The 60,948-nt window shown below is 36.1% G+C and overlaps 4 protein-coding genes across 19 annotated transcripts; all 4 read left to right on the forward strand.

Annotated features, from left to right (window-relative positions):
- The first annotated feature begins 991 nt into the window (after positions 1–991).
- On the forward strand, positions 992–7,427 carry LOC110600366 (BTB/POZ domain-containing protein At1g30440). Of its 3 annotated transcripts, XM_021737210.2 has the most exons (5): positions 1,918–2,054; positions 3,330–3,496; positions 3,779–3,848; positions 5,242–6,492; positions 6,751–7,427. In XM_021737210.2, coding segments are annotated over exons 2-5 (1,851 nt in total). In that variant the 5' UTR covers positions 1,918–2,054; positions 3,330–3,494; the 3' UTR covers positions 7,279–7,427. The 3 variants fall into 3 exon arrangements, with proteins under 3 accessions (XP_021592901.1, XP_043806537.1, XP_021592902.1); XM_021737209.2 differs by lacking the exon at positions 3,330–3,496 and having other exon boundaries at positions 992–2,054; XM_043950602.1 differs by lacking the exons at positions 3,330–3,496; positions 3,779–3,848 and having other exon boundaries at positions 1,916–2,054.
- A 1,634-nt stretch (positions 7,428–9,061) lies between these two features.
- LOC122721777 (cation-chloride cotransporter 1-like) lies at positions 9,062–11,330 on the forward strand. Its single transcript, XM_043950685.1, has 5 exons — positions 9,062–9,483; positions 10,129–10,278; positions 10,427–10,522; positions 11,116–11,194; positions 11,292–11,330. The coding sequence occupies exons 1-5, from the start codon at positions 9,320–9,322 to the stop codon at positions 11,328–11,330; spliced, it is 528 nt and encodes a 175-aa protein (XP_043806620.1). The 5' UTR covers positions 9,062–9,319.
- A 939-nt stretch (positions 11,331–12,269) lies between these two features.
- LOC110630852 (cation-chloride cotransporter 1) lies at positions 12,270–53,581 on the forward strand. Of its 14 annotated transcripts, none has more exons than XM_021778464.2 (11): positions 12,270–12,786; positions 33,110–33,201; positions 36,456–36,570; positions 38,893–38,993; positions 39,142–39,203; positions 39,312–39,539; positions 39,691–39,805; positions 40,984–41,178; positions 42,147–42,547; positions 45,118–45,279; positions 52,191–53,581. In XM_021778464.2, exons 1-11 carry the CDS (start codon positions 12,550–12,552, stop codon positions 53,285–53,287), a joined length of 2,805 nt encoding a protein of 934 aa, XP_021634156.1. In that variant the 5' UTR covers positions 12,270–12,549; the 3' UTR covers positions 53,288–53,581. The 14 variants fall into 14 exon arrangements, with proteins under 14 accessions (XP_021634156.1, XP_021634157.1, XP_021634165.1 ...); XM_021778465.2 differs by having other exon boundaries at positions 12,279–12,689; XM_043950348.1 differs by having other exon boundaries at positions 12,643–13,204.
- A 2,375-nt stretch (positions 53,582–55,956) lies between these two features.
- Positions 55,957–59,444, forward strand: LOC110630829 (cationic amino acid transporter 1). The gene is made up of 3 exons (XM_021778429.2): positions 55,957–56,129; positions 56,460–56,881; positions 57,939–59,444. Exons 2-3 carry the CDS (start codon positions 56,461–56,463, stop codon positions 59,285–59,287), a joined length of 1,770 nt encoding a protein of 589 aa, XP_021634121.1. The 5' UTR covers positions 55,957–56,129; position 56,460; the 3' UTR covers positions 59,288–59,444.
- Positions 59,445–60,948: the final 1,504 nt, after the last annotated feature.

The raw sequence follows: 60,948 nt of genomic DNA on the forward strand, positions 1-60,948 counted from the left end.
ATTATTATTTTTAATCTGTTTTCTATTCTATAAAAGAGAAATATAGAACATTTGCCATAGTATGTCACTTATTTAGATTTAAATTAAAAAAAGTTATAGAAAAATTAAAGAGACCAGGGAGAAAGCAAGTCGTCGGGCACCTCCACCTGTGGGTGGCGGTCGGCCAATTGTGCATATGGTTGTGTTTAGTGTTTATTATTGTTGCTTGTTGGATAGGCTAATTTCAAACTAATCCTTCTCATTAGAACCAAAGACATCAGTCAACCCTTAACTCTAACCTATGTGTTCAGATTGATATCATTCATATCAATACGACCCACTGTAAAACCTGACAATCCTACCTGAAAACAATCTGCTTCATCTTTCAATACAGTTGTGAAAGACACATATAAATTCCCTCAGATTCGAAATGGCTTCTCAATCTACTCCTAGCACTCTCTGACGATCAATAACAAAAGGAAACCAAAGAAAACACGAACTTCAATATCAGTTTCATTACAGTTACCACAATTGCCTTCTTTCGCCACCTCCCTCCTCCTCAAATTTTCTTTAGTAGGCAAGATTCCTCTCAACACCCTCCAAAAAAAAAATTTAACTCTTGAACACCACCACCTTTATATATATATATATATATGAACATTATTTTATTATTAGAAGATTTTTTTTAAAAGAACATGCAAATTTAAAATGGATTTATATAAAAACACAGCAAAAGGAAAAAGTATCTATATTTAAAAAAAAGCCAAGAATGAAGATAGATCCCTTTCAAAGCCTGCATGTTAAGAGGCTTGTAATAGACTTTACAGAGGCATTTAAATCCAAAAATAAATAAGCAAAAAAAAAAAAATCCCGACAATGTAGGCTGTGGTCCCCAATCATGCATTAAATACAAAATTATTGTTTTTGACGTTGAAGATAGTTTAATCATAGTAAACATTTGGAAAACTCTATTCTTCATGAAAGCGCAAAGTAACGCTTGAAGCACATGGCTTCGCTGAACAAAGCAGATATGTGTAATCTCAAAGGTCACTTCTTGTCATTAATCTAATAAAAATAAAGAAAAGTTCTTTACTAAATCCAAGAATCCATGCCTGATCGCTTCTTTAGTCAATCCCATAACCACTGTTTAAAGATTTAAAGATTCTGTAAACCGAAGTTTCTGAACTGCAATGAGTGTGTTTTAAGCCATTGGACCCACATGAAGCAGTGTGCAAGGGAATTGCTTTCTGGGTTATCTTTACAACCACACCCTCTTCACTCCATTGGGAATTTCAAGTCTTATTTTATTTTCTCGGCATTTGTATATATCATGGCTTTGGAGACATTATCCCATTTGTGTGTATAAATTATTACAAGAGTAGGAGCTTGTTTGTTCTCTTTCTTTTATGGGGTATTGAATATTTTTCGTCTCTTCCCATGTGTCTCTCATAGGTTCTTTTTGGAATCTTTTTGGTAGGTTTTGGCCAGCGAAAATGGTAATATTTTGTTTTCTCAGAAATCAAATTTGAAGGGGTTGACTTGAAATTCTTGTATCTGGTTTTTGTGGTTCTGGGAAGAGGATTTGGGTCATTTTCTGAAGGGGTATGGTTTATTGGAGTGGTTTTTTTGAAGTGGGTAATGAAGTTACTGTGATTTGCTGAGTCTCTATATGGAATTTGGATTGTTTTTGGCAGAATCATTATGCAGGGAGCTGCATTTTGATATTATTTCAAGGTCTTCGGAGTCTTGGCTTGAGGAATTCAAGAGTGGTTTCTTGATAATTTGATTTTTCTTTTTATTTGAGAGTGGTGATTAATTGGACATCACCACTGGGATTCTATGCATTTTCGCTTATAAGAGGGCCCTGGATTTGTGGGCGTTACTGGTGTATTGCTCTTAAAAGGAGTTTATTTGGTTTGGAATTGCTGGTTTTGTTGTAATTTGTTCAAGCTTCGCATTAGCTTTCCTGCGCAGGTAGCTCGGTTCTCTAAGATTTCGTTGTTTGCTTCTGAGAAAATGGCTTGCATGAAACTGGGATCTAAAAGTGATGCATTCCAAAGGCACGGGCAGGCCTGGTAAGCAATCCTCCTCTCTTTTTATTTAGTATTTTCTACAATCTCGTTCTGGGAGTTGTTTGCTTCTTTTATTTTGTTTTTTTTTTCCTTTTTTGGAATTTGGTTCTTCCTCTTTACGCCTTCTGTCTTGCTGCAAAATTAGTTTGATTATTAAGTTTAACTGAAGTTTTTGGACATTATTCTTGTCTATAAGTTCGTTTACTTTTATACAATGGCGATCCAAACATAGAAGTTACTTTTGTTTGACAGTGAAAGCTCACCTACACTTACAACTTGCTGTAATGTAAGAATTTATTTCGTTTTGTATCCTAGCTTTTATTTCCCCTTCAAATAAGATGTGTATAGGAAGGGAAACATTTATTCAGATATTGAATTGAGATTTAGTTTTGGTAAGTTGCTTGGAGACATCAACTCAATCTCTATGCCGCTGAAAATCGTTATAGAGTATGGATTGAAATAAAATTTGGATGGAAGCTGAGTTTGTTAAGTTGCTTAGTTATTCCAATTGTGAAAGTATTTTATTGACAGTCATTTCCATTGAACTATTGAGTGGTGCAAGGTGAATGATCTTTGAACTTAGCCGTTGGTTGTTGAAGCAGCAACGCTGAGGAATGCTTCATTTAGATTGAGATTGAGGCTAATAGAGTACCAATCACTTGTTCTGCTCTCCTTCCTCTCTAAATTGTTGATTATCAATTCTGATTTCTCTGTGGCAGTTTGTTTTTTGTTTGCCATTATATTGCTTGTGATTGCAATATCTTGCTTCTGGGGTGCAGGGGTTTCTATATGGATGCACGTACATGTATATAGTGATATAAAGATGCATATGTAGTTATATACATTCACCATGGAAAAATTCCCATCCAGTAGACTTTGTGATTTAAACATACTTCACCTTACTCGTAAGTACGACATTGCTAGGGAGATATTCTTGTGGGGTGTGACTTCAAAGGTAACCAGTTTGCAAAATATTTTCTCCCCGTCATTTATAATTTTCCTTTATGGTGAATGAAGTTTGAGCCGACGTTTCTTCCTTTACTGACCCAAAGTATGCACTTAGTCATCGGGTGAAGGACCTAGCAAAGTCTTATGCTCGAAGTATTAATGGTTGCTTTCACTTTGATGCATGGGATGTGTATATGCAGTTTGTGGAATATCTAGTGTTTGTGTTTCAATATGAGCTATGCCCGCTGCTTGCCGATTACTATGAATAGCAGAAGGAAACTTTCTTCTTAGTGCTTTTTAAGCAGTTTCAACCTTAATGCTAAACAACAGGCAGTAAGCATCTTCAACGACTCCTTGCTTGTGCCTTTGAAATTGTCAAAGACTGCTCTATGTATTTTGGAAAAGGGAAGAAGGAATGCATTACTGCTTCTTCTGTGGCTGCGCGCTTAAAAGATGCATTTTACTCTACATAAGTGCTAATACAAACAGACCAAAATGTATGCCTGGCCCTCTTGGTTGTTAATCTTTCGTTTGGAGATGCACATCACTCGTTTTAGCTAGGATCATTCATCTTTAAATATGACCATAAAATGAAGTAGAAGTGGAATTTCATGTGGATTTGTATGGATTTCATATGGATTTGTACTATGTTATATATAGTGCCCTTTAAAAATAAGGATATGACCTGGTTCCTTTTGTTTACCACTCTGCATGTGTATTAAATACCTATAAATCATGCATCCTTTTTGACCTTTTAATTCACACACAATGGATTGTAGGTTCTGCACAACTGGGCTTCCAAGTGATATTGTTGTGGAAGTTGGTGATATGTCCTTCCATCTTCACAAGGTTATCTTTCTCTATACTATATTTACATTAAATTATTCTCCCTTTGGACTTTCTCATGAATTTCTTTTAATCTTATGCAAAATCTAAAGTTAGTTATCTTGTCAATTGATAGTATTTCCTTCTTTTGTTATGTGCAACTGAGGAACTTGAGGGGTAAATTATTAACAATATTGCTCATAAATCAACTTTGTGCTTACTTGCCATGTTAATTGAAATTGAACTATACTTAAAGATGCCTGGAATGATTTGTTTGTGCTTTTTAATTCCTAAAAATACCTTTATTATGACTTTGCAAAATGGAAAGGCCTTAAGTTTGGCTTGGTGGAATAGCTTTGTTAGCTTTCCCTTGTGCTATCTAGTGTGAAAAGAAGTGTATCTTTATTGTTATGTATGTGTCTTTCTTTGATCTTCTCCTATCTCAGTCTCTTTTTCTGTCTCTTGCATTGGTAAATCACATTAAATCACATTCTGATTTCCTGAAGTTGAAGACAAGTAATTTGTTTTAGTGGTGTTCTTTTACGAATAATGAGCTACATAATAAAACTATGAAAGACTTGTGCTATGTATTTGAATCAAATTAAGTATAGCATCCTTGTTGTTGTCATCTAGTTGGCTAATATCTGTCTGTCTTGAGTTTAATTTTACATATATGACTTTTTTTGGACAATCTAGAAATATATGTATAATCCATTTGCCATAAATGAGGAATTTTATTTTCAGAGTCGAAAAGAATCAAGATAACAAAAAAGGAAAGGAGAACTTGAAGTTGAGATATAAATATCTGGAAGCTTTTGGACTGAAATTGGGACCTGCACTATTCACTGAACACATTATTTCAGACTAATTAATTGCTAGGGAGATGTTTAACTTGAAGTTGAAGATAAGGCATTTGAAAGTTAGTTGTACCCATTCTTCCAGACTAATTAATTGTATGCCATATCCCATTGGTTATTACTCTAAAGTTTACATTTGTATCTTTCATCTAACATTTAGGTAGAGTTTCAAATCTTTGGAAGTAGTATTATGGGGTGCTGCAAATGCCTCACACTACTCCTGTTGGAGTAGGAAGAGCTACGTAGTTCGAAGTTGTTTATTTCTGGCTTAGTTTAGGGCCAGGCCTAATTGCTTCATGTGATGCAGGGTTGCTTCAGTGGAACTCGCTCTCTAGACTGACTAAATAAAAGCATTCTGGCATTGCCCACAGTTTCTGATTCTCTTTGCAATTTCTATGTTCAATGTTTCTCCATGTAGTTTACCATTTGCACAGATATGCATTAAAAGAATGATTATCTCCAAGTTTCTATGAGATTTAGTGAGAATTTTTAAAATGTAGTGGTGAAGAAGGAATACCATTTTGGTTGCTAAATAATATTTATTTTCCAATTTAATGCAGTTCCCTTTGCTATCTAGAAGTGGGGTTATGGAAAGGTTGATTGCAGAAGCATCAAAAGAAGGGGAAGAGAACTGTGTTATAAATCTCCATGATAGTCCTGGTGGGGCCAAAACATTTGAACTTGTAGCCAAGTTTTGTTATGGTGTGAAACTTGAACTTACCTCCTCAAATGTGGTGTACCTCCATTGTGCTGCTGAACATCTTGAAATGACCGAGGATTATGGGGAGGGCAATCTTATTATGCAGACCGAGACCTTTTTTAACCAAGTAGTCCTTCAAAATTGGAAAGACTCTTTAAAGGCACTTCAAACATGTGATGATAGTCTTCCCTATGCTGAAGAACTTCACATTACAAAGAGATGCATTGAGTCACTAGCCACAAAAGCATATACTGACCCAAATCTTTTAGGATGGCCTACAATGGAATATGGGCCCATGCAGAGTCCTGGGGGAAGTGTCTTGTGGAATGGGATAAGTACAGGGGCTAGACCCAAAAATTCAAGTTCCAATTGGTGGTATGAGGACGTGTCGACTTTAAGTTTTCCTCTCTATAAGAGGTTGATTTCCATTATGGAATCTCGTGGGATCAGAGAAGAGATTATTGCTGGATCCCTTGTTTTCTATGCAAAAAAGTACCTGCCTGGGTTGAATAGGCGTCAAGGTGCCAGTGAGTCTAGTTCCCGTTTACTTGCTGTGGCTTTGGCTCCACCATCAGAAGAAGACCAGAAGACTTTTCTAGAAGATATTGATAGATTGCTTCCAATGCAGAAAGGTCTAGTCCCAACCAAGTTCTTGTTTGGTCTTCTTCGGACAGCCTTGATTCTAAAAGCAAGCCCCTCTTGTTTATCAAACTTAGAAAAAAGGATTGGCATGCAGCTTGATCAAGCAACATTGGAAGATCTTTTGATGCCCAGTTTTTCTTATTCCATGGAGACACTTTACAATGTTGACTGTGTGCAAAGGATCCTTGACCACTTCCTTGCCATGGATCAAATTTCAGGTGGCGCTTCAGGTGGCGCTTCAGGTGGCGCATCGCCATCCGCATGTTCAGTTGACGATGGTCAGTTGATTGGATCGCCATCATTAACTCCAATCACAATGGTGGCTAAACTGATTGATGGATACCTGGCAGAGGTTGCCCCTGATGTGAATTTGAAGCTCTCCAAGTTTCAGGCTCTTGCTGCTGCTGTTCCTGATTATGCCAGGCCCCTGGATGATGGTCTTTATCGTGCAATAGACATTTACTTGAAGGTACTAACCACACCATTTTCACAGGTCTATCCTTCGAATGAAATGGCTAATAACACCATTTACTACGTGTTGCTTCCATTCAGGATCTTAAAAAATTTAGATTTCTGCACATTAAATGAAAACTAACTGCACCATATTTTGAGCTGGAGGCTGTATATTGCTGAATCGTTATCATACAGTTTCAGTAGTCTGGATTCTAATTCTTTTGGTCTAAGGAAAGGTAATTTCAGCTAACTTATACAACTGTCAATCTTGCAGTCGCATCAGTGGTTGGCGGAGTCTGACAGAGAACAGCTCTGTAGGCTGATGGACTGCCAGAAACTCTCCTTGGAAGCTTGCTCTCATGCTGCGCAGAATGAAAGGCTACCATTAAGAATAATAGTTCAAGTTTTATTCTTTGAGCAGCTTCAGTTAAGGACATCCATTGCCGGCTGCTTTCTGGTTTCGGACAACCTTGATGGTTCAAGACAACTGAGAAGTGGCATTGTTGGCTCTACTGAGGGAGGATGGGCAACAGCAGTTAGAGAGAATCAGGTTTTGAAGGTGGGGATGGATAATATGAGGATGAGAGTTTCTGAGCTTGAGAAGGAGTGTTCTAATATGAGGCAGGAGATTGAGAAGATGGGACGAACAAAAGCTTCAAGCACTTGGGGAAATGTATCTAAGAAATTTGGATTTAAGCTGAAGTCTCAGATGTGCAGTGCTCAAGAGGGCGCTGTTAGCAACCAGAAGAATAATTTCAATGCTAAGGCAAAAGACAGGCTTGGAAAGCTCAAGAAATACTAAACTTCTAATGGATAAGGCCCCTTTTTTTTTTTAAAGGCTCAAATTCTACTATTATTATTAGTTGTACTTCTGAATTCAGACAAAGAAACTATTGGTTAAAGTGTTAATTTTGTTTTGAAATTTATTATATTATAACATCTTAATTCTGAATATCTTGAATAATATTAGGAGTTTTATTCATATTGTAATATTTTTTTAAAATTATTTATTAAGTATACAAAAGAACTTCATTGTTAAACGAAAATTTTTTATAACTATTTTTTTTGGAAAAACTTTTAGTTTGGCTTTTATTAAACTTAATATTTTTTAATTTTAATTAATAATATAATTATATTGTTTAGAATTAAAATAGAAAAAATTCCCAGGCTTTATAATTTTATTAAGGAAAAATCCCCGGCCTTTATCAAGCTTTTACTACTTCTTTAGTTTTTTAATTAATAAACTAATTATATTTTATAAAATATAAATAAAAAATTCATAATATTACACTTCCTAACAGATTAGTATTCCTGAATATTATTTAGTTAAGTTTCTATATTAATTAATTAATATATGATAAAATTCGAAAGATAAAACACTCTATGAACAGAATACATGTCCACGACTCCAATTGATTTTTAGTAATATAAGAGAACTGATCTAGATAAAAATCAGATATAACAAGTATGACATAATCTAATCAGAGCTAAATATGAATCTTTATATTAATAATCGATTCCTCTGATTCCTGTAGAAATTATAAATGTATATGCTATATTAGACGAGCTAAAATAACGCGGATAACATAATAAGATATAGATTAATTGGTTTTATATTTATTATTGTCCGCCGTTAATAAATTGCTTGACACGCGTGCCACATAATGTCCATACGATTAGGTATATATACTTTGAACCAATTATATATAGCTTCTCAAATCTTAACTAACCCAAATCAACAATTAATTTTATTAAACTTTTCAAGTTTAAGATCAAAACCTAATTCAAGTTGTTGTTTTGGTGAATCATCTAATCTCAGATTATCAATATCTAAAAACAATTAAATTAAATATATAAGAATATTCAGTCGGGTTACAAGTTTGCTCCATATGATTTATCAAAACTCTTAAAGTATATAAATTATCTTAATAAAACACAAAATTTACATAACAATGTGATATTAATTATTTATGTTAATAGGTAGATTATATGATTAAACATTTCTGTGTGGTAAAATAATAAATTATTAACATTGATAATATTCATATGTATATATTATATTATAAATGTAACGTGATTTAATATATATATTGATACATATTATTAAATAAAAATGATTAACTTAATTAAAATTAAGAAAAAAAAATTTAATTTATAAAAATGGCTTTTTTTGAAATGAGTTAAATAACATTATTTAAAATATTTGAAATTTATATTCAAAACATGTTTTTTTGTACATCATTTATGAACTAATATAAATATATAATTTTAATTAATTAATTAAAACTTATGTATTACTAATTAAAAATTTTAGATTTTAATATTTTCCATACAAAAATTTCAAATTACCAAGAAATTAGTGCAAAAAAGAATAGCCCGCAGATATATTTGGTCATGAGATACGGATGAGGTCCTTGCAACGGCGGATTCACAGAAACATGAGCTTTCTATTTTTCTATTTTTTCCTTTTTTTTTTTTTGAGCTTTTCTATTGAGTCATGAGGAAACAGAGAGCGCGCCCTTTACAACGGAAAAGACAGTTTAAAACGGCGCGTTTTGATCCCAAATCCATCGGAATCATCCATCTTCTCCTTAGCTCTATTGTTTGTAATTGTACCGAAAATATAGCGGGAACCAACCTGGAGAGGAGTTTTTTCTCGTCTTCCTCAGGATCACGTCTCATTCTCTCTCTAATACAATTCAATATCCATTTTCATTCTGAGGCTCTGAGATCTTTCTTTTACGGCATTTCATTTCTTCTCTATTAAGAAAATCGGTTTCCTTTCTTTCGTTTTCGAATTTGATCTATGTTTCTTTGCCGACGAAGAAATATAGATATCAACAATGGATAATGAAGATGTAGAAGGCTGTTTGGAAGACGAATTCCAAGCCTCGCGCGGTGGTAACAAGTACCATCCGGTCGTCGCTAATGATAGCGCGGTGCTTGAGATGTCTTCCATCGATCCTGGATCTTCATCCTCCCATGTTTCTAACCAATCTAAACACTTGTAACTTTTCTCTACTTATATTTCCCTCTGTGTTTGTAATGTATTGTTGTTTCTAATTGCCAAGCTTCACGTGGCTCTCTTTCTCCCTGTATGTCTCTATGCTGTTTCCAATGCCATGGACGTGGTTTATGCATGTATTTTCGGTTTTTATGCGGGGGAAATATATGGACAAATCTACATCTTATTTGGTGTTCCTTGCATTTTGGAGATTCAAATTCCAATTTAAGCAGGTCGATTAGTTGAATTAGACTTGTAAATGGAGGATTCTGTTTCTAGAGAAGTAACAGCTTTAATGTTATCTCTATTGCTTGCTATATGCGTAATATGTCATTACATTGAATGTTTTTTAGTGCAAAGATTCATTAAGTCTCTTGTATCGTCCCTCGTGTCAAAGACAAGGGAAGGAAAGGGAATTGGTTCTTTGTTTCTTTCTTTTTTTTTTTTTTTGGTTAAAAAAATATTTGGGCTCGATTTAGTACTGGATTAGCTTTATCTCTTTTATTCCTACTTCTGGATTTGGGTACTACAAGTGGTTCTCCAACCCGTGTTGAAGAAAGTGTTTCTTTTTCAATGTATGTTTATTTTTGAAATAAAAGAATGAATAATGACACTTGTTTTGTCGTTAAAAACCTTTTACTATGACAGGAAGGTAAACTTAGCTGCCTCAGAAAACATGCATTCTAATGCAAGTCAAGGGGGCATTCCTGCTAATGGAGGAGTCAAGAGCTCAGAGAGGGAACACAAATTGGAATTATTTGGTTTTGATTCTCTTGTCAATATTCTTGGTCTTAAGAGGTAGGTGCTTCATTCTTATCCATATTTGCTTCCCCTTTTGTTAATAGCATGCCTTTCTTTTAATTGTGTTTATGCTATATGACATTGTAACAAACTTTTGTCAAATCTAAATTACTAGTGCATAAGCTGCTCTCATTGTTGGCTTTAGGGAGGGTCAGACCATGCAGCCTTGTAAGGAGGCTATTTCTGTGTTTGAACCTGTGTTCTCTATGTTACAATGGAGCAACCTTATTGTTGCATCAAGGTCCACAGTCTACAAATTTCTCCGTTAGAACAGAGTGATATAGCAACCTTATTGTCGCATCAAGGCTCACTCTCCAAATTTCTCTGTTAGAACAGAGTGATATAGCAAGAAATTTATGCCTGATACACAATGGCACTTCTTTGGCAATTTTCAACACTCCAACGATAGACTGGTGTGTTAGCAGATTTTCTTTTCGTTTTTTGTGAAACACTATTGTAAAGTATATAATTTATGCTCTCTGTAAAATAGAGAATATCAACTTATCCCCACACTTTTCGGAACAGAAATGAACAATAATAAAGGATTAAATGTGAGGAGAGGCATTTCCCTGAGGATATTGTTATTGAAATCTACTTAACTATTATGTTGCTATTTACTATGGATGTGCTCTTAGAAGTTTCTGTTCTTTTGTGCTTATTGCATTGCATGTTGTATGTCATGGAATATACTGGTTTATCCTACTATGTTCAATATATTTGCCAATGTTTGTAATTCTTACCTGTTTGTAATTGTCTGATTAATATATAGTATGTTTCAGCTATAAACACTTCATAACTTTGGTGATTGGTGTCTGCTTTTGACTTGATGTACAGTATGACAGCAGAGCAAGTGACGCCGGCGTCTAGTCCCAAGGATGGCGTAGATGCTTCAGTTGCTTATGAGCGTCCAAGGGTATGCTATTGCTAATGTCTTGAGTATGCAAATTCCTCAGTTTCCCTTCCTTTTCCAATAGCACCACTTTTTTTTTCCTCCTAGAATCAATTTCTAGGTTGCAAATACATATAACAAGCAATATGATGATCTATGATTGCATGTTACATGTATTCATGCATGTTATTTTTATGTAATACTTAGTTAAGCCTTTCGCTTCTTGTTGATTCTTATTTGTGGTATGGCTTGTTGAATTTTCGAAGCCTGCAGTGGCCAGTGTTCTAATTCTTTTTTGTTAATGTGGTCTACCATTGACTATGCACCCACTTTTTCATGTTTCATGCATCTGATAACGTACCTATAGGCTGTATATTGCCACTGAGAATTTTGCAGTTCTTTTGCTCTATTATTTGGCATTATGGATATGACTCTAACTAATGAAGGACTAAGGTTGGAATTTGGAAGAACAGTCTAGTAATTGGCAGATCCTCTTCTAAATGTTAATAGGATGAAATGTGGATCTGAAAGCCACTAAAGAAACTGCATTTATCTGACAAGACTTTGTATTTCTGTAAACTTGCTGTTTGTTATATTGAATCGCAGTGTTGTTAATTTCATATGAGGCTTACTTTCCTGGGAGGCTGATCTGTTGGTCTAGTATCTATTTAAAGTGTTAAAAGAGTGCTGGGGTTGTGGGTATTTTAAATGATTCCCACCTCTTGTTCTGGCACAATTCTTTTGATTTTTAAAATTTTTTTCATCAATCCCAGTTTGTACTTTTTATTCCAATCTGCCACCTCACAACATGAAATAAGAATGGGCTAAAAGAGGAACTTTGGAATTCCACATGATCTGTTATTGTTAGGTTGTATGTTTTCGAGCTAGAAAAGAAGTAATATATCTTTCTGGATAAAAAAATAATGACCAGATAATTATGTTTTATTAGGTTTTCTTATGTTGACCAATGTAGAGTATTTCTAATGAGGAGGATTCAAAAACTGTTTGGGCAGATTTTTAAAATTCTATTTATGCGTAATTATAGAAATTTATTTTCTACATTTATCATAAATATTTCTAATTAGGTGTATCGTATATATTCCTAATTATTTCTAATTAAGTGTGATACTTTGTGTATAAATACTCAAAAAGTCTTAAAGATTAAACTAATTGAAATAAAATATGAAATTCCTTCCCAACTTTTTCATGGCATCATAGTTTTGATATGATTTTTTGGGTTTTAATTTCACTTTTCCTTTTTAGGGTTTCCAAACCCTAACCCACTGTTTTTGGTATTGTCCTACCTAGAGGCCTTTTCTCATCTCAGCGCCGCAACTAGGAGAGTCGCCGGCCTGTTGCTGGCCTGCCTTTTAGCTCCGATGCCAGAATACCTAGCGCTTGAAGTTCACGCGCTTTTGACGGCGCGTGAAGGCTTTTCCGACATCGCCCGTCTTCTCAGTCGACTCCGATGCCATCTCCAACCTTTTTCCAGCCCACTTCCCACTTCTTGGCCATCTTGGTATTGGATTAGGTCTTTTTGGTGTTTGCAGCTTCTATTGGGTTTTTTTAAAGTTCTTTTTGGTTATGTAGCCATGAAAGTGACTACTGAGGGTCATGTAAGTGCTTCTCATAATGCTTCCATTTTGTCTCTTGACTGCTTCATGGATTATTGAATAGACACATGGTGAGCTCTGCTAAAGACTTCCTTAATTACCTTTCATATCTTAACAAGAATACTATCAGAATACTCAGATGGTTCTTTCACTCCTGTCTCTAGAATTGATTCTATTGGGTATACTTCAAATATTAAATTATTCTTTATTCTTCATATTCCTCATTTCCCTATTAATCTCTTATATATTAGTACTTTTACCAAAACTCTTAACTATAAAATTAAATTTTTCCGACTATTATGTTATTGAAGACCTTCAAATCGTGAAGAGGATTGATAATGGTAGATTGCAGGATAACTTATATTTATTGGAAAGGAATCTAGGTTCATGCCAATAAAAAAATCATACAATGACATAGACGGTTAGTAAATCCATCCTTTTGTGCTTTAGAAAACCTTTATCCTTATTTATTTTTCAAGACTCGATTTGGTTCTTTATTTTATAATACTTGTGAGCATGCTAAACATACAAGAACCTCTTATTTTTCAAATAACAATAGGATTATGATTCCTTTTGTGATTATCTATTCTGATGTTTGGGGACTTAATCAGATTGCCTCACTTCATCTATTACTTATCCTTCAAATAACAATAGAAGTATGATTCTTTTTGTGATTATCCATTCTGATGTTTGGGGACTTAATTAGATTGTCTCACTATCTGATAATCGCTAGTTTGTTACTTTTATTGATTGTTGTACCCAAATGAATTGAGTCTATTTGATAAATACAAAGAGTGATGTGTTTTCTTATCTTCAATTTTTTCACAAGATTATTAGTACTCAATTTGATGCTAGTATAAAAGTTTTGAGAACTGATAATGACACATAGTACATGGATAGTCATTTTTCTGCCTATCTGGAATCTAATAGGTTACAACATTAGACTAGTTGTCTGTACACTAGTACCCGGAAAGTTATTGCCGAAAAGAAAAATATGCACCTATTAGAAGTAGCCAGATCTCTTTTTTTCACTATGAATCTTTTAAAAACTTATTGGGGAGATGCAGTCTTAGCCGCAATTTATTTTTTTAATAGAATGTCTCTCAAAACTCTTATTTTTAAAGGTGCTACAAGGAAAAACTAGTGTTTGGATGCACGTGTTATGTTCATTCTAGGACAGCAGAAAAACTAGATTCGAGGGCTCTTAAATGTATTTTTGTTGAATACATTCTCACACAGAAATGTTATAAGTGTACAACCCTTCATTTAGAAACTATTTTATCAATATGAATGTTATGTTTATAGAAACTAAACCTTACATCAGTACTACACAATCACCTCTTTAGAGAAAGAGCAACGAGAGAGAAGAGATGATTTCTAATTTTGTGATTCTAGAGAATTTTAGTCAAAGGGAATACAAAGCAGATGGATCAATTAAAAGATTCAAGGCCAAACTAGTTGCCAAAGGATACACTCAAACTTATGAAGTAGATTACCAGGAGACGTTTGCCTCCGTTGTCAAAATACACTCAATCAGAGTATTGTTATCTTGCCAACTTTGACTGGAACCTACATCAATTTGATGTGAAAAACTTAGAGGAGGAAGTGTATATGGAAATTTCTTCTAGATTTGCTGATGAGAAAACACGAGAAAAGGTGTGTAGATTAAAAAAGGCTTTGTATAGGATAACGCAATCATCTAAAGCTTGGTTTGATCGATTCAACAAAACTATGGTTTACTTTAGCTCTCAGTAGAGCAATGCTGATTATATCCTGTTTATTGGACATCGTAAGAGTAAAATTACTCTTTTCATAGTTTATGTTAATGACACAATAACGACAGGAGGTGACAAAGAAGAGATGCCACAATTGAAGAAGCTTTTGGCTTCGAAATTTAAAATTAAATATCTTAGAAAAACTTCAGTATTTCCTAGGAATTGAGATAGCCAGATCGAAGAAAGGAATCTTTATCTCTTAAAAGACATATATCCTAGATCTTTGGGAAGAAGCTAATATGTTAGATTGCAAATCAGCGTAAACTCTTATCAAGAGCAATTACAAGTTCCAAGCAGGGATTAATGAACTAATAGATATTGGTAAATATCAGAGATTGTTAGGTAGGTTGATCTATAGGTAGGTTGATCTATCTCACGGATACTCGACCAGATATAACATATACAGTCAGCTTAGTCAGTCAATTTATTCATGATCCTCGTGAATTTCACGTGCAACTATCTTTTGCATTCAGTGATACTTCACATATGCAAATTAGACTAGATCTCTTGATGATAGGAGGTCAACCACTAGTTATTGCACACTTATGGGAGGAAACCTTATCTCTTGGAGAAGCAAGAAACAAAGTAGTGTCGCTCGAATAAGTGCTGAAGCTGAGTATAAAGCTATGAACAAGGTGTGTGAACTCTTGTGGTTGCAAAGATTGTTGAAGGAGTTAAAATTATTAGAGAGAGACAAATTGCTCTTGTAATGTGACAACAAAGTTGACATCAGTATAGCTCACAATCCGGTTTAATATGACTGAACGAAGCACATAAAAATTGATCGACATTTCACTAAAGAGAAGTTAGCAAATGGTATTTTGAGATTAGAATACATGATTTCCGATAAACAGCTAGCTAGCTGATGTATTTACCAAAGGGCTCAATAACAAACTAACAAGATCTATCACACTTGGATTTGCAAGTTGGGCATGTATGATATCTATACACCAACTTGAGGGGGTGTATTGACTGACGTAGAATTAGGAGGATTCAATCATTGTTTGGGCAGATTTTGGGATTCTATTTATGCCTAATTATAGATATTTTATTTTCTACTCTTATTGTAAATATTTATATTCCTAATTAGGTGCGATATTTTGTGTATAAATACCCAAAACTTATAAAGATCAAATTAATTGGAATAAAATATGAAATTTCTCCCAAAAATCTTCACTTTATAAATTTTCTTATATTGGTTTTGGCAGTTAAGTTTTGTGAAACTCTTGATTGTCCATTGTGTATTCTAGAAAAGAATATTACAAATTTGTATACAAAAAGCTTAATTGAAAAAGGAATACTAATCTCCTAGATTAAGCCTAAAATCAAGCACCTAAAATAAAGCACATATTGATACATATTTAATTTCCATAATACTCCCTCGTAAGTTGGAGCAAAGATGTTTGTTGAATCCCATGTGGGTTTGGGATAGGGATAATGTGCCCTTATAAGTGTCTTAGGCACTATTTCCTCTTGAGTGAGCTTTTAGGGTGAGTTAGGTCTAGTCTAAATTTAATATGGTATTAGAGTCTCCCATCGATGTTGGGTCTCCCATAAATATTTAATACTCCAGTGTAGTCCTCGATGTGAGGGGGTTGTGTTGAATCCCACATCGGTTTGGGATAAGGGTAATATGCCCCTTACAAGAGTTTTAGGTACTCCTCCCGTTTGACCTAGTTTTTGGGGTGAATTAGGCTGGACCCAAATTTAACATATGTGGGTCTCCCATAAATATTTTACGCTTCAATATGGATCTAGGCATAATGGGGTGTGTTAAATCCCACATTAGTTTAGGATAGGGATAACATGCCCCTTATAAGGGTTCTAGGCACTTCTCTCCTTTGAGTTAGCTTTTGGACTGAGTTAAGCCGGACTCAAATTTAAAATGGTATTAGAGTATTCCACTATTGTTGGGATTCCCATAAAATTTTCACGTTTTAGTATATTCCTAGGTGTGAGGGGATGTGTTGAATTCTACATCTGTTTGGAATAGGAGAAATGTGCCCTTAAAAAAGCCTTAGACACTCCTCCCCTTGAGCTAGATTTTGGGGTGAGTTAGACCTAATCCAAATTTAACAATATTAATCATGTCCAACTTGTTACATATGTAATCAGCCCTATTTTTGTTTAGAGATTTAGTAAAGATATCTACTAATAGTTCTTTAGTTTTGATATGTCAGATTGAGATTATCTTCAGTTGAATCTTTTTATGAATGGAATGACAATCAATCTCTATGTGACATTAAGAATGCAAGAATGCTTTTTCTCCATTGTGATCTTCAAGAAAAAGTTTATATTGAGCAATCACCTGGCTTTGTTGCTTAAAAGGAGTCAGGCAAAGTTTGCAAACTTTGGAATCTCTTTATATCTTGGAACAAAGTTTTCAGGCATGGTTTGACAGATTTAGTAAGGTAATTCAAAAGTTTAATATGCAGATGAGTAAGTGTGATTTTTCAGTAACTGATACAAACTCTGATGGTGTGTAAGTGTGATTATTTAGTATTTGATACAAACTCCAATGGTGGATTAATCATGTTAGTAGTATATGTGGATGATATTGTTATCACAGATAGTGATGTTGCATGCATTACATCTGGAAAAGGAGTTTCTCAAGTCATAGTTGCATACGAAAAATCTAGGCTCTTTGAAATACTTTCTAGGTATTAAGGTTACAAGGTGTAATAATGGTATTTTCTTATCTTAAAGAAAATATGTCCTTGATCTATTGGTAGAAATAGGAAAGTAGGTGCTAAGCATTACAATGCATCAATGACTCCGAATCTCCAACTCACCATAGAAGGCAGTGAGCCATTTGCAGATCCTGAAATTTATCGGGGATTAGTGGGAAAGTTAAACTATTTGATGATGACTCATCCAAACATTGCTATTTAGTTAGTGTTGTGAGCTAGTTTATGTCCTCTTCTACTATTGCTCATTGGTAAGTTTATGAACAGGTCCTTTGTTATTTGAAAGGAGCTCCAGGGCATGGTCTCTTCTACAATAATCATGAGCATTTAAAATTGAATGTTTTTCTGATATAGATTGGGGAGGATCAAAAGATTGATAGTATTTGTGGGAGGCAACCTAGTGTCATGAAGAAGTAAGAAACAAACTGTGGTCTCCCGATTTGATGCTAAATCAAAATATCAAGCTGTAGCACAAGCTGTATGTGAAGTTTTGTGGGCAAGTCAACTGCTAGAAGAAGTTGGTTTCAAGAACTTATTGCCTGCTAAATTGTGGTGTGATAATCAAATAGCTATTCATATTGCTTCTAATAGGGGCAAAGGATATGTAGCTGCCAAAGAAACAAATAGTTGAATAGAAGCCAACTTGGCAATTGAAGAGAAAGTATCAAAATAGTCAATCCCATAAGTTTGAGCATAACTCTTAGCAACTAGACGGGCCCTGAGATGAGCAACATTCCTATCAAAATTTATCTTCATTGTGAATACTTATCTTCATTGCGAATACCCATTTACAACCAATCACTGCTATTTTTGGAGGGCAAAGAAACCAATTCCCAAGTATCATTAGTTTCCAATGCCACCATTTCCTCCTCCATTGCAGTAGGCCAGCTAGGATGAGATAATGTGCTATGCCACCTGGATACGGATTGTGTCACAGATCAGTGTCCAAGACCGAAGCCATTGGTTTTCCTTGATACTTTCCTCTTCCAATTGTTGTTGTTGTTGTGAGCTCAATGAAGGGAGAGTTAAGATCTTAATTTAGTTGAAATTAATCTGCTTATTTTATTTTTTATTTTCTAGCAATATATATAGGAAATAGTATTACTGTTTTAATACAATTCTATTGATATAGGAGTCCTAAGGAATAAGAAAACAAAGACATAAGATAAAACAATCTAATCCTAAAATAAATCATTTTAGCAATCTAATCCTAAAATAAATCAAATATTAGAAAATAGTCTATAACATAATGCCTCACCAACAGTTCGAAGAACTGAAATAGAATCTAAAACAGTGGCAAAACAAACGAGAAGAAGAGGACAATTGATCCTACGAAACAAAAGAGGAGATAGGATAGATGCAAGAACATCTACCTTCACGAAAGGTAATGAAAAGGTCTAAGTCGGACTCAGGAGCACTAATGGCAGTTGGATCTTTTGACAAAGAAGCTGTTGGTGGATGGCCTAAGTAAAGAGTCTCTAATCTCCTAGAATAAACATGAACAATAGGTGGTGGATAGACAAATGCCGAAACAAATGGACTTGTAGGAGGTTGAGGTATAGATACTTATTTAACAGAATAAACTAATAAATCATCTTCCTTCCCTTGACTTTCATAAATGGGAGATGGAGAGAAAAAAGGGATAAACTTCAAGAATGTAATATCGACAGATACAAGATAATGATTAAGGACCGGAGAGAAACATCTATACCCTTTTTGAAGTCTAGAATAACTAAAAAAGACATGTTTAAAAGATTTGGGATCCAATTTAGTGATCTATAGACAAGCATCTTGTATAAAGTAAGTACAACCAAACATACAAGGTACATAAAAAATAATGATTTAGACCAAAATAAGACAAAATAAGGAATATCACCATGAAGAACAGAACATGACATCTGATTGGTTAAGAAACAAGATGTAGAAACAACATTTTCCCATAACTCTTTTGGAACTTTCATTTGAAATAGAAGAGCTTGATCTGCCTCAAAAAGATATCGATTTTTTTTTTTGGCAATACCATTTCGAGATTATGTATCCACACAAAAATGCTGGTGAAGAATTCCATTTTGTGTCATGATGGTTTGAAAGCTTGCTGAAAAATATTCTTTGACATTGTCACTTTGTAATACTCATTCAGGAAAATTGAATTGAGTTTTAATTTTCATAATACAAAAGGCACAATGTTATGGATAATGGATAGACTAAATAAAATAACTCTCAATGAGAGTAGTCATCAACAAAAGGGACAAAATACTTAAATTCAGATTTAAAAATAATAGGACACGGACCCCAAATATTATAATGTACTAGCTCAAATGGAGATGATGCTTGTTTATTGATTCTAGCAACAGAAGTTAGACAATGGTGTAGCACTGGAGATGACTCACATTGTAAATTTGGAAATGATCGTAATTGAGGATACAATTTCTTCAAGATTTAAGGTGCTAGAACATATGAGGGATCTTGGTACCCATTGATCAAGAATGTAGAGACCTTCAGACTCACGAGCACGATCAATAATCTGTTTTGTCATAAGATCCTGAAAAGCACAATAATTAGGAAATAATGAGACAACAATTCAAGGTTTAAGTAAATTTATTGATGGAAAGATGATTAAAAGAGAGTTGAGGCAAACACAAAATAAACAACAGAGAAATAGATGATGTAAAGTTTGCAATTGAGAGCCCATGACGCAAGAGGTAGACCCACAAGCTAAAGTAATATTTGATGAGGTTGTATGAGATCGAACGATAGATAAGAGACTAGAATTGCGATTTGTAGCATCGGAATCAAAGATCTATGTTAAAGAGGAGGCAAAATAAGAGTTGGGTTTACTTGGTTTAGTGATGATAGTAACTGAAATATCACTGTCCCTTGATAATTCTTTGCATTGGGAAAGCTGAGCAAACCCTTCTGTAGAAACTAATACAGTTTTCTTAGGTGATGGTGCAACTGCCATTTGACAAGCCGAACAAAAACACAAGACCATCAGAACACAGTTGGAAAAACCAATAAAATGCCACCAATTGAGATAACCCAACACCTAAACAAAAGTCTCAGATGAGACAAATGATTGAACTAATTGAACCCTCACCAAACAGTGGATCAGAATAAAAAACAAACCCACCAAGGCTAATCTCCTCAAACAGAGTACCACATCGCAAAATAGCACCCAAGATTGCAGTACCTAGGCCGAGTCAACATCGGAATGGGAGACAGAGTCGCTGGAGCTCGGAAGAAAGCCACACGCGTTGGCACGTGGCGTCGGAGCAAAAAAACATGTGAGGCATCTGCGGGCCACACACACATCATTCGATCGTCGGACTTGAATGGATGACGATCTTAGGCTGCGAAACTGACTGGTGGGGTTGGTGAAGCAAAGAACTCTGTTATGTGCCCTGAACGTGGATCGGATCACGGGTTGTGAAAGAGCAAAATCCTCAGTGGAGAGGGACAGATCCCCCTTGTTGATATTCCAACCCTTCCTGGAACGACCTATGATGACAGAGAAGAAAGCTCGTGAGAGGGAGCTAAGACCTCGGGTGTTAGTAATCAAATTTTGCTTGCTTTATTTCATAAACATGTTCTCCTTATATAGAGATTTCATGGAGTTTAACAAGGAAAGGTAAGCTTAATTATAGCCTAAATTTAAGGCTTGAATTAAGCTTATTACAATCTTAAATTACTGGTGATTACCATCTTAAATTGCTACTGAAATCACGATCAATCGTTACTCCTAATTGAGATATTCTTTCCTTCTTTATCTTGTAGTTCCCATTGTCCTCTTCTTGCCTCAGTCTTGTCGATGAATGTGTCTCTAACATTACTCCGTGCCTGAGAAAGGAGCTTGTCCTCAAGCCGGAAATCTGGATAAGCTACCCGAAAGGAGGGAACGGGTTCCCAAGTGGCATCAATGGATGGTAGACCTTGCCGGTGCACTAAAATCTCCCAAACACCACGATTAAGGCGAACATGCAGGACCGCCAAGGGAAGCGTGAAACCGATGATGAAAAGAAGAAGAAAGCAGAAGCTTTGAGAGAAGATACTTGATTATTCTCCTCAAGCCAATTGGGGTATATATACTACTTACAAGAGTACATACTAGGTAAGAAAATAAATTAATTCCCTAATTATAGCATAATCATATCCCAATTATGCCACATAATTATATCCGTAATTATCTTTACAAATCTGGGCTGTTTATCGAAAGAATCTCAACAAAGGGGAATGATGTGTCCATCTTTGAGGGGCAGGAATGCGAGGACAGTTTGTGGTGGAGAGCCCATGAATGGTTTAAGCAATGAAATGTGAAACACTTCATGTATTTTGCTATGTCGTGGCAAATCCAATTGATAGGCAACCTGGCCAATTCTATGAAGGATCTGTATGGGGCCACAGAACCAAGGCATAAGCTTATTCCTGAGCTTTCCTGCTGCAAAATTTGGGCTAGGCTTAACTCACCCCAAAAGCTAGCTCAAGGGGAAGGAGCGCCTATGGCCCATATAAAGGGCACATTACCCCTTTCCACAACCGATGTGGGATTCAACACACCCCTCTCACGCCCAAAATTTTACTAGTGCATGACATATTTATAGGAGGCTCAACATCGGATGGGGAGGCTCTGATACCATGTGTCACACTACGCCTATGCGGCACTTGGATAGGCCCCAAATGAGGTTACAGCTTGCCAAGTTCAGCCTATTGAGGAGTTTTGCCACGCTGATTGGTTTTGCCTTGCCTTGGGCTCATCAGGGGAGCGGCTTCATCCCCCGACCAGGGTGTGCAGGAATGGTGATCCCACACACAATGGCCCTTTGAGCAATTCCCCATCCAATCTTGACGGCAACATTTTTCCCAGTATGGTGTTGCACATCCCTAGGAATTATGGACGTGACAACTCTCCTCCACTCAAACCATGTTCGCCCTCGAGCATGTCTGCAATTAAGCACTTTGATCCTAGCATCGTTTCTCCGAAGTGACGCTCCTTCGCTCAAGCTACCAGCGCAACGATCTAGAGGGGATGTCCCTGTCCCGTCGGAACGCAAACTTCATCTTGCCTTGCCCCACCCTCTGAGGCACCCGAGGAACCCTATCCTCAATCATACATTTGCTCCGCACTATTTGCTCTGGACACCACCTTCACTTAGTGAGTCTGATATAACACTTCGGTGTGCGCAGCGTCAATCCTTGCTCCCCTCCACCAAGGAAGCTCAACTCAACTATGCATAATCACTCTGCTGGATCTCCACACCAGGAAAGACAACTCCTCTTCTCCTCTATTCTTCTAGGATCTTTAGGCGGGATAGCAGTGTGTGCCATGCGGAAGCCCACCTTCGCTCTGATACCATGTTAAATTTGGGTCAGGCTTAACTCACCCCAAAAGCTAGCTCAAGAGGAAGGAGTGCCTATGGCCCATATAAGGGGCACATTACCCCTTTCCACAACCGATGTGGGATTCAACACCTGCCATAGAGTGTTGACAATGAAGGCGTAGTTTTAAGTATGGGTAAATGCTAGGTTTCTATGCCCTCTGTCATAAAATTCCTTCGTCCAGTTTTGAGCCTGCTGGAGGCGAAGACGGATGTCCTGTAAGGCTGTGTCTCAATCCATCAGAGCATCATCAATGGCATCGACACGAAAGGACCCGGTTGTGTATGCTAACAAACGGGGTGGATCACGTCCATAAACAACTTTAAATGGAGAGGAGAGCGAGGCGGTGTGAATGAAGTGTTGTAGTAGTATTCAGCCTGTTGACTTATTTACTAATCCTAGTTGATTCTAGAGATTTGATTTGATCTGATTAGGATCCTTAATTATTTCTGTAATTATTATTTGATTATTTGCTTCCTGTTTAGATACGATTCTCTGTGTATAAATAGTCATGTAGACCAATTGTAAAGATTAAGAGTGAAATACAAAAATACTCAAAATTTTCTCAAAATTCTTCATGGTATCAGAGCCTTTTCCTGATTTTTTGGGTCCAAATTTAAATTTTCATTTTTAGGGTTTCAAAACCCTAGATCTACCATTTTTTAGGGTCACGCGCCACCCCTTCCCGGCGCGTGACCCGTCGCTTCCCGGCGCGTGACCCATCGTCTGTCACTGTTTCGCCGCTCTGATCACTCCGGCGTCGATTCCGACCATCTTTTCGGCCCTCCCGTGCTGTTACCCGGTCTTTTGGTGAATCAATTGGGCTTTCTTGTGTGTACAACCTTGGGTACCTCCTATCCTTCACTGTTCATAAATCTTTACTATGGCAGAAGGTAAAAGGGTCTCGATTCCTAACTCTGACAATCCTTCCTTGCAAATTAGTCCCATAAAACTTGATGGAACCAATTATCTTGCTTGGTCAAGGTCTTGTTTGTTGTTTATCAAGGCTAGAGGACTGCAAAGTTATGTCACTGGTAATAAAAAGCAACCTGATGAGAGTGATCCAGGTTTCCCTCAATGGGACTCGGATAATTGTCTTGTTATGACATGGTTACTGAACTCTATGCAACCTCATATCTCTAAGTCCTATTTGTTAATTGATACTGCTGCAAAAATATGGAAAGCTTTGTCCTTAACTTATTCCAAGATTGGGAATGATGCTCAAATTTATGATATTCGGAATAAGATCCATGGTACTAAGCAAGGAGAAATGACTATCTCTCAATTTTATTCTGAGTTATGTGGCTTATGGCAGGAGCTTGATTACTTTCAAGACTTCCAGGCAGACTGCACCGGAGATGCAGTCAAATTTCGAAGAATGATTGAAAAGGAGCGGGTCTATGATTTTCTTGCAGGGTTGAATAACGAATATGATCCAATTCGGGTCCAAGTGTTGGGAAGAAATCCTTTTCCTTCTCTAGAAGAGGCCCATGCCCATGTTCAACAAGAGGAAAGTCGTCAACATGCTATGCTCCATACTGCACCAGTTGAAAAGGCTGGGTTGACTACTAGTTTGAGCACACCACAACCTCCTACTTCTGAGAAAGATCACTTACACTATGACTATTGTGGGAAACCGATGCATACCAAAGAGACTTGTTGGAAGTTACATGGTCGTCACACTAGAGGTCGTGGAGGAAAACGAGGTACCTCTAGAAATCAAGCTAAGTTAGCAGAAACTGTGGAGGAGCCCTTTAAGGATACAACAACGACTGAGTTTCTTTCCCCTAATGAACTTCAGAGTCTCAAGCGCCTCTTGTCTCATATTGACACCTCTTCATCCTCTGGTGCCACATCTAACTTTGTAAAGTCAGGTAATGCTTCCTCTTTTAATAATGTTCCATGGATTATCGATTCTGGTGCGAATAGACATATGACAGGCTCTTATAAAGGCTTTCTCAATTATTCTCCTTCTCTAACCAAAGATAGTGTCAGAATTGCTGATGGCTCTTTTACTCCCATATCCGGAACAGGTTCTGTTATTTGCACATCCAACATTAAATTATCATCTGTCCTTCATGTTCCCCACTTTCCTGTCAACCTTTTATCTGTCAGTGCTATCACCAATGCTCTTAACTGTAAAATTGAATTCTTTCCTGATCATTGTGTTATTCAGGATCTTCGCACAGGGAAGATGATTGGCAATGGTAGGCTGCATGATGGCTTATACATGTTAGAGGGTGATCCGACTTCTTCGATATCTCAAGCCTGTTTTGGAGAAAATAAGGATGTCAATCGGGAAATAATACAGTGGCACCGGCGGTTAGGGCATCCATCATTTTTTGTCTTAGAAAAACTATATCCTGATTTGTTTGCTAAAACCCAGTTTGACTCTTTATTTTGTGATGCTTGTGAGTATGCTAAACACACTAGAACATCCTATCCTTTGAGTCATAATAAAAGTCAAATTCCTTTTGCAACTATTCATTCTGATGTTTGGGGGCCTACTCAAACGGTCTCCTTATCTGGTAATCGATGGTTTGTCACCTTTATTGATTGTTGCACTCGAATGACTTGGGTCTATTTGATTAAAGCTAAAAGTGATGTCTTTTCTTGTTTTCAATCCTTTCATAAGATGGTTTGTACTCAATTTGATACTAAGGTGAAAATTTTGAAAACTGACAATGGAAGAGAATACATGGATAGTAGCTTTTCTGCCTATTTGGAGAGTAATGGGATAATACACCAGACTAGTTGTCCTTATACTAGTGCTCAAAATGGCGTTGTTGAGAGGAAAAATAGACATCTATTGGAGGTAGCTCGATCTCTTATGTTCACCATGAATCTACCCAAAACATATTGGGGAGATGCAATTCTTGCATCTGCTTATCTTATCAATAGAATGCCTCTCAAGACCCTTGACTTTATGAGTCCTTTGACGGTTCTACAAGGGAAGAATTCATACGTTGTTCCACCAAAGGTATTTGGGTGTGTTTGCTTTGTCCATACTAGGACGGCAGGAAAACTGGATCCCAAGGCCCTTAAATGTGTGTTTGTTGGGTATTCTCCAACACAGAAGGGATACAAGTGTTATCATCCTCCCTCTAGGAAATACTTCATTAGTATGGATGTTACCTTCCGAGAAACTGAACCCTACTTCAGTACCACCCACTCACCTCTTCAGGGGGAGAATAATGAGCAAGAAGAGGTGATCCCGAATTCTGTGATTCTGAATGATATGGTTCAACTAGAAAGTTTGAGTTCTAGTAGACAGGGGGAGATGTCCAATCAGGGAGAGAGAACTGGTCGTTTGGACAAGCCAGATTTGAGAAGGTATTCAAGAAGAGATAAGGCAGAAGAAGCCATTATGCAGTCTACTCAGAGTCAAGAATCTTCTCCTGGTAAGTTACCCACAACTCTTTCTTTTGGTGAGTTACTCACAACTCTTGAATGTTTCAATGACTTAGATAAACCTATTGCACAAAGAAAAGGGGTCAGATCCATGGTTTTAAATAGCGGTCGCGGTCACGTTCGCGGTCGCGGGTAACGGAAACAGACCTATAACGGCCGTAACGTTACGGTAACGGCCTGGTGCTATGCAAATTTTTTAAAAAAATTTGCAAAGTTCATAAATAAAAAGACATTGATTAGATTTAATTTAGAACAATGTATACAAATGCATAATAAACATAAATATATAAAATATAGATTATTTAACTTAAGTTAAACATCATATAGTTTAAAATAAGAAAAATCAACATAATCTTTATAGATCGAGTAAACTAATAGCTCAAGGTATAATTTTAACTCAAAACTAACACTTTAATCTACAAAAACTTACAAAAAAAAGGAAAAAAAACAACAATTAAAAACTAAAATAGATAAAATTTAACTAACTTTTTAGAAGAAATAAGCTTGGAAATAGAGTAGTTTATAATGGATCTAAGTTTATATGAGAAATATGCAAGGAATATTGAAATTTGAAAGAGAAAGGGAAGAGAAAACTTAAAAAATATAATCTTTGAAGCTACTGAAAAGTGTAGAAACTAATGAAAATGAGAATAGGGAGCAAAAAATAAAAGATATAAAAGAATTTTAATTATTGGTAACGGCCGTTACCGTTACGTAACGGTCGGTAACGGCCGTTACTGTTACCGTTACGTAATGGCCGTAACGGCCGTTACGCATGCAAATCAGGAGGGGCCGTTATATAACGGGATAACGGGTAACGGCCCCCCCAAAACCCGTTAAAGAACGGCCGTTACGTAACGTAACGGCCGTTATTTAAAACCATGGTCAGATCTTGCACTAAACACCCTATTTCTAACTTTGTTTCTTATGAATCTTTATCTCCTTCCTATAGAGCCTTTGCCTTGTCTATTTCCTCTGTGTCTATTCCACAGGATTGGAAAAAAGCTCTTGCAGATCCTAAATGGAAGAAAGCAATGATTGAAGAGATGAAAGCATTGGCTAAAAATGAGACTTGGGAGCTTGTCACTCTCCCACCTGAGAAGAAACTCGTTGGCTGTAAATGGGTGTTCACAGTGAAACACAAAGCTGATGGCACAATTGAACGGTTTAAGGCCAGATTGGTTGCTAAAGGATTCACCCAAACCTATGGAGTGGATTACCAAGAGACATTTGCCCCAGTTGCAAAAATGAACTCAATCAGAGTTTTGTTATCTTGCGCAGCCAACTTAGACTGGGACTTGCAACAGTTTGATGTGAAGAATGCTTTCCTCCATGGAGATTTAGAGGAAGGAGTGTTCATGGAAATTCCTCCTGGGTTCGCTGATGAGAAGACACAAGGAAAGGTGTGCAGGTTAAAAAAGGCTTTGTATGGGCTAAAACAATCTCTCAGAGCTTGGTTTGACAGGTTTAGCAGAGCCATGATGTCCTTTGGTTACCAACAAAGCAATGCTGATCACACTCTGTTTATCAAACATCATAAGGGTAAGATCACCCTTCTTATTGTATATGTGGATGATATAGTGGTGACAGGTGATGACAAAGAGGAAATGGCTCAACTAAAGAGGTTGTTGGCCCAGGAATTTGAAATCAAAGATCTGGGAGAACTGCAATGTTTTCTAGGTATCAAGGTGGTTAGATCAGAAAAAGGAATTTTCATCTCCCAAAGAAAGTACATTCTGGATCTTTTGGAAGAAACTGGTATAATGGGGTGTAAACCAGCAGAATCTCCCATTGAAAGTAATCACAAGCTGAAAGCAGGAACTGGTGAGTCCGTGGATATTGGAAGATATTAGAGATTGGTAGGAAGGTTGATTTATCTCTCACACACTCGACCGGATATAGCCTATGCTGTTAGCTTAGTCAGCCAATTCATGCATGACCCTCGCGAGACTCATATGCAAGCTGTACTTCGCATCTTGAGATACCTAAAGTCTGCGCTAGGGAAAGGGCTTCTTTACTCCAAACATGGTCACCTCCGAATTGAAACTTTTACAGATGCAGATTAGGCAGGATCTCTCGATGACATGAGATCCACCTCTGGCTACTGCACAGTTGTGGGGGGAACCTTGTCACCTGGAGGAGCAAAAAACAAAGTGTTGTTGCTCGGTCAAGTGCGAAAGCAGAATACAGAGTAATGGCCCAAGGAGTATGTGAACTCTTATGGTTGCAGAAGTTATTGGAAGAGTTGAGATTGTCCGAGAGAGACAAGATAACTTTGTATTGTGACAATAAAGCTACTATAAGTATAGCACAAAATCCAGTCCAACATGACCGAACCAAGCACATTGAAATTGATCGGCACTTCATTAAAGAAAAATTAACAGACAGTGTCTTGAGCCTAGTTCATGTGACTTCTACGGGGCAACTTGCGGATGTGTTTACAAAAGGGCTTAACAACAAGATCTACCATAATCTGATTTGCAAGTTGGGCATGTGTGACATCTTTGCTCCAACTTGAGGGGGAGTGTTGACTTATTTACTAATCCTAGCTGATTCTAGAGATTTGATTTGATCTGATTAGGATCCTTAATTATCTCTGTAATTATTATTTGATTATTTGCTTCCTGTTTAGATACGATTCTCTGTATATAAATAGTCATGTAGACCACTTGTAAAGATCAAGAGTGAAATACAAAAATACTCAAAATTTTTCCAAAATTCTTCACAGCCCAAGAAAGCCATTTCACCCAATTTCTTGGTATGTCTCCAAAAAGCCTTGTAAATACATTTTAATAATGCAGTTGACGACTTCAGTTTGGCCATTAAATTGGGGATTGTAGGTAGAGGAAAAGGCTAACTTTGTATCACTTAGCCGAAAGAGTCCTTTCCAAAAGATGCTAGTGAAAATGACATCGCGATCACTCACGATGGATTCCGGCAACCCATGTAATTGCATAGTGTGATCAAAGAAGGTGTTTGCCATTGTCAATACTGCGTAGGGGTATTCCATAGGAATAAAATAAGCATACTTAAAAAATCGATCAACCAACACCAAATGAGCGATTTTCCCCCAGATTTTAGTAATTCTTCAATAAAGTCCATAGAGAGATCTAACCAAATTTGTGTAGGAAGTGCTAGAGATTGTCACAATCCTGCTGGTTGCAAATGATCAGCCTTGTTTTATTGGCAGATGAGGCAGGAGGAAATATATTATTGAACAACAGATTTCAATCCCTTCTAGTAGAAGTCCTGGCGTACACGGTGTAAAGTTTTGTGAACCCCTTCATGAGTGCTATCATGAATGCCAGTTAAGACTGCGGCAATCACAGTGGAAGTGGGGGAGAGATAGACTTGCCCTTTATACAAGATTAAGCCATCACAATAAGACCAGGAGTCGTCCAATTGTCTTTGCTAAATTTTGGCTCGTAATTCTTGAAGAGTTTTAGAATAACAAGACCCTTGGTTGCGATATAGCATAAATGGACCCTTCGTCCTCATCCCATCGAGAGAGAGCCTCAGCCACCTTGTTCAAATATCTTGCCTTATATTCAACTTTAAAGTCATAGCCTAAGAGTTTACTCACCTAGTGTTGCTGTGGAGTGGGGGTCAGCTGTTGCTCAAGCATGTATTTTAAACTGTAATGATCAGTTCGGATCAGGAAATGTCTTCTCCAGAAATACGGACGCCAATGTTGGACTACCTTGGCAAGCCCAATCAATTTCCGCTCGTATGCCGGTAATTTGAAGTGGCGCTAAGATATTTTGCGGCTAAAATAAACAATGGGATGATTGTATTGGTGGAGCACAACCTCAAACCCTAGAGGCATCACATTCGATGATAAATTCTTCGTTAAAATTGAAAAGACATAGGATTGGTGCTTGAGCAAGAGCTTATTTTAACTCATGAAAGGAAGACAGGGCTGATTCGTTGCAGTGAAAGGAATGTCGTTTCAGCATGTTGGTTAAGGGAGCTGCTACTTGTCCATAATTCCGGCTGAATTTGCAATAGTACTCGGCGAGATATAAAAAACTGTAGAGAGTTTTAATGGATTGTGGTGTTGGCTAGTCCAGAATGGCCTGAATTTTTCCCTTGTCAATAGAGACACCCTCACCGGAAATGATATGCCCCAGATAAGCCACCCGTTTCGCTCCAAAAGAACACTTGGATTTTTTGAGAAATAAGTGATGAGCATGCAGTAGAGTAAAAACCACTTGCAAATGCAGCATATGGGCATCCCACGTTTTACTGTAAATAAGAATATCATAAAAGAATACTAGAACGAACTTACATAAGTGTTCTTTGAATACCTCATTCATCAATGCTTGGAAGTAGAGGGGGCATTGGTGAGACCGAACGACATAACCAAGAATTCAAAATGCCCATATTGTGTCCGGAAAGCTATTTTTTCGACATTAGATTGATCTATTCGCACTTGGTAATATCTTGATTTGAGGTCTAATTTTGTGAAATACGGTGCCCCATGGAGTTCGTTTAGTAATTCTTCGACCACTGGAATGAGAAATTTATCCTTCACAGTGTGGGCATTGAGCTCTCGGTAATCCACACAGAAACGTTAGGTTCCATCTTGCTTGTAGACTAGGAGTACCGGGGAGGAAAATGGTGAACGGCTGGGTTGAATAATGCCTTGTTGTAGCATTTGCTCATATTGTCTCTCTATTTCATTTTTCTGCAGGTGTAGATACCGTTAGGGTCAATCTACTATCGGAGGAGTGTCTGTCAGTAAGCAGATGCAGTGGTCGCATGACCGAAGTGGGGAAGGCCTGCGGGGTCCTAAAATAGGTCTTGGAAGCTTGCTAATATCTTATCAAGTGATTTGGTGGCCTCATTTTCCGTAAAAAATGTAAATAACTTCCAGAGTTGGGTTGATATCCCTGGAGCGTCATTTGTCTATTTTCCCAATGGAAGCTCATGATGAGTGTTGTAAAGTCTCACAACATTGGGCTCAATGTTTTCAACCATTTGACTTTTAAGACAATGTCGATGATATCTAGAGGAATAACAAAGAAATCAGTAGTGAAATGATGAGAATCCCGTAAGAATGTTACCGCCTGACAAGTGCCTTGGCTTACGACCCTTTCTCCATTGGCCACTGAGACATTGATTCCTGTTTTAGGCATGATGCAAAGACCCAAGTGGGTTGCTTCTGTTCGACTAGTAAAATTCTGGTACTGCTAGAGTCCACGAGAACGAGCAGAGGTCGGTTGTTGATAATGGCTGTGAGTTGCATGGTTCAGTCATTTTGTTTCTCTGTGATGGCATGAATGGAAATCTCTGGTTTTCCAAGTTCCTTAGACTCCTGTGATCCTGTGTTGCAGTCAATATTATCCATTTCCAACTAAAACAACCTTTTGTAGTGATGCCCAAAGAAATATAATTTGTCACAATTATAAGAAAGCCCTTTTGCCTTTTATTCAGCCATTTCTGCCCTTTTCAGCTTTTTTATATAGGGAGAAGATACTGCACTACTTACTGTACTGCCTTTTGTGATGGTCTTGACTGACCTACTTCCTTCGCTTGTGTTGTTTATCAATTTTGGGCTGATGTTGATGGTAGTTGTAGGGGTGATCTGATAATTTGTGTTGCTTCTCCGTATATCCTGACTTTGTTTTGGTTGCATACGTCTTTCATAGGCGCAAGTGAGATTCATTGCCGTTGCCAAGTTTTGGGGGTTTTGAAATTCCATGTCCATCCTGATGGAGTCATTTAACCCAGCAGTGAAGAGGTCAACTTGCTGATCAGGTCGAACTGTAGTAGCTCTCGCCAGTAGAGATTGAAACTGGCGTTGGTAGTCTTCCATAGTGCCCCTTTGTTTTAAATTGACGAGCTCACTCAAAGGATTTCCATGCACTGGAGGACCAAAGCCTAAGTTGTGGTATCCTTTGAAAGTGCCCCAATTAATCCTAGATTCTTCTTGCTAGAGTTTAGCACCACAATTGAGCTTCTCCTACCATATGGAAGGCCGCAAGTCTCGCCTTATCAGTTTTTGTTGTTCGCTGGTTTTAGAAGAACTGTTCGCACTGGTTGAGCCAGCCAAGAGGATTTTTGGTCCCATTGAATAAAGGGAAATCTAACTTGGTATATCGGGGAACTATTGAGGATATGAGTCGTCCTTCATTTCGTTCTGACAGATTGGCTTGGTTATGGCTAGTGGCTCCCTCTTTTTCCTGTTGGCTAGGTCTCTTGCTAGTACTTTTAAAGAATTCCATCAGTTGTCGTCATATGTCAGCTATATGGTGTTCCACTCTTGCATGAGATTCATGCATCTGTTGCATCTTGTCTTGCCAATCAGCATCCCCCATGACTCTTGACTCTAATACCAAGTTGTTATGTGCTTTGGATGTAGATCGAGTCACGAGTCGTGAAAGAGCGAAATCCTCAGTGGAAAGGGACAGATCCCCCTATTGATATTCTGACCCTTCCTGAAACGACCTGTGATGACAAAAAAGAAAACTCGTGAGAGGGAGCTTAAGACCTTGGGTGTTGGTAATGAAATTCTGCTTGTTTTATTTCATAAACATATTCTCCTTGTATAGAGATTACATGGGTTTAACAAGGAAAGGTATACTTAATTGTGGCCTAAACTTAAGGCTTGAGTTAAGCTTATTACAATATTAAATTACTGCTGATTACCATCTTAAATTGCTATTGAAATCACGATCAATCATTACTGTTAATTGAGATATTCTTTCCTTTTGTATCTTGTAATTCTGATTATACTCTTCCTTGCTCGGCCTTGCCGATGAATGCATCTCTAACAAACTCACCTATAATATATCATAGATGCACATCCGTAAATGTGCATATTCATGTTTTGTGTGTTGGTAGTACTTGAAAAACTAACTATATTGGTAGCTCACCATGAATCATAGTAGTGGATTTGTCCCATTATTGCTAAGTTTTGTTTTCTCAAAGCAAGATTTTCCTGGAAAATGAATTTAGTTGCATGGTACATATTCATGTCACTATTTTTGACCTTTTGACCCTGCTCTTCTATAGGAATTAAATTGAGCGGCCTACATGACATAGTTTCATTTTTTTTTATGTGTGTGTCTCATGCAGGTTAATGCTGTTAAACTTGGTACGATGATGGGCGTTTTTGTCCCATGCTTGCAGAATATAATGGGAATTATCTATTATATCCGGTTTACTTGGTAAGCTTTGTTTAAATTAATGCTAATTTGGCTTATCTTTTTTTATGAAATACTTCATTTTTTCTTTGATTTCTTCAAACATATTGTTGTGCCTAAAAGAGAACAAATAAAGAAGATCGTTTAGTAGCTTGAAACACTAAGGTATTTTCAGCCAATGCCTAAATTGAATGGTTTTGGCACCATCTCATAAAAAAGACAGATGGAATAAAAAGGATAGGTTGGGATATTAATTCTCATTGTTAAGAAGAAGTCGCCACAAACAAGAAATAACATCTTGGACGTCACACCCAAGGAAGGATGACAAGTCAAAAATTATAAAGTCATATCTTGATAAGGCAACATATTTCTATTTGAACTTGGAAAATAAAAACATAAGTTAAAACCTAAACTAAGTAGGAAAGGATTAACAAAAGTCAATATTTTGTCTAATGATGATGGGCACGACAACCAAGTAGATTAGAATTGGGATTTGTAGAGTTCAAATCATACTAGAACTTTCAAAATAAATCAAACACTTCTTCTTTAATTTATGGCACAAAATAAGGAAGAGAGATTTAAGAAAAATATAACTTTTAAAATAACAAAATATGTCCAATTGAGTGGCTAGGTGAAAATCCATATTCATATGGGAGAATTTAGTTGAACTTGAAAAATCACTCATTGAAATAGAAAATAAGTAAACAATTAAATTGGATATGTTAAATGGTCTCAATAAATCGACTACTAACTCCAATTTTTTACTTAATTAATTGATCAACTTGCAATCAAATATTTATTTTGAACTAAAAAATAAGAAAATAATCTAATAAAAAAATATATCAATTCATCTCTCATAGGCGCAAATAGCACAATTTCTTTCCAAAGGATCCTTATTATTCTTAATTTTATTTATTATTATTATTCTTAATGTTATTCTTTATTCTTATTTATATTTATTTATTTATTTATTTTTCATTTCTCATTAAAGTCAATACAAATATGGAAATTTTATTTTTTCAACTAGTACTGATTGATGGAGACATATGTTGACAAAAATGCCAATATGACTCTAACTCATATAAAATATGAAAATCATAAAAAAAAAGAAAAAAAAAACACTCAAAGCAAATGATGGCTGCAATTGACCTAAGAATTTAAGACAATAATGGCTTGAATCTTCTTCACTTGTTCCAATTTCCAACCTTCCAAACATACCATTTAGAATTAGAGTTGAATTTCCCTATTTGGGCTTGGCTTTCTTCACCATAATTAGACCCAATTTCCTTAATCCATTGAAGCCAAAACTCTCACACATCTATGCGTGCACTATCCTGCTTCCACTTCCCACGCTGATAAACGTCATCTTTCCAAGATCCATAATAGATAAAAAGTTCTGTCCCCGCCCCCTGAGGAACACAGATTATAGGCTAGGATCACGTGCCACCCAAATATGAAGAAATAAATGCAGTAATAGAGGATAAAGAAAAGTATAAAAGGACAGCAAAATCCTCCTACAATTACAAAAATTAGTAAAAATTCCTAAGCTAATAGAAAGGCGGCTACATAACCATACATGTATTGAATCTCATAAAGTAGAAGCAAAAAATACAAGAAATTAATATCATAAAGTAGAAAAATACAAAAAAAAAAAAGAAAAACTATCCACGGAAAGATGATATGAAGCCAAATACCAAATCCTAACCCCTAAACTTGTGGCAATAGATGATGATTCTTGAAGATTCTAGCACTATGCTTCAACCAAACCTACCATACTACATTAGAAAAGAAAAAAAGGGGTCAAAGAAATTCAGCTTTCTTTTTGTGTGTAACATATTAGTAAATAAATTTTGATTACATAGGTTCCTTTGAGGTTGGACTTTGGAGTGACATTGAAAAGAAGTGTTAGTGTTAGAGTTCTCTCTTTAACTTAGTTGTCTGAGCTGAAATTCTAACCACCATAAACCCATAAAATGGACATTCATAATGGGGTGGCTTTGTATTTTGGATTGTTGTGGGGTTAGTGTCTGATATTAACATGGCTCCTTTTGGGAGAGTTTAAGTGGAATAACAGGATCATCTATTGGGAAGTCCCCCATATATGCAAATGAGGCTTGTGAGCCATACTGGATTGTAGTGACTGTAACATGCAATGTGGAACATGAGATACTGTTTCCCGCTGGCAGAGAGTGCTAAAAGTACCTGAATGGCACTTTTCTAAGATTTTGAAACTTTTCTACCTAACTAGCTTGATAAGGAGAGTTTTGATTGCCTTTCCTGGCAAGGACCTGAAGATGTGTGTTTGTTTCTCTATTTTCTAACCATGCACAACATTTTTGCTTTCAAAATTATTGTTGCAAACCAATTGGGTAATGTTTGGATGAGTTATTTGGATAGTGTTTTGAAACCTAATCTAGTCTGTCAGACTAGTCTAATTGTTGAATCCCACATCGATTGTGGAAAAGGGTAATGTGCCCCTTATATGGGCCATAGACACTCCTCCCTCTTGAACTAGCTTTTGGGGTGAGTTAGGCCTGACCCAAATTTAATATGGTATCAGAGCCTCCCATCCGATGTTGGGCCTCCTATAAATATGTCACGCACCAGTAAAATTCTGGGTGTGAGGGAGTATATTGAATCCCACATCGGTTGTGAAAAGGGATAATGTGCCCCTTATATGGGCCATAGGCACTCCTCCCCTTGAGCTAGCTTTTGGGGTGAGTTAGACCTGACCCAAATTTAACACTAATTAATTAAACAAGTGACTGACTTGATATATCTCAACCTAAAATTACTTTTAATTTTTCGTATAAAACTTAAGTTATGCATACATCTATATATTTTTTAATTCTTTAACTAAGTTGTAATCTATTCAAACCAATTGAACTGAAGGGACCAATGAATTAGGAATGATTGGCCCTGTATGAAACATATTGTAAGATTCTTATCACTTAACAGAATGCTGGTAGCAATTTATATAGTGTAATTTTACTAATCCACATATTTGTTATAATTATAAAAGTAATAACAAAGCTCTTATGTAGAGCTTCCTATTTGGATTGAAATGGGGTCACTATAGATAGCTGCGATTACTTATTTCATACTCTCTCCCTCTGGACTCCCCATCCCTCATAGCTATTCTGATATTCTACTTTAAAATTTGCTAGTACTTTGTTGTTTATTCTTGGCTGTTTGTACTGATTTAGGCTTGACTTGATGGTTTTTAGTTACTTTCTGGATTCATGTCTCTTCTCTTTCCTGGTTTCTGAAAATTGCAGGATAGTTGGCATGGCTGGCGTAGGTGATTCACTGTTGCTGGTAGCATTTTGTGGTTTATGTACTTTCCTAACGTCAATTTCATTGAGTGCTATTGCAACTAATGGTGCAATGAAGGTGAAGAATTTTGGGAGAGAATTTTGAATTATATTTCTGATAATTTTACAAAGCTAATACATACCTATTTATACAAGAGTAATAAGCCTAACTAGGAAAATTTACAAGAAAGGCAATAAATAATTTCTACAATCAAATCTTTATAATTAAGGCTAAAACAAAACAGATTTGTCAACACTCTCCTCTTAAATTGGTGCATAAATATTAGACATGCTTGCAGACCAAGTTGTGATATAGGAAGTTTTATCTTACAACACTTCTAAGAGACTCTTATAGTCAAGGACTTTCATAAGCATCCTATTAATCAGATAAGCAGCGGAAAGGACAGCCTCTCCCCAGTATGGTTTTGGTAGATTCATAGTATAAACACAACTAGTTTGGTGGATTATTCCATTGGTCTAAAGATAATTTTGAAATCCTTTCTCCATGTATTCTGTCTTATTATCTGTTCTCAGAATTTTTTAACTTTAGCATCAAACTGGGTACAAATCATCTTGTGAAAAGACTTGAAGCATGAAAACACTTTATTTTTTGTTTTCATCAAATTGATCCAAGTTCATATGCTACAACAGTTAATAAAAGTAACAAATTATCTATAACCAGATAAAGAAGTATGTTGTGTGGGACCCCATACATTAGAGTGAATGGTCATAAAAGGAATAATGTTTTTATTATGATTCAAATGATAAGAGTTTCTTGTGTGTGTGGCAAATTCATAAGCATCACAACATTAGGAGTCAAACTCACTTTGCCTAAACAGTTTGGGATATAATCTCTCTAAAAGATATTCTAACCTCATGTACCACTAGATTATTTTTTTATTGACATCTTTATTCATACTTAGAAGAGCTTGATCTGCACCACCACTTAGACTACCATTCAAAACATATAAGCCATCTAGCAGTCTACTAATATCAATCCTCTTTCTAGTTTGTAGATCCTGAAAGATACAATGAGTGAGAAAGAATTTCGCTTTATAATTAAGAGAGTTGGTGAGAGCACTGATAGATAACAAATTAATGGGAAAGCTAGGTACATGAAGAACATATGAAAGGGTGATATTGGGAGTACAATTAGAACATGTGCTAGCTATGGGAGTATATGAGCCATCAGCTATTCGAACATGATTTCTTGATCAAGACAAAGTATTGGAAAGAGCTTCAACCATCTCAAAACAGGGAAAAAGCTACTGTGGGAAACAACCCAAGGAATAAAAGGTGAACCAAGTCACAGGTCTAGGCAGGTTAGAGGTGTGACTTGAAGATGAGTACGCAGGGAAGGATTGTGCCGGAAAATACCACTGAAAAATGTCACATGCGCCGGCGTGTAGGAAAGGCACAAAAGCTTGCGACAGTGTGTGGACGAAGACGGCAACGCCAAGAATAGGCCAGAAAAGGGATGGGCTTCCTCCTGCAGTGGGTCGTGACAACCAACTCCCTTGTTAGCTTCGCCTAGAAGCTTGACCTTAAAAAAAAAAAACTAAGATTCTAATATATGATCTGTAAACCTTAAGGCAATTGATGATGGCAAGACTCTGATGCCATGAAGAATTTTGAGAGAGAATTTTGAATTATATTTCTGATAATTTTACAGAGCTAATGCATTTCTATTTATACAAGAGTAATAAGCCTAACTAGGAAGATTTACAAGAAAGGTAACAAATAATTTTTATAATCAAATCTCTATAACTAAGGCTAAAATCTCTACACTACCAAAGGAAAACAGATCTGTCAACATAAGGTATACTTTTAACTTATTAAATTAAATTGTTTTCTTTTTTAAATTATGTTTGACCAAGCTAGGGTCATACTTGCACCTTCTATATAAAGTAACTATTTTTATGACCTTTCCTAGCACAAGCTTCTTGGCTCTCTGAATTTGTTTTTTGTGAGTGTTAACTTACTGCTGTTCTGAAAGCAAGGTCAATTCACTAAAAAAACAGTGACTTGTGTTTGAAGTATGTAGGATTGATGTTTGTAGCGGTTACCATGTTACTGCTGATATCTCTATGGTGTGGTAGATTTTCTTTTTATCAGCATTTTCTTGGATTAGTCCATTCTTGTTTGAAGTTTTTTTCCTTGATTTTGTGTGTTGGGATTCATTTGCATTTATTATATTCGCCATGTCCAGTGCTTAATATAGTGTGTCGTACTTGTTACTATTTTCCTCTATATCATCTTTCATTAGATGCTTCTAGATAAATATGTACAGTTCAACTGTGCTTGTAGTTCAGTCTGTTCTGAGCCATTTTTTGTTGACTAGGACCGCTAGGTCAATGTTGGAATAAACTCTAAGAAATTTGGTTGATGTATTTAATTCTAGGGTGGGGGGCCATATTATCTCATTGGTCGTGCTCTTGGCCCAGAGGTTGGAGTTAGCATTGGACTGTGTTTCTTCCTTGGGAATGCAGTTGCTGGAGCTCTGTGAGTAGATGTTATGAACTTTTTGATGATGCCACAATGATGGCAGATTTGAGGCTTATGCATGCTGTTATCTTTATAGCTTTATTGAAAGAACTTTGAGCACTTGTGTTAACATTATACTTTCATTTGCTTTTCTTTGTGGTTTTAGTTATGTGTTGGGAGCTGTAGAAACCTTTTTAAAAGCTGTGCCCGCTGCTGGGATATTTAGAGGTAATGGTTAAGAATTTTCTGTAGTAAGTGGTGCTGGTAATTTTTCAGATGTTGGAAGTGAATGTTATGCTAATCCATTTTTCTTTTTTCCCCATGTTTCAAATGTAGAGTCTGTCACAAAAGTTAATGGCCAAGCAACTCCAGAACCTATTGAAAGTCCAAGTTCACACGACCTGCAAATTTATGGGATTGTTGTGACTCTTATCCTTTGTTTCATTGTATTTGGTGGTGTGAAAATGATTAATCGGGTTGCACCTGCTTTCCTTATACCTGTTCTATTCTCCCTGTGCTGCATATTTATTGGGATCTTTTCAGCAAAGAAGAATGATCCAACAAGTGAGTCTTTAATTTTTATGTATATGCTTTCCGTTTCTTATGGGTGTTTTCGCGTGCATTTTTAAAAAATTTTTTCTTAAAAGTCATTCTCCTTTTTATCATTTGGGTGGAGATATAAAACAAATGCTTCCTTTTGCCATGATTGATACAGCTGGAATTACGGGCTTAAGTATGGAAAGCTTCAAAGATAACTGGAGTTCAGATTATCAATTTACCAATGATGCTGGAATACCTGATCCTAAAGGACAGACTTATTGGAATTTCAAGTAAATGTGCTACAATTGTAGATTCTATTAAAGTGGATATCATTAAACTGTCCTGATTGTGATGAGAAGTGGCACTAATTTCATGGGATTATTTCATAAATTCTGTCAGCCTGATGCTTGCTGTTTTTCCACATTGGCTTACATACAAAATATAGCCACCAGAAGATGTTTCTTTGATGAGTCAGCATGTACATAGTGATCTTTTTATTGGATATCTAACTTTTTTGCTTTTCCATAACAAAGAGTAGGAAGTGCATGTCATTGCTAACAAAGAATCAGGGTTTATTTGTGTCATCTTTGGCTGTTGTAAGATAACTGGACTAGGCATTTTTTTAACTCTGATTTAGTTTTATCATAGTGGAGATTTCCTCAAATAAGGTTGTGCATTCCTTTGGTGAATTCCACAATTCATCCCCCTACCCCAATTACACACGCTTGCACGCATGCAACCAAAAAAAAGGAAAAGCAAAATGGGGTGGTGGTGGTGGAAGACTAAGTTATATTTTTATAATTTGGCTGTCCAAGTAATTCATGCATTTGATATTTTCCTTCATGGATTTCCATATGAATTTTGGTGGCATGCAGTGACGTACCATGCCTTTCCCTCCCCCTGAAATTTTAATTTTTAATGAAGAGTAGGTTGAATATGAGTTTATTTTTAATATAATGATATATTTATCTCCCCCTTAAAAAAAAATTTAGGAAGTTGGAGGGTAGGCAGAGATTGTTGTCCCCTTGAGATTTCAATTTTTGATTAGGAGTAGGTTGAATATGATTTTATTTTTAATATACTGTTATATTTAGCTCTCCCTTCAACCTTAAAAAAAATTTAGGAAATTAGATTTTTTTTTACTGGTCTAACTAAATAAAAATTTAATGAGTTTAAATTTAATAAATTAGAATTATATTTTATTAAATCTAATTCTCATTAGATTATAATTAGTTTAGCGTAATTGTATTGAATTTAAACTTTTTAAATGTATATTTTACTCCTACTAAGTGTAGATATTGTATTAGTGAATATTTGGGCCCCTGAATATAAATGCTGCATTAACCCCGCTAGGCGTAAATGTTGCGTCTGTCACTAGACATGACTATGCATTTTCTGAGAAACAGGACTGGCATAAAATCCTTCTCATGCTTTTTGTAACTTCATTTTCTTTTTTCGTCTGTTTCAGTGCATTGGTTGGTTTGTTTTTCCCTGCTGTAACGGGAATTATGGCAGGCTCTAATAGATCAGCCTCACTGAAGGACACGCAGCGGTCAATTCCTGTTGGGACGTTGGCAGCAACTCTTACAACTACTGTATTATACCTGATTTCCGTGTTGTTTTTTGGAGCAATGGCAACCAGAGACAAACTTTTGACAGACAGGTATTTGTATTTGTCTTCTTAATTGGTCCTTTACTTTGAGAACATATTGCACCTTTTTCCCTCCCTTAAACTTTGAATTTCAGTTCCTCTCCCAATTTGTTTCAGATGCATTTGCATTCAACTATTTAACAACTCATGAGGCATATACCTAGCAAAGCACTTATATTTTTATTCTTGCATCATCAAAATTTTTATTTTTACAAATTACCGACGAAGGCATGTCTGCTGGCATATATTGTCACCTAACAAACACACATCACACTATTGTCATTTGTCACCTAGCTTTTCCGTTTGTTTATTGAGAAATTCTTTGCTGCCTTAAGTAGATTTAATATCTTATGAGTTATGCGGCTGGTTGTTTTCACTAGTATGAAGTTAGTAGTTGTGCACCTGCTCATGTTCCAAAGGTAGGATCAGGATGGCTTACTTTGTTGGTCTTCATTTCCTTCTATATTCGTAGGTATGTTTTTTATGATGTCCTTTTTTTTGCATCTTTCCTCCTGATTTGGTTTTTGTTAAATTTGGGCCAGGCCTAACTCACCCCAAAAGCTAACTCTAGAGGGAGGAGTGCCTATAGCCCATATAAGGGGCACATTACCCCTTTTCACAACTGATGTGGGATTCAACGCACCCCCTCACGCCCAGAATTTTTACTGGTGCGTGGCACATTTATGGGGCGCCCAACATCGGATAGGGAGGCTCTGATACCATGTTAAATTTGGGCCAGGTCTAACTTACCCCAAAAGCTAGCTCTAGGGGAGGAGTGCCTATGGCCCATATAAGGGGCACATTACCCCTTTCCACAACCAATGTGGGATTCAACAGTTTTATTGAATTAAAACATTGAAATATGGTTGATCTCTTGGCAAAAAGTTTGTAGAGCATATCTGCCAGTTGAGTTGGTGAAATTGGATTATGTTTTGCATATTAGTTCTCTTTAGTGTTACTGAACTATATCTTTATTGTAGGTTACTTACAGCCACCATTGCTTGGCCATTCCCTGCAATTGTTCATATTGGTATTATTCTTTCAACCTTAGGAGCAGCTCTTCAAAGCCTGACAGGTGCTCCACGCCTACTTGCTGCAATAGCAAATGATGATATTCTGCCAGTTCTCAACAGCTTCAAAGTTGCAGAAGGGAACGAGCCTCATGTTGCTACCCTCTTTACTGCATTTATTTGTGTTGGGTGTGTCATTATTGGGAATCTTGATCTTATCACACCAACTGTAACTATGTTTTTCCTTCTGTGTTATTCTGGAGTGAACTTGTCTTGCTTTCTTCTGGATCTTCTAGATGCTCCCAGTTGGCGTCCACGATGGAAGTTTCACCACTGGAGCGTCTCTCTTCTTGGAGCATCACTTTGTATAGGTACATCCCCTTTTCTTTTCTCCGTCTTTTACTATGCTCTGTTAACACTTAAAAATCAGAAATTTGGTATGCATACTTGCAGAACTTTAGTTCTCCTTCTACCGCTTTTTGTTGCCCAAAATTGACATTGAGCTGCTAGCATAGTTGGATACTCTGCCAGTATTAGTTAGTATCAGTACTTGAGGCTGTTTGAATCTAATATTTATTATATGGATAATGGAAATGAGAATTAGAAAAACTTGCAATTTGTTGAATCCCACGTCGGTTGTGGAAAGGAGTACCGTGCCCCTTATATGGGTTATAGGCACTCATCTCCTTAAACTAGCTTTTGGAGTAAGTTAGGTCTGACCTAAATTTAACATGATATCAGAACTTCCCATCCGATGTTGGTCCTCCTATAAATATGGCAGGCACCAGTAAAATTCTGGGCGTGAAGAGTGTGTTGAATTCCACATTGGTTGTGGAAAGGGGTAACGTGCCTCTTGTATGGGCCATAGACACTCCTCCCCTTGAGCTAGCTTTTGGTATAAGTTAGACCTGACCCAAATTTAATACAATTAATATTTTTTGAGTGGCTTTTGGACATCTGATTTCTACTTCATCCAGTGCATGTTTGATTTGACGACCAAAACTATTTTTCAAGAAAAAAATCACCATTTCAGATGCTGTCGTAAAAGTTGTTTGGAAAAGCTATTTTGTTATTTTAGTATTCCTGTGACTAAAACTTATCAAATTTACTTTTAAATAATTTTTTAATACATTTCAAACTAATATATCTTTAAAAATATTTCTTTTTTTTTTCCAACAGCAACTCTAACAACGATACCATACTTCCTTTTGGATGCATTAAATGAATTGATATTCTGGAACGTTATGCCATTCATGTAGGTCTATCATTCATTCGTTTGTGTGTGTTAAATTTGGATCAGGCCTAACTCACCCCAAAAGCTAATTCAAGTGGAAGGATTGCCTATGGCTCATATAAGGGCACATTACCCCTTTCCACTACTGATGTGGGATTCAACACATCCCTTCACATCCAGAATTTTACTGGTGTGTGACATATTTATGGGAGGCCCAACATCGGATGGGAGGCCCAACATCGGATGGGAGGCCCAACATCGGATGGGAGGCTCTGATACCACGTTAAATTTGGGTCAGGCCTATCTCACCCCAAAAGCTAGCTCAAAGAGGAGAATTGCCTATGGCTCATATAAGGGGGCACATTACCCCTTTCCACAACCGATGTGGGATTCAACAGTGTGCTACCAATGGATTGCTTCAGATGATGTATGTGTTATGCCACTAGTTTCAGATTCAACCCAAAACCTGTTAAACATTGCTTCAGATGATGACTGAGGTGTACATAAACAGGCCATACTAAAACCAAAGGCAATTTCTTAATAACATTTGCAATTCAACCAGCTCATAAGCCTCTTTCCCATGGTTTTAAATAAAGGCCGTTACGTTACGTAAAGGCCGTTATTTATAGGTTTTAGAGCCTGCCGTGGCCGTTAAGGCCTGTAAATAACGGCAGGAAAATTTTGTTACTGTATCGGCCGTTATGGCCGTTATGCAAAGGTAATGGCCGTTATCGGCCGTGATGTAACGGCCATAACGGCCGCTCCTTTCCTTACCAGTAGGAAAGCACCAGCCTTTGTATGCATTATTGAAGGGGGGAAAAAACTTATTTCTCTACTTCTTCTCTTTAGCTTTTTGTCTTTCTTTACTCTTTACTACTTTGTGTCTTCGCCACAACCAGCAAGCCAAGCAGTCCTCCATCCAGCACTCTCTCCACTTCTCCAAAGTCCAAAGTCCAGCTCTAGGCTCCAGCGTTCTTCCATACTTATTTCCAGCCTCCATTTCAACTTTTCAAACCAAAAACTACCATATTTCTCTTAAATTTTTTAATAGCTGTTTATATACTCAAATATCTACTAAAAAACCTACCCTAAACGATCATTTTGGTAATATTAATTGAGGTAAGTTACTATATATAATGTTTAAAATTTATGTATTTTATGTTTATTTGATATATTTGTACTTACTATTAAGTTGTATAACTTAATTTTCATTATATCCTTCAATATATTTTAATTTCATAAACTTTACAATTTTTTTCAAAAAATTTGTGCCGCGACAGGCCGTTACCATTACGTTATGACCGTTACAGGCCTGTTTCCGTTACATGCGGCCGCGACCGCGAACGCGGCCGCGACCGCGATTTGAAACCATGCTCTTTCCTGCTACTTATATTTCAACAAAACACCTCTCTGTTCTTGGTAATGATTTTTGTAAACCTTAGGATACAGAATGTTATTTGTAAATTTTGCACATTTTCTTCTGCATCTAGTAAAGTCATGATATGTGACAACTTCTTCAAGTGGCAGTCATCGTTAAACAAGCACATCATACTGTATATTTTTGCCATGTGAACGTCCCCAAGTTTCTGTGCGACTACATGCTCGTTTGCTTCTATGGATGTGACATTGATATACTAATTTGTACGCATGCAAGTATGGATGTATTTCTTGTATAATGGTACTTACTGTTAACTTTTATTCCTGCAGTCATCATGTTCTTGATCTCTTGGTCATTCACTATTGTATCTCTAGCCCTTGCCAGCCTCATATATTATTATGTGAGCATTAAAGGAAAGGCTGGGGACTGGGGTGATGGCTTCAAGAGTGCATATTTTCAGTTAGCTCTTCGTAGTCTTCGATCACTGGGAGGTATGTATGTTGTCCTAAATGTGTTGCAGCTTAATCTCTCTCTCGTGTGTGTTGGGGGTTGGCTTGTTGGATTGTAGATGCAGAAAGCAGCATTTATTTTGCACCTGCTATAAATTAACGTGTAGTAATTGTTTTGTGTTATTGCATGTCAATTTTGTTCTGTTCTTTACTACTTGTAAATTGTAATCTAAGTACTATCAGTGTTCGTAGTTACTAGATAAGGGAAAATACAACATTATGGACAAACTTATGAAACTTATTTTCTGTAAATTTTCTATTTTGCAATTTAGGGCTTGTAAGAATGCAGCAATGCTTGCTGGTTTTCAGTTGAATTTAGGCTCAGAAAGACAACACAATGAGCTGAAAAGGATGCTATGAACATAATCCAGTAGCTAGTTATACAAGTATTTACAGAGACTTGCCCCTAGGATTAGGAATCCCGATTTAGGAAGATTCCAAACCAATACTTTATCCCATCCCAAGCCTTTACAAGTTCTGCAATCTTTTAAAGGATTACTAGAAATTTCTTGCACAGGCTTGTGCATAGATGTCACACATGCCCAACTTGCAAATTAGGTTATGGCAGATCTTATTGTTGAGCCCTTTAGTGAACACATCCGCAAGTTGTCCAGTAGAAGTCACATGAACTAAGTTCAAGACACCGTCTATTAATTTTTCTTTAATGAAGTGTCGATCAATTTCAATGTGCTTTGTTTGGTCATGTTGAACTGGATTTTGTACTATACTGATGGCAGCTTTGTTATTATAATACAAAATTATCTTGTCTCTCTCGGGCAACCTCAGCTCCTCTAATAACTTTTGCAACCATAAAAATTCACACACCTTGGACCATTGCTCTGTATTCTACTTCAGCACTTGACCGAGCAACAACACTTTATTTTTTGCTCTTCCAAGTGATAAGGTTTCCTCCCACAACTGTGCAGTAGCCAGAAGTGGATTTCTTGTGATCGAGAAATCTTGCCCAATCTGCATTTATAAAAACTTCAACTCGGAGGTCACCATGTTTGGAATAAAGAAGCCCTTTCCCTGGCACAGATTTTAGGTATCTCAAGATGTGAAGTACAACTTGCATATGAGTCTCGCGAGGGTCATGCATGAATTGACTGATTAAGCTAACAGCATAGGCTATATTCGGTCGAGTGTGTGGGAGATAAATCAACCTCCCTACTAATCTCTGGTATCTTCCAATATCCACGGATTCACCAGTTCCTACTTGCATCTTGTGATTACTTCCAATGGGAGATTCTGTTAGTTTACACCCTAACATATCAGTTTCTTCCAAAAAATACAGAATGTACTTTCTTTAGGAGATGAAAATTCCTTTTTTTTTTATCTAGCCACCTCAATACCTAGGAAGTATTACAACTTTCCTAGATCTTTGATTTCAAATTATTTAGCCAACAACCTTTTTAGTTGAGCAATTTTCTCTTTGTAATCACCTGTTACCACTATATCATCAACATACACAATAAGAAGGGTGATCTTACTCTTGTGATGTTTAATAAACAGAGTGTGGTCAATATTACTCTGTTGGCAACCAAAGAACACCATGGCTCTACTAAACTTGTCAAACCAAGCTCTGGGAGATTATTTTAGCTCATACAAAGTCTTTTTTAACTTACACATCTTTCCTTGTGTATTCTCATCAGCAAACCCATGGGAGATCTCCATAAACACTTGTTCTTCTAAATCTCCATGGAGGAAAGCATTTTGCATATCAAACTGCTGTAAGTCCCAGTCCAAATTGGCTGCACAAGATAATAGGACTTCGATTGAGTTCATTTTTGTAATTGAGACAAATGTCTCTTGATAATCCACTCCATAGGTTTGGGTGAATCTTTTAGCAACCAATCTGCCCTTAAACTGTTCAATTGTGCTATTAGTTTTGTGTTTCACTATGAACACCCACTTGCAGCCTACAAATTTCTTCCCAAGTGGGAGAGTGACAAGCTCCCAAGTCTCATTTTTTACCAGTGCTTTCATCTCTTCAATCATTGCTCCCTTCCATTTAGGATATGCAAGAGTTTCCTTCCAATCCTCTAGAATAGACCAGAGGAAATAGATAAGGCAAAGGCTCTGTAGAAGGGATACATGGATTCATAAGAAACAAAATTAGAAAGTGTGTTTAGTACAAGATCTGACCCATTTTCTTTGTACAATAGGTTTATCTAAATCATTGGAGCATTCAAGAATTGTGGGTAATTCACCAGAAGAAGATTCTTGACTCTGAGTAGACTGCATAATGGCTTCTTTTGCCTTATCTGTCCTCGAATACCTCCTCAAATCTAGCTTGTCCAAACGTCCAATTCTCTGTCTCTGATTGGACATCTCACCCTGTCTACTAGAACTCGAACTCTCTAGCTGAACCATATCATTCAGAATCACAGAATTCGGGATCACCTCTTTTTGCTCATTATTCTCCCCCTGAAGAGGTGAGTAGGTGGTACTAAAGTAGGGTTCAGTTTCTCGGAAGGTAACATCCATACTGACAAAGTATTTTATAAATGGAGGGTAATAATACCTATATCCCTTCTATGTCGGAAAATACCCAACAAACACATATTTAAGGTTTTGGGGTCTAACTTTTCCGCCGTTCTAGAATGGACAAAGCAAACACACCTAAATACTTTTGGTGGAACAATGTATGAATTCTTCTCTTGCAGAACCTCTAAAGAACTTTGTAGAAATATAATATTTTGTTTGTTGTATTTCACAATAGAGATTACAATCTATTTATATATGAGAGATGGTATCTAAACAGGAAAGAAAATCGAGTCTATAATTATACAATCTCTAAAATTAAGCAACTGATTCATCTATCAATATTTACTTCCTATATTAACATATTTACTTCCTATAACCTATAACACTCCCCCTCAAGTTGGAGTATAAATGTTAATCATATCCAACTTGTTACATATATAATCAACTTTAGCCATAAGGACAACCAACCCAAAACAATCAAAATAAACAAAGGATCGGAAGAACAATACCCGTGAACAGTACCCTAAGTCTCCAAATGTGACCCTTTATGGATAACCCAAATGAACAGAATCCTACATCTCCAAATGTTACATTTTATGGGTAATCCCGATGAACAAAGCCTTAAATCTCCAAATGTTACCCTTTATGGGTAACCCGATGAACAAAGCCCTAAATCTCCAAATGTTACCCTGGGTAATCCAAATAAACAGAGTTCTAAATCTCCAAATATTACCCTTTATGGGTAACCCAAATGAACAGAGCCCTAAGTCTTCAAATGTTACCCTTTATGGGTAACCCGATAAACAGAGTCTTAGGTCTCCAAATGTTACTCTTTATGGGTAACCCAAATTAACAGAGTCCTAAGTCTTCAAATGTTACTCTTTATGGATAACCCGATGAACAGAGCCCCAAGTCTCCAAATGTTACCATTTATGGGTAATCCAAATGAACAGAGCCCTAAGTCTCCAAATGTTAGACGGAATCCACAAGTTAACAAGTGGACGTCACTCTCTCCCCTGCTAAATTTGCGACGTTCTCGTTGCAACTGAATAGAATACAATTGCTAAACCAAGACCGGACCCTTGGGTATTGTGGTTCGCTAGTACCTTGGGCGGCTCCATCTTGTCTCACACGGATAGCCCTTTTCTCGCAGGCCCACTAGCTCCGCACAATTTGTCTTACCCAGAGTGACTCTGATACCATGTAGAAATATAATATTTTGTTTGTTGTATTTCACAATAGAGATTATAACCTATTTATATATGAGAGACGGTATCTAAACAGAAAGAAAAATCAAATTTATAATTATACAATCCTTAAAATTATTTAACTGACTCATCTATCAATATTTACTTCCTATATTAACATATTTACTTCCTATAACCTATAACAAACTCATAAAGTCAAGGGCCTTGAGGGGCATTCTATTAATCAGATAAGCAGATACAAGAACTGCATCTCCCCAATATGCTTTGGGTAAGTTCATGGTGAACATAAGAGATCAAGCTATCTCCAATAAAAGCCTGTTTTTCCTTTTAACAACGCTATTTTGAGCACTAGTATAATGACAACTTGTCTGATGTACTATCTAATTATTCTCCAAATAAACAGAAAACCTACTATTCATGTATTATCTTCCATTGTCAGTTCTCAAAATTTTCACCTTAAAAATCAAATTGAGTACAAATTATCTTGTGAAAGGATTGAAAACAAAGAAAAAACATTATTTTTAGCTTTAATCAAATAGACCCAAGTCATTCGAGTGCAACCATCAATAAAGGTGACAAACCATCGATTACCAGATAAGGAGATAGTTTGAGTAGGTCCCCCAAGCATCAGAATGCATAGTCATAAAAGGAATTTGGCTTTTATTATGACTCAAAGGATAGAAGGTTCTAGTGTGCTTAGCATACTCACAAGCATCACAAAATAAAGAACCAAACTGAGTTCTAGCAAACAAACTAGGATAAAGTTTTTCTAAGACAAAAAATGATGATGTCTTAACTGCCTGTGCTACTGTATTATTTCCTTATTAACCTCCATATTTTCTCCAAAACAGGCTTGAGATATCGGAGAACTTGGATCATCTTCCAATATGTATAAGCCATCAGTCTACCATTGCCAATCCTCTTCTCTGTGAGAAGATCCTAAATAATACAATGATTAGGAAAGAATTCAATTTTACAGTTAAGAGTATTGGTGATAAAACTGATAGATAAAAGATTGACAGAAAAATGGAAAACATGAAGGACAGATGATAATTTAATATTGGATGCACAAATAATAGAACATGTTCCGGATATGGGAGTAAAAGAGTCATTAGCAATTATGACACTATTTTTGGTTAAAGAAGGAAAATAATTGAGAAAGCCTTTAGAAGAGCCTGTCATGTGTCTATTCGCGTCAGAATCAATAATCTATGTAACTTCCAAGTCTCCTTGGCATGCCTCGGTTTCCCACAATAGTCACAATGCAGGTGATCTTTCTCAGAATTAGGAGATTGCGGTGTACTCAAACTAATAGCCAACTCAGCCTTTTCAACTGGTGCAGTATAAAGCATAGCATGTCGACAACTTTTCTCTAGTTGAACGTGGGCATGGGCATCTTTTAGAGAAGAAAAATGATTTTTTCTCAACATATGGACTCGAATTGGATCATATTCGTTATTCAATCCTGCAAGAAAATCATAGGCTTGCTCCTTTTCAATCATTCTCCAAAATTTAACTACATCTCCAGTTCAGCCTGCCTGGAAGTCCTGATAGTAATCAAGTTCCTGCCATAAGCCACATAACTCAAAATAAAATTGGAAGATAGTCATTTCTTTTTGTTTAGTACCATAGATCTTATTCCGAATATCATAAATTTGGACATCATTCTCAATTTTGGAATAAATTAAGGACAAAGTCTTCTATATTTTTACAGCAATATCAATTAACAAATAGGACTTAGAGATATGAGGTTGCATAGTATTAAGTAACCATGTCATAACAAGACAATTATCCGAGTACCATTGAGGAAAATCTGAATTACTCTCATCCGGTTGCTTCTTATTACCAGTAATATAATCCTGTAGTCCTCTAGCCTTAATAAACAACAAATAAGACCTTGACCAAGCAAGATAATTGGTTTCGTCAAGTTTTATGAAACTAATTTGCAAGGAAAGATTATCAGAGTTAATTAGTAATCGAGACCCTTTTACCTTCTGCCATAGTTAAAACAAATGAACCGTGAAAAAATAGGAGGTACCCAATGCTATACACACAAGAGAGCCCAACCGAATCATCAAAAGGCTAGGTAGCAGCACGGGAAGGCCGAAAAGATGGTCGGAATTGGCCCCAGAGTGATCGAAGTGGCGAAGTAGCATCGAACGATGTCTCACACGTCGGGAAGGGAGGGCGCATGAGCCTCACGTGCGGGATTTTCTAGCGTTGAAGCTGGGCGGTTGTGCCAGCAATGAGAGGTGGAAAGGTTCCTAAATGGAGTAGTACCAAAAAGGTATATCTAGGGTTTTGAAATCCTAAAAGGAAAAATTAAATTTAAACTCTAAAATAAAAAAAAAAACTCTAGTACTATGAAAAATTTTAGACAATTTTAGAGTACTCTTGTATTTCACTCTTTGGTCTTTACAAGTGATTTGCATGACTATTTATACACAAAGAATTATAAATAAACAGGAAACAAATAATCAAATAATAATTAGAGAAATAATTAAGGATTCTAATCAAATCAAATCAAATCATATTCTCAGAATCAGCAAATAAATCAATATCGATTTTAGAAAAGAGGTCATGTGCCCCTTATATGGGTCGTAGGCAATCCTTAGATTTTGGGGTGAGTTACTCTCCCATCCGATGTTGGATCTCCATAAATATGTCACGCATCAATAAAAATTTTGAGCATGAGGGGATGTTGAATTCCACATCGGTTGTGAAAATGTGTAATGTATCCTTATATGGGCCACAGGTACTCCTCCCTTGAGCTAAGTTATAAAAAGGGGTAATGTGTCTAATATGGACCATAGGCACTCCTCTTCTTGAGCTAGCTTAGAAACTTCTCTTCTTGAGCTAGTTTTTGGGGTGAGTTAGATCTGACTCAGATTTAACACAGTATCAGAGCGAAGATGGGGACTCGTCCCCATTGTATGAAGGAAATTATAGCTTAGATATTATAAATGGAAACTCTAATCTGCTGGATACATGTACTATTTGAGATATGAGCTTTATGCTTTGATGTGAAGTTTAATTTGTTGTCTACAGTGGACAACTTGAGTCCAGGAACCTGCTGGTTTGAAAGGTTTATAGCACACCAAGAAGTTCTTCAAATAATTTAACTTTGTCCCCTTTTCATTACACACACACATATACTTACATATTTTTATTGTGGTTCACATGACATTATATTTGCAGCTAACCAAGTCCACCCAAAGAATTGGTATCCGATCCCTCTTATATTCTGCCGGCCATGGGGACAGCTGCCAGAAAATGTACCTTGCCATCCCAAACTTGCTGACTTTGCAAATTGCATGAAAAAAAAGGGTCGTGGGATGTCTATATTTGTATCTATATTAGATGGAGATTACCATGACAATGAGCATGTTGAAGATGCCAAGGCAGCCTACAAGCAACTTAGTGCCTACATTGATTACAAGAATTGTGAAGCTGTTGCAGAGATAGTTGTAGCACCCAATATGTCTGAAGGCTTTCGTGGAATTGTGCAGTCTATGGGCCTTGGAAACCTCAAGCCCAATATCGTGGTGATGAGATATCCAGAAATATGGCGTCGTGAAAACCTAACTGAAATCCCAGCTACATTTGTTACGATAATTAATGACTGCATTATTGCAAACAAAGCAGTTGTCATTGTCAAGGGTCTTGATGAGTGGCCAAACGCGTACCAGAGGCAGTATGGTACCATTGATTTATATTGGATTGTAAGAGATGGTGGTCTAATGCTTCTCCTTTCCCAGCTCCTGCTTGCAAGGGAGAGTTTTGAGAGTTGTAAAATTCAGGTCTTCTGCATTGCAGAGGAGGATTCTGATGCAGAGGAACTTAAAGCTGATGTGAAGAAATTTCTGTATGATCTTCGGATGCAGGCTGAAGTGATTGTTATATCAATGAAATCATGGGACATGCAAGCGGTGGGTGGATCTCAACAAGACGAATCACTTGAAGCATTCACTGCTGCACAGCGGCGGATTGCTAGTTACTTGACTGAGATGAAGTCAACAGCTGAAGGGAAAGGGAGTGCACTGATGGCTGACGGTAAACCTGTGGTTGTGAATGAGCAACAGGTTGAGAAGTTCCTGTACACGACCCTGAAACTGAATTCGACAATATTGAGATACTCAAGGATGGCTGCGGTTGTGCTTGTGAGTTTACCACCACCTCCGGTCAACCACCCAGGCTATTTTTACATGGAATACATGGATCTATTGGTAGAAAATGTGCCGAGGCTGTTGATTGTAAGAGGATACCGTAGAGACGTTGTAACTATATTCACGTAGTCGCCACTGGTTTAGCTTCCATGACTCTCGATGCTGCAATTTTCATTGTTCATATATATATATAGATATATATATCTCTTTTTTCCCTGTTCAATTTTTTGTAGTTTTAAATGTTACATTCATTCTGTTACTCTCATTTGGGCAAAAGCAGCATTTTTCTGTTCAACTTACTAATTGATATAGAAATTTTTGAAATTGTACAGCCCTTGTTGGGATGTACATTTGACTTGTAATACAGAATTCAGGCCAATTTTGAAGCTATGATTCAAGAGGACTTCTTTCATGTTATTTTAATTGAGATTAAAATTCCAAGTGCATTATAGATTTCATTTCTTTAGATAAAAGCATAGATAGCTTATGGAACCATCTATATATAGATAAGTCGAATGCGACTCGAACTTTACTCGACATTTATTATATATATTTTGTTCATTTAGTTAAAATTTTCACTTAAAATCTCAAATTGGTTTATGAAACTAAAGATAATCCACTTGAGACTTGTTATTAATTCAATTTTTTTGACTCCTTCCTTACTTGTAGAAAATTGCAAGGCAAAACTGCCACGAAGTTGTGAATTAACGAGACTGAGAGGGCAACAAATGATAGAAACGAGAAATTAGGGTGAGAATAGCCACAAAAGTTATAGTGATTTTGAGATTATATTGTACTCTATATATATAATAATTAAAATAAATTTAGTTAAAATTTCAATTCTGTAATTATCATTTTAAAATGATTAATTGACTAATACAACAGTGAAACAAAAATGATAAGGTTCTTAAGCTGTTAGGTGTATTGGCCGTTGCAGACTTGAAAGAGATTAAAACAACTTCCAGAAAGCTATCAAAAGAGTACACCCTCTAGACACAACTTCACTTCCACTTAAAGTAAGTTTTAGGCAAGTTCTTGAAACTAAATAAGTTTATAATGATGAGTCGGATGAAGATCGAAGAGGAAGGCTGCAACTTGCAGATAAAATCATTTTACAACAGTACTGACTCAATATTTGACAACTGATAACTAATCCAGTCTGGAGGTAACCTATCTTTCAAACAAAGTTTTGGAACAAGATCAACTATACGATTGGTTTGAGGAGAAATCTAGTAAAAAGAGACTCGATGAATCCTTGAGCTAACACTCAAAGTAGCGGCTACAACTGCTCTAAAATTCTAGAATAATAGTGCACCATGCTCCTTTGCACTTATAAAATAGTTTACGGAGATGTGCATATAGATTTCTTTCCCTTTTTTTTAAGTTCTTTTCTCTCCGCAATTGAATTAAAGTTAATTAATATTTTTATAATAAAATTTAATTACTACTATTATAAAATCTAATAATATTTTCCTTTCATATTTATTTTTCGAATAACTGGCAGAACAAAGGTGTTATTTCCGTTATTGAATTAATGATTTTTTTTTATATTATAATATTGTGCATATTGTCTGTAATTGAACATAATTAAGAAAGAGAGAAAACCATGTTTGTCCATACAGCAGTTCTCACTTCCCAAGTCGGCGCCTTCAATTAGGACCGCTCCCATTTTCAATCTCAAATTCAATTCAACTATCTAATACTTTCACACTAGCAAGTCATTTTCCCAAAAGTTTATCAACTATGGCCCTCTATTTAAAAAAAAAAAAAAAGTTTAAGTCAAATATATATATATATATATAATTTTACTTTAAAAATATTATTTTTGATTAAATTGTTTGGAATAAATTATTATTATTATAAATGAAATTTATTGAATTTTTACATAATTATCATAATTTTTATTTTCTATTCAAATTTTTAAAATTAAAAAGATTTGAATTTTTCTTACAAAGTGAAAATTGAATTAGAGTTCTTATAATTTTTATGTGAATTTATTATTTTAATAATCATTTTTAAAATTATCTAATATATAATTTAATAATCATTATTCTGAAATTTTTAATCAATTATATATTTTTTTTACTAATTTTAAAATTGATTTAAGTAGTAATATTACCATTTATTTTATAATTAAATATAATTATAAATAATTAAAAAATTAATGGTATATGGGAAATGTATAGTCCTATAAAATAATTGGAAGGATATGATGGAATTCTATTACAATTTAGTAAAAAAAATTTCTTAAAATGAAATTTATATAGTAATAATTGTAAAATTTTCAATTAATCAATTTTATTAACCTAAATTAAACATTTAAACTTTATAGCTTTACTCATAAACCATAAATTAAGGTCAAATATTTATGATTAATAAGTGAAATTCTTAATATATTGAAATTACCAAATTTCTTTAAAATTTTAAATTTATATTTAATTGTTTAATCTCCCTCCGAGTGCGGCAGTACTCGCTCGTCACTTCAAACGCACCGTACGATGAACAGCGGAAGAACCGCCCAAACAGCAGTGAAAAACTTTTTTTTTTTTTTTACCAACCATAAACTTAATATATAACCAAATAGAATTTAAAATAAAAAAGGAAAAAATTTATAAAAAAAAAAAAAAGATGTAATATCCTTTATTTAGAAAAATTACAGCTGGTATATTCTAGCTTTAGCACTGTCAGCAGCCGTGTCTTTTTCGACTCTATTTTCGGCTCAACCTTTGCTGTGAGTATACCGGCTACAGCCGGTGGCAGATTCTCCTACCCCCAGTTTGTCTATAAAGATTCTGCATGTGGTTTCATTTACTTCGCGCTTCACGCCCGGCTTGTGAAGGAGGAAGAAAGAAACAGAGAGAAAAGCGCCTCATTCTTCTCATTCAAACTTCCTTCTATCACCGGTCACTGGTGAATTTTCCTGATCCCAGCTAATCTTTCCGGCGGTCCTCAAAGTTCCATTCCCAACCAGGTAGTTTCAGTAATTTAGAATGCTAGCAATAGAGTACTGCACTAAGGATTGATGTCTCGATTTGCTTCTGCTCTATCTGTTTGATTTTATTATTATTACTATAATAATACTGATAGTTTTCATTGATGAGGTCACGTTATGGATCGATTTTATTTGTTTATGGTTTTCTAGTAGAAATTTTAGTTTAAAAATGTGACGCTTTCTGTTTCAAACTTTGAATTTTGTGATTGATTTTTCTTTAGTTACTGTTTGATTGCTGACAAAATTTGCTCAGATTTGTGTACTGCTGTATTTTGACTTAGATTGTTATTCTTTGAAATTGAATATTAGAATGGGAGTTGGTACGGAAGCGAAAGGTGGAGATGAAGGGGTTAGGAGGAGAGGTTGCTCGTGCACAAAGAGCGACTTTCTCCCAGAGGAGTCGTTCCAAAGCATGAGCAACTACTTGCAGGCACTTCGTGAGACTCCAATGAGGTTCAAGGACAGGCTCCTTTCCAGATCAATGGACTCCACCGAGATCAATGATATCAAGGGCCGAAGCGAGCATGAGATGAAAAAGAACTTAAACTGGTGGGACCTAATCTGGTTCGGCATCGGCGCTGTTATCGGCTCTGGAATTTTTGTCCTCACTGGACTCGAGGCAAAGGAGGACGCCGGCCCTGCCGTCGTCTTGTCTTATGTGGTTTCAGGAATCTCTGCCATGCTCTCTGTCTTCTGTTACACCGAGTTCGCCGTGGAAATTCCTGTTGCGGGTAAATCATTTTTACTATTTTGTTTGGCTGTATAATAATTGTCAAATTAAATCTGACGTTGCAATGAATCTCAACCTTGTCAAATGCATATACCCTAAATGGAGGAAAATTATAGAATATAATTGTAGCAGGTAAAATACTATAGCAAGCTAACTGAATAAAAATATATTTGTTAAAAAAGTTTTTTTTTTTTTAAATTTAATTAATTATTTACGTCTTAAAAATTCACTCATCTATTTTTTAATATATATAAATTTATTTTTAGGAATTTTACTAATTTATTATATCATATAGAATTATCGTCTGAATTCATATCGTATCTGGTAGTGTCTTATTTTCCTTTCTTTTGACTTTGCTTTCCCCTGTATCTGAAAACGAAAATTAATTTCGGCTTGAAAGTCAATTATTGCTTGAGATTATGATATAAAAACAGATAGTTTGTTGAAGACTTGCTTAGCTATTACAAATTACAATCCTTCGTAGTTGACCTTGACTTTAGCTGGCACTTGTTCTTATCACAATTACAATTATAGTCCTGGATGACGACAAATTTTTCTTTTTTTTGGTAATATGACTGATCTTTCTTGCCTAAATAGAAAATTCTTAAGTCAGAAAGAGAATAAAAAGATGAATTTAAATAGTTTTTTATTAGGACGTGAACTTTTTTATGAATTTTTTAAATCATGGCAAGTAAGAAAGAGAATTAGGAGATGAATTTAATTATTTTTTTAGGATAATCTAATTAGCTTAATATTTGACAACTGATGAGTATTATTGATTCTAGGAAGGAAAACTAGAGACAAAATAGATGGAATAAAGGCTCAATCCCTTTGTATATTAAACTATTGCTGCTTAATTCCGCAATACTTTCACGTGATCAGAGATTTTTTCTCCTTTTTGTTTCCTTAGTCCAAAATCATCTAGCTCTTAATTATTAGTTGCTTTCTAGCTAGTCCCTTCCCCAGAAAGAGAGAAATAAAAAAATTATCTTAATTAAGTCGTCTCATGAGACATAAACTGGAAGTTTTCTAATATTATAATCCCTCTCTTCCATCAGGTGGTTCATTTGCTTACCTAAGGGTAGAGCTAGGTGATTTCATGGCCTTCATTGGCGCGGGCAACATCCTCCTTGAGTATGTGATTGGTGGTGCTGCTGTGGCCCGGTCATGGACATCCTACTTCGCCACCCTCTGCAACCACAAACCTGATGATTTCCGGATCATAGCCCATAGTCTTCCCGATGATTACGGCCACCTTGATCCCATTGCGGTTGTCGTTGTTTCCATAATTTGTATCCTCGCCGTCATTAGCACCAAGGGATCGTCACGCTTCAATTATATTGCTTCCATTTTCCACATTGTGGTGATTCTATTTATCATTATTGCTGGCCTTGTCAATGCAGACACTAAAAATTATACAGATTTTGTTCCCAACGGTCCTCGGGGAATTTTTAGAGCTTCAGCTGTGCTTTTCTTTGCATACGTTGGATTCGATGCTGTTGCCACAATGGCTGAAGAAACCAAAAATCCTGCTCGAGATATTCCTATTGGTCTCGTGGGCTCAATGACAATAACTACATTGCTCTACTGTTTGCTAGCCGTGACATTGTGCCTTATGGTTCCATACAAGCAAATCGATCCAGATGCTCCATTTTCTGTAGCATTTCAGGCTGTAGGTTGGGATTGGGCTAAATACATTGTGGCTGCAGGCGCATTGAAGGGCATGACTACTGTTTTGCTTGTTTCAGCAGTGGGTCAGGCTCGTTATCTCACACACATTGCTCGTACTCACATGATGCCACCATGGCTAGCTCAGGTCCATCCAAAGACTGGGACTCCGATAAATGCAACAATTGTCATGCTTACTGCTACTGCTATAATTGCCTTCTTTACGAATCTTTCGATTCTATCCAATCTTCTTTCCATCTCCACTTTGTTCATCTTCATGCTTGTGGCCTTGGCACTTCTTGTACGACGTTACTATGTTAGTGGAGTGACAACATCTGCTGATCATACGAAGCTCATCGCGTGCATATTGATGATTCTTGGTGCCTCAATTGCCACTGCTGCTATTTGGGGAGCGGGTGGAGATGGTTGGATAGGTTACGTGATCACCCTACCAATTTGGTTCTTGGCTACTCTGGCACTCCATGTTTTTGTTCCACAAGCAAGGGCTCCAAAATTGTGGGGGGTTCCATTGGTTCCGTGGATACCATCTGCTTCAATTCTTATCAACATTTTCCTTCTGGGATCGATAGATGGGGCGTCATTTGTAAGGTTTGGCATTTGGACTGTCATCTTGTTGATCTACTACTTCATATTTGGCTTACATGCCTCTTATGACACGGCCAAGGAGTTCGCGGAGAATAGAGCTGTGGAAAGCTGGAAAGTGGAAGAAGGTGCATAGTTTGGCTGATGTGTATAGCAATTTCTATAAATGGTATTTCCTTACAATATATATTGTGAATCATGTTTAGCCTCTATGAGAAGTTTCTCTTGTCAATTACTAATATTTTATGGGTAATTTTATTTATGCACTTTTGTCAAATACATCTTTTCTCTTTTAATTTGTGTTGCATATATTCTTTATGTTTGTTCTATACAGTATACACTTTTATATAATGGACAATTGTATATATATGGAAAATTTTACCTACATCTAGCTTATGCTGAATCCAAGATACAAATAAATAAATTTCATTATCTCTTTGTATATTAGGTCCATAGTAAACTGAATTTAGGTAAAAATTGTTTTTGGTAAATAGAAAAAAATAGAAAAATTACTATTCAGTTTCTGGAATATTGAAAAACTCATTAGCTAGTCCTTTAATTTTAAAAAATATATTAAAATATTTCTAAAATTTTAAAAATTTTATTAATTAGTCCATTCATTAATTGTGATTAAATATTGAAAAAAGTCTAAAATGCTCTTAATACGAAGAGACTAATAAAATTATATTTTTATAAAATTAAAGGATCAATTAATGATTTTTCATATTATAAATAGTATAATGTTTAATATCTATAATTAACAAAAAATTGATTAATAGAGTTTTTAATACTTTGGACACATTTTAATGTATTTTTCAAGATAAAAAAAATTAATAATGAGTTTTTTATATAATAAAAACTAAATAATAAATTATAATAATAAAAAAAACTAAAACCTTTCAGAAAAGAGCAATGGTCCTTAAAAATGTCTAGGAGTGAGAAAATTTAATCATTACAAGCAATTAGAAGTTGAGAAAGAAGCAATTGCAAAAATTTCAAGTTGGAAACGTTATAAACGCATTCTTCAACATATTTGTTGAGTTTACAAAAGAATTTTGTTTAAAGGTCGACAAAATCGCTTATTGGATTTAAAGAGTTTAATTTAAAAGATTGATGAAAGAGTTTAAATATTAAATATATTTAAAGGTTAAAATATAAAAATTAAAGGAAAAAAAAAAAAGGTGAAGAAGAAAGAAACATACCCGTTGTGCATTGGCGATATTGCATTTATATTATTGTATTTAATAAATTTATTTATAATAAAAAATAATAAATTAATCTAATCTAATAAAAATGATTATTATTATAAAATTTAAATAATTTATAGTATTTGATTTTATAAAAAGAAATAAATATTTAAAATTTAAAGAATACTTGAATTCAATTTTTAAAGGAATGTTATTATTTCTATGTTAATTGATTTTTTTTTTCTCTCTATCGTGTTATGGAGATATTATGGGAATTGTTGTAAAAAATATGTATATATATTTTAAAAATTAATTATATGGTAAAATTTTTTATTATTTATTGATTTAATACTACAGAATTCTCTCTTTGATGACGCAGCTTTAATCTATTGACTGAACTTTGATTCTCTTTTGTTTAACCTTCTTTTTCTCGAGGAGATAATTTTCCAATTCTTTTTCAAACAGAAAACAAACTCTTTGCATGTTCTTTCAAAACTCTCTCTTCCTCCATTCAAAATGCAGAATGGAATGCGGCGATGTAGCTGGTGGAGAAGGCGACCGAGGTGGAAGAATCAGTTCACTAGGCTATTCTTGCACAAAGTGCGACTTT

The sequence above is a fragment of the Manihot esculenta genome, chromosome 14 (genome assembly GCF_001659605.2).
Source record: "Manihot esculenta cultivar AM560-2 chromosome 14, M.esculenta_v8, whole genome shotgun sequence".
Lineage (NCBI taxonomy): Eukaryota > Viridiplantae > Streptophyta > Magnoliopsida > Malpighiales > Euphorbiaceae > Manihot > Manihot esculenta.

What these genes read in the sequence shown, in the direction of transcription:
- LOC110600366 (XM_021737209.2), top strand. Translation starts at nt 1,996, where the DNA reads ATGGCTTGCATGAAACTGGGATCTAAAAGTGATGCATTCCAAAGGCAC. An exon ending in CAAAGGCACGGGCAGGCCTG is followed by an intron (nt 2,055 to 3,778) that starts GTAAGCAATCCT and finishes AATGGATTGTAG; the next exon opens with GTTCTGCACAACTGGGCTTC. An exon ending in CAATAGACATTTACTTGAAG is followed by an intron (nt 6,493 to 6,750) that starts GTACTAACCACA and finishes TCAATCTTGCAG; the next exon opens with TCGCATCAGTGGTTGGCGGA.
- LOC122721777 (XM_043950685.1), top strand. Translation starts at nt 9,320, where the DNA reads ATGGATAATGAAGATGTAGAAGGCTGTTTGGAAGACGAATTCCAAGCC. An exon ending in AATATTCTTGGTCTTAAGAG is followed by an intron (nt 10,279 to 10,426) that starts GTAGGTGCTTCA and finishes TGTTGGCTTTAG; the next exon opens with GGAGGGTCAGACCATGCAGC. An exon ending in TTGCTTATGAGCGTCCAAGG is followed by an intron (nt 11,195 to 11,291) that starts GTATGCTATTGC and finishes ATCAATTTCTAG; the next exon opens with GTTGCAAATACATATAACAA.
- LOC110630852 (XM_021778464.2), top strand. Translation starts at nt 12,550, where the DNA reads ATGCCAGAATACCTAGCGCTTGAAGTTCACGCGCTTTTGACGGCGCGT. An exon ending in CGCTGCTGGGATATTTAGAG is followed by an intron (nt 39,204 to 39,311) that starts GTAATGGTTAAG and finishes TTTCAAATGTAG; the next exon opens with AGTCTGTCACAAAAGTTAAT. An exon ending in GACAAACTTTTGACAGACAG is followed by an intron (nt 41,179 to 42,146) that starts GTATTTGTATTT and finishes TCTTTATTGTAG; the next exon opens with GTTACTTACAGCCACCATTG.
- LOC110630829 (XM_021778429.2), top strand. Translation starts at nt 56,461, where the DNA reads ATGGGAGTTGGTACGGAAGCGAAAGGTGGAGATGAAGGGGTTAGGAGG. An exon ending in CGTGGAAATTCCTGTTGCGG is followed by an intron (nt 56,882 to 57,938) that starts GTAAATCATTTT and finishes CTCTTCCATCAG; the next exon opens with GTGGTTCATTTGCTTACCTA.